General features: G+C 39.3%; 3 protein-coding genes, 2 long non-coding RNA genes and 1 pseudogene across 6 annotated transcripts; 2 read left to right on the top strand and 4 right to left on the bottom strand.

Annotated features, from left to right (window-relative positions):
* Positions 1–5,105: 5,105 nt before the first annotated feature.
* Positions 5,106–8,631, bottom strand: LOC116213120 (serine carboxypeptidase-like 18). 2 transcript variants are annotated; one of them, XM_031547941.1, is made up of 14 exons: positions 8,272–8,631; positions 8,032–8,168; positions 7,668–7,744; positions 7,468–7,590; positions 7,252–7,354; positions 7,107–7,144; positions 6,896–6,997; positions 6,529–6,615; positions 6,282–6,434; positions 6,116–6,187; positions 5,944–6,011; positions 5,622–5,735; positions 5,495–5,549; positions 5,106–5,407 (listed from the first exon to the last, which is right to left on the bottom strand). In XM_031547941.1, exons 1-14 carry the CDS (start codon positions 8,415–8,417, stop codon positions 5,324–5,326), a joined length of 1,359 nt encoding a protein of 452 aa, XP_031403801.1. In that variant the 5' UTR covers positions 8,418–8,631; the 3' UTR covers positions 5,106–5,323. The 2 variants fall into 2 exon arrangements, with proteins under 2 accessions (XP_031403801.1, XP_031403800.1); XM_031547940.1 differs by having other exon boundaries at positions 5,893–6,011; positions 8,272–8,627.
* A 24,545-nt stretch (positions 8,632–33,176) lies between these two features.
* LOC116214856 lies at positions 33,177–33,816 on the bottom strand. Its single transcript, XR_004158364.1, has 2 exons — positions 33,720–33,816; positions 33,177–33,641 (listed from the first exon to the last, which is right to left on the bottom strand). It is a non-coding gene; the product is annotated as an uncharacterized LOC116214856 (long non-coding RNA).
* Positions 33,817–41,037: 7,221 nt separating this feature from the next.
* Positions 41,038–41,803, bottom strand: LOC116212677. Its single transcript, XR_004157895.1, has 2 exons — positions 41,570–41,803; positions 41,038–41,497 (listed from the first exon to the last, which is right to left on the bottom strand). It is a non-coding gene; the product is annotated as an uncharacterized LOC116212677 (long non-coding RNA).
* A 248-nt stretch (positions 41,804–42,051) lies between these two features.
* Positions 42,052–43,902, top strand: LOC116214450. The gene is made up of 5 exons (XM_031549854.1): positions 42,052–42,116; positions 42,294–42,512; positions 43,111–43,213; positions 43,303–43,359; positions 43,604–43,902. Exons 1-5 carry the CDS (start codon positions 42,052–42,054, stop codon positions 43,610–43,612), a joined length of 453 nt encoding a protein of 150 aa, XP_031405714.1. The 3' UTR covers positions 43,613–43,902.
* An 11,435-nt stretch (positions 43,903–55,337) lies between these two features.
* Positions 55,338–62,011, top strand: LOC116214175 (annotated as a pseudogene).
* A 3,557-nt stretch (positions 62,012–65,568) lies between these two features.
* Positions 65,569–70,435, bottom strand: LOC116214449. The gene is made up of 5 exons (XM_031549853.1): positions 70,268–70,435; positions 70,099–70,179; positions 69,014–70,045; positions 68,745–68,875; positions 65,569–65,656 (listed from the first exon to the last, which is right to left on the bottom strand). Exons 1-5 carry the CDS (start codon positions 70,433–70,435, stop codon positions 65,569–65,571), a joined length of 1,500 nt encoding a protein of 499 aa, XP_031405713.1.
* Positions 70,436–72,089: the final 1,654 nt, after the last annotated feature.

Genomic DNA, 72,089 nt, shown 5'->3' with positions numbered 1-72,089 from the left:
TCGGGTACGATAGGTCAGAATCAAAGCCCTATCATTGCGTTGTAAAGCTTCGTCTCTTATTTTTCCGTCATGAGGGCTCCAAACCCTCCATGGCAAGCTGCAACTAACAATCTGTCACAGTCGTCTCGTCAAGATTCGCCACTGCCACAGCACAATTCGAACGTGGTTTGATTGGATCAATTAGCGCTTGATGTTTGAACAGCGGTAGAGGCAATCATCATATTCTCTCAGGAGCCTTAGGCTAACTTGGACGATCATACGGCGGTGAACCAAAGGCTGAACCAAGCAGAAGATGATGCTGCCTCTTCCAAGCGTCGGCCAAAACCTCGCCGTGAAGGGAACTCTGAGAAGCTGCCCAACGACATGTCCTCGTTGATTATAATCCCTCCTGGACCAGTTAAGGCCTTCTCTTCTGAAGAAGTCTAACGCCTCATCGAGGAGAAAGTTGCAAAAGCTATTTAGGCTACTGAGCGAAAGCAGCTGGGCCATCCATCTCCTATCGAGAACCGACAATCCCCTTTGTCACATGATATCCTCAATACCAAGGTATCTCGTAAATTTAATTATTCTCAAATAACCCCTTTTGATGGAAAAACATATCCAGTCAATCATGTGTATCGCCACATCACATCGCTTCTTGGAAAAGATGCTTCCGAGAACCTCCGATGCTTGTTGTTTCCTAGAACTCTCACCGGGATTGCCTCCGACTGGTTTCACCCGCTAGATCTTGGCTGTATTACCAGCTTCAAGCAATTGCAAGAGTTGTTTATCCAAATGTTCGCCGCGACCCAGCGAGTGAAATGCGACCTCAATGAGCTATTCACCATGGAGTAGAAAAAGGGAGAGACGCTTCGAGCATGGTACGAGCACTTCTTCAAGGTCGCTACCGAGATAGAGAGCTTGACCCCTCGCGAAGCAATGTCTGCCTTCCAAAGAGGCCTGAGGAAGGGGGCTCAAAAAGAGTCTTATCATTACACTTTCGCAGGACTTTGTTGACCTTGCAGCTCGAGCCCGAAAAGTTCACAATGTTAGAAGAGTCTTTCTCAAGCTAGACTGAGCGTGTGGGGAAGAAGCAAAAGGACCACCCTAGAAGTGATAGAAAGATGGAGCGACGTCCGCCTCCATATTCTAAAAGATTCACGCCCCTCACTGTAACAAGATCTACTGTCCTCCATGAAATATAGAGGCTTGGCCTCGCAAAACCTCTACAGGTGAATGAATCGGGGGATGTAGGGAAATACTCTAATCATTACCGCAAGTACCACAAAGCTTAGGGACACGACACTGAGCACTATCGAGTTTTGAAAAAGGATATAAAGAAGTTGATTCAACGCGGCCATCTCAAATCATTTGTCCAGCACAACAACCAAGAAAGGAGTGTTGCACCTCACCAAAGCAACCTTATAGGTGATGACCGCGAGGATGCCTCACAAGGAATAACTCATTAACGCGATGCACTAAGAATGCGTGTTTATTTCTATCTCTTTACAGTAGGTTTATTTTCCTTAGGGTTTCAGTTTATGAATAATGAACTCTATAATTATCATGAATTACATTTGAACTTGTCATTCATCGATCATCCCTTATCACATCAATTCTTCAAGCCTCCTTATTTAATAGGAGCACTCTCCGCTTATTTAACATAGGAGGTCAATCTTTTAAGTCTCTTTACTTACAGGAGCACCCTCCGCTTATCTAACAACATATATTTATCTTTTAAGCCTTCTTGTTTATAGGAGTACCCTTGGGTTACTTAACAATGAAGGTCAATTTGTCGAGCCTCCTTATTTAACAGGAGTGCCATACGCTTAATTAACAGCGAATGTCCATTCTTCGAGCCTCCTTATTTAACAGGAGCATTGTTTGCTTATTTAAAAGCGAAGGTCTATTTGTTGAGCCTCCTCGCTTATAGGAGCACCCTTCACTTTATCTAACGGCGAAGGTTTAGTCTTTTTGCAGGTTTCCTGATTACATGTATTAGGACCATTTATCATGACAGCAATCGTGCGACGATGATATACTTTTGCAACTTCTCGAAGCTCGAGCTCACGGGAATGGGGTTTATGTTAGGGACAATAAAATTGGCCCCATTCGTTAGGCCCGACTTAATGTCCTGGACTATATTGATACTCGAAATTGGGTAACTAAATCCTATTTAGCATATTTCTCGAGCTATATCTCTTATATCTCTCATATTATGCCTAGGATATTCTCCTAATACATATATATATATATATATTATATCTTTATGAGATATTTCATATCTCTAACCATATATATGGAAATTACATCTATTTGTTATTTGTTATCAAATATTCTATACAGATTACGATATCTTGATACAAATATATCGGGACTTCTATAAATACCCATTCAGGTACTCATAAACCCTAAGTTCAACTCTTTTATATTTTTTCGATACATTCTCATTTACGTATCGGAGAGGGTGATCGAGACTCCCCCTCAATCCTCCCCTTTTTGTAGGTCGCTCATGGATATCCGAAGCTCGTGGCCTGCACGTGATCAAGACCAGATTTTTTTGAATCCTAACAAATTCTATTAATAAGTATTCGTATGATAATTTTGTAGCAAAAACTATTATATTTTCCTATAATAAGGATTTCAATATAAATATACTATACAAGCAACCCATTTTCATTCTCTTCATATTTTATTTTCGGGTAGATTTTTGTATAAGAAAATGTGGTTTTTGGAATTTCCTAGTATTATCACGTGCTTTCGAAAGTTCCTCAAAAAGCTTGTGGTTTTATTTTTGCCCCAGAATTGTCATAGTTGTTCCGTTAAATTTAACAATTAATTAATTCAAAAAAGAGCCAAAACTATAAAGATACTTAATTAGAGTTTTAATGATCTTATCAAATTCCTTTCCCTCACTAGGCATATATATATATATATATATTATTTGATTTCAGGGAATGTGCTGGCATGAACTATAAACACACACAAAAAAAAAAAAAAATTGTAGTGAGCGAACACTTGGGGACTCAAAAATTTTTTACAACTTAAGTCCAAGTTACTAATTTCGTCTAACACTTCAGTTCCACTGTCAACCTCACTTAACGGAAAACTGATGTTGCGTCGACATGGAGCTAACAACGTTTGTTTTTGCAGATAGGGCACTACTATATCAATGCAAATATTGAAAAAATCAAAGAAACATTCAAAAATAAATTAGAAATAAAAAATAATTCACAAAATAACAAAAATAGAAAAATAAAATAAATTTAAAAATGAAAAATATTTTAAAATAAAATAAAGTACCAAAATAAAATAATAAAAAACTTTAAAATTAAAGAAAAAATAAAAAAGAAATGAAAAATACATAGAGAAAGTAATAAAAATAATAAGTAAGCAGAAAATAAAAAAAAGTAAAATATAAAGTAAACATTTAAATAAATGAAAATAAGTTTCAAAACCTAAAATACAATACAAAAAGTAATAGATAAAATTATACTCGGAAAAATTCAAAGCCAAATTAAAAAATAAAATAAAATTTCAAACAATAAAAGATGAAATAAAAATAATATATAAAATATAAAAATATAAAAATAAAAGTAACTTTCGAAGAATAAAAAAATTAGAAAAATAATAAAACGAAAAAGAAGTTCTAAATATGAATTCTAAGAAAATTGCTACAGTCCCTAATGTCGCCGAAACATAAGAGGCAACTATCCAAATTCACAACCACCTCTAATGAACACAGGCCTTCCATCACAATCCCTATCATTACCTCTGCCACCACATCATCGCCAGCACCCCGGTGCCGCCTTTGTTGCAATGCTCCAGTGACAGAGGCGATATCGGGCCTATGGTGACAAGGTAGTATCAGAGGTGACATGGTAGGGGTTGTGATGGAAAGCTTGTCGATCTTAACTTCATTGGGGGCGCTTCTGAAATTTGATAGTTCTTTCTTGTGCGTCAACTGACATTAGGGCCTGAAGATTTTTTTTTAGAATTTTTTTTATTTTTATTTCTTGTTTTAATATTGTTCTAATTTTCATTTTTTCTAAAATTTACTTTTATTTTTAAATTTTTAAATTTTTAATTTTTAAGAATTGTATTTTATTTTCACTTTGTTTTTATGTTGTTTAATTTTTATTTTATTTTTAATTTGTCTTTGAATTTTTATGAATTTAATTTATTTTTATTATATCTTATACTTTTTAATTTTTGAAATTTCTTTTTATGTTTTTGTATTATCTGACTTTTATTTTCCGTTTGTTATATTTTCTTATTTTTTTTATTTTTAATAACTTATCTTTTTATTTTAATTTTTTCTTTAATTTTTCTATTTTTAATTTTAATTTAATTTTATTTTTGAAACTTACTTTTATTTTGAATTATTTAATTATTTTATTGTTTTTGTGAAGTTTTATTGCTATTTTTTTTGAAATTTTATATTTTCTAAAATATTTGCTAACGTGGCAGCGAACTATCAGTAAAAACTTCAGCTCCACGTAGGCACCACATTAGCTTGTCGTTAAGTGGAGTGAACGGACAAATCAAAGTTTTAGACGAGTGGGTAACCTGGACCTAAGTGGTGGCAAAATTTATTCGAGTCCTCAAGTGTTGGCTTGTTACAAGTTTGAAGACTAAACTGTTAATTTATTTAAATGTTAAAACATAATTCTAACTATATGCATGATAGAGTATGCATATAGGCTTTTCTCAATCTCCTGGGTAACCTGGACCTAAGTGGTGGCAAAATTTATTCAAGTCCTCGAGTGTTGGCTTGTTACAATTTTAAGGGCTAAACTGTTAGTTTACTCAAATGTTAAACATAATTCCACCTATATGATAGAGTTAGCATATAGGTTTCTCTCAATCTCCTGTGTACCATTGGAACATGCTAGACTCAAATAATCAAGTGGGCGTACTCAAAAAGGATTTTGTGGAACAATGGATATAATCCTCTCATATGTCTAAGTAGTTATATCAGATATAATACCACGTTCATGATTTGTTTACTACGAGGTAGAATGCACTTTTTCATCCATGATGTTTTCTCTTGTTCATTGAGCATCACCATATAGAACATGTTTTTCATTAGTTGAGATTAGTCGATACCTTTGAAACACACAACAAACAACTTAAAATATTATAATTATATTATAAATTTATATTGTATTTTCCAACAGTTGTAATACATCCTCATTAACTGTTGTATAATACAACTTTGCGCATGACGTTCTAACTAGTTATTTTAGTTATGTGAAGCTCATCATCATCATCAATGTGGGCAAATATGAAAACTTCTAAAGCCTCGGGACATGCTTGGGATCGAACTCCAGAGGGGTCGATCTTACATAGGATAGTAGTGGATCCACCTGTTGAACATTTCATAGCATTCTCTTCGATAGTACTCCTGAGCGGGATGCCCTGCGCCCTGTCTCACAGTGAACATATGTATATGTCATCACCTCGAATTGTCACCCTGCTAAGAATAATTGTCTAAAGGAGTCAGGCAACTTGCCTTGATAGTCGTGTAAGTTAAACGAAACCCGTGTTCCGAGTACTTCTTCGTATATCTGCATTTAATATCGAGATCAAAATCTTTGGACTAGATTAAAGAATCAGGAGTAAGCAAACCTCCCCCTTACCCTGCAATCTGGCCGTCAACAAGCCATGATCTCCAGTCATTTACAACGGTTAAGTTCAGAGATGTTATCCAATTCACGGTACCAACATATGGAACAACCATGTCACGGTCCCCACTGAACAAAATTAGTAACCATCAATGAGAAGCAGAGGCAATCTGACGTCAAAATTCGGGTAACTGATCTTTCATGAAAATTTGTTCTGGTGAGAAAGTATCTTTCATGAAACTAAAATGAGCCTGTGAGATTGATTGAATGAGTTGTGATCTAATACCACTCGACCAGTAGTTCCAACCCAAGTTTACTGAGTTCCTTGTGAACATACACGACGCTCGGGACATCTTTCGTGTACGCTAAGCTTTTGTTGCACCTCTTCCAATCCAGTACAGTCCCCTGTTACAAATCAAAAGAAAGCAGCAAGTTCATCAAAGAGTATACCAATATGGATAGAAAGTCACTGACACTGAGCTGAATTAGTGAACTAATTATGAACTAACCGGTCGCACGTTCAGAGCCTTTTGAACTTGAATATCATTGGACCACCAGTAGGACATAGCATAGTTAAAATTCTGCATATGCGAGAAAAAATTTCTTCATAAACCGAAGCCTCTCAAAATAGGAGCATTCATAACTAATCGACTTGGGCTTATAGTAAGTTCTCACCCGACACCACAAGTCGGGAATTCTAGGAGGTGAAAGTATGAACTCCGCTGGCTTCTCTAGCACTGATCGATGACCCACTTCGGGATCCATCTTTGGAGATGCAAATACGCACTTTGGTTCCAAGATGTTGTTCTTGTATATATCCTTGACGCACTGGGATTCATATAACTATTTTAATTTCTACATCCAAGGAATCCCAACGGAAGCACTGTATCACTTTTGGGAGTGTTCAATTTCTTCTACTTACCCTTTCGATGATTTCAAGGGTGGCTGTGCACTTTGTGTTCGATGGGTCAACATTCACGTAGTTCTCTTTGCAACTTTTTTTGGCTGCCTAAATGCAGAGAGAATGTCACAGGATTAATTCGAGGATGAGTTTTTTTTTTCTTTTTTTTTAAAATGAATAATGATGATCACTAAGACTTAAACTCAGGCAACATCCTCGTGCCATGCACGACCAATGAATTGCACACTCGCAGCTTAAATCAACAAAGAAATGTGTAATTGAGTTTCTGATTTCCAAGATTACCTCTTCTTTGGTATCTGAAATCAGAAAATGTACGGAGTTGCCATGGGAGCTGTTTATGAAAGCAAAGACAGGAGAATCGAGTTACCTCATAGAGTTCATCAGAAATAAGTGCCATTCGATAGGCAAAGACAATCTTTGAGTTTTCATCAATAACTGAGTCTGTTCTTGGACTTCCGACGATGTACCCCTGCGATATTAGAAACAGAATTTGCTCAGCAAATGGTAATGACATCTTAATCCAGAATCATATTTTTATCAAAATCAGGTCATTGAAGCTCTGCTTTTTGATGATATACCTTGAGATTGAGATGTGGATTCACTCCATCTTTGTTACCTAATAACCCGTATGCCGAAAAGAAGCTTCGCAGTAAGCAACAATAGCGAAATGTGAACTTAAATACACCAGAATTAGGACAAAAATTCCAGCACTGAAAATTTTACCATCCACAACATATTTGGTGACGACCGGAACAATCATTCCTGAATAAGAATCTCCGCCAATAATTAATTGTAATGCAAGGTATTGAGGGTGCGCTACCATCCACTATCAGATAGCAAAGAAAAGGATATCAAAAACCCAACTAAACATCGGACCAGATGGCTGCGGGTAAATACTTGTACAGTTGTACAGGGAAGCTCAATATCTTTTACGTATACCTTCCTCAGGAACTGATATGCTTGTGATGCGGATTTCGAGTCTGAAGTGTACCAACCTTCAGCAGTAGTCGAATAGGAAAACCCAGTACCCACTGGTGAGTCGAGAAATATAATGCTAGCTGTCTGAAGAATTTGTCGTTCATAAATCATTTAACTTGTATGTATGCAACACAACTAGATCATCATATAGAGTACAAAACCTTCGTCCATGCGTATTCATAAGGTTGCAGCCTTGGTAGTCCTCCCGCATAGTTTTCGATATCAAACTCCATTGGACCTGCAATAAAAATATACATCCGCATAAGAATGACTTAGTACATAAACCACTTCATATAATGCAAAGTCGTTATATACTCGGCCAAGAGAGGAGCAAAAACAGCGGAATTTCGCGGTCAGCTGTCGATATACCATAGGCCAAGTGAAGTGACAAAGTGCAATTTCTACATGAATGCAACTTTTACACGCAGAGGTTAGGCAGAATGAACAACTTAAAAAGAAAAAGCAGAAGGGACCACCATCGAAATGTCCAATCCTGATCTATAGCATCGAAGAAGGAACATATACCGATTTGGTAGATAAGACAATGGAACGAAGAACAACCGGGGCCTCCGGTAAGCCACAGCAAGATGGGGTCCTCTTTCGGGTTCCCTTGCGACTCTATAAAATAGTAGAACAGCTCGGAATCTTCCACCGAAATGTACCTATGAGGAAAAAATATCACTTTCACAGCTTCCAAAAGTTTGGCGACTCCTGCCATTAAGGTACTTTCTCGAATGCATAGAAAGCACGGGGATCGGAACTCACCCTGTTTCAAGCTTGAAGGGGAGCTTCCCTGGGTAGCCTGGAAGGTACTCGACAATGGACTGAGAAGCAACACGCCACATAAAGACCACCAGCAGCAGCACCCTGTACAAGCACTTCCCATAGACTGAGCATGTGAACTTCCCCATACTCACGATCTTCTCCTTCTACTGAGAATTGACAGAACTTCCGAGGAATAGATGATGCTGGAATTAAGCCAGAGCTTCTTATATTTGTCTTTCAACTTCTCGGCAAACATTATGACACCCAACAAACACTGTTGTATCTACCATTCCCCATAGTACGGCCCACTTGGAAGGCTGGGAATGAGATTGGACATTAGGAGTGCTTTGTAACGAGATTAGATGGTACGGTAATGATTCGTCATGCTTATTGAGAAGAGAAACATTTGTGCTGACAGGTTAATAAACATAGGCCTCTATCACTCCCTTAAGGCATGCATCGCCTCTACTACACGATCAGATTTCTGAGCCTGCTTTTATACTTTTTCGATGATGATGTTGGGCTTCATACCCTCGCCTTCACATTTTGTAATCTGTTTCTTTCTTAGGCTAACTCTCAGATGGAAATGTTTTTGATCTACGTTTGATCTTTTGGTATCCTCATGCGAATGATGGGAATCACATAATCCGAAATAAACAGAATGGCAACTTTTCCATGGGTGCCTGAGCTACCATTCCAGCCAAAAGTGCCTCCCCCCTCCCGCCTAACTCCTCTCTGACATCCACTGTATTGCAATAAAATCTTGTCCTCGATGCAGTTCCTGTCGAATATCAAGACATTACTGGGATTTTTGGACCACTTGCCCTTCACACTCGAGACCAGGTGAGTCACTTACTTATTCGTTGAGAGTTAAGAATGATTTTAATTCCCATATCGAAAATATAAGAGGAACTCCACAAGTTTATAAGAGATTGAGAATCACAACCTTTGAGTTTGAGTTTTTGGGTTGAAAATGTGCCTACTCGCTTATATTCCCAGTGGAATTTTACATGATAGAGTGTGACTAGGTCCAGCTTTGAGGCACCTAAGTAACCTATCAGCTTTGGGAAAGCGGGTTATGCTTCCACGCCCTCATGTGGGCTTACACCACGCCAGATTCGATTTCGAGGTAGCCAAGAGTGCGCCTCATGTTAATCAGGCCCAAGAGTGGCCCGGTCCAGTTTCGAGGTAGCTAAAGGTGCACCTCTAGTTAGGCCCGAGTGTGGAGCTCGAGGCTAGTTTGGTATTTGTCCCCCCTTACCCGAGTACGGAAGAGGATGCCCGGCTCGGGTCAGTTGTTAAGGGCGGGTGTTTAAGGCACGTGGCACGTGTTGGACCACACGTTGCCACGTGAGAGCGGGTGTTGAGATACGTTGTCCCACATCGAAAAATTGAGAAAGAAACCACAAGCTTATATGAGGCTTGGGTCCAATAACCTATAAGTTTAAACTTTTGGCTTGCAGATGAGTTCAAGTCCATGTAGGCCCAAGTGGGTATTTTACACGCCTCATGTTAAGTCAGGCTCGAGTGTGGGACTAGTGGTTACTTTGGTTTGTCCCCCTCTCGCCCAAGCATGGAAGAAGATGCCCTGCTCGTGGTCAGTTGTTGAGAGCGAGTGTTTAAGGACACATGGCACATGATGGACCACATAGTGCCCCGTGAGGATGGGTGTTGAGAGTTAAGAATGGCCACGAGTTTATAAGAGATTAAATATTACAACCCATCAACTCGAGCTTTTAGGTTGAAGATGAGTCCAATCACTTATAGGCCCAGTAGAATTTTACATTATTCATTCTAGAAGTGTACTTATTTACTGTATGGGCAAATTAGGCCATATATCTCATGATTTCACCATATGTTCAAATCTATTATATGCTTTTAAAATTATCAAAATATACAATGGTTTACATTTTTTTTCAAATCTATCCCGCCGATATATCTTTCGTCAAAATTTAACGGTCTTGCCACTGTGGCCCTTTACTCGAGGATAGATTTGAGAAAAAAAATTAAAACCATGGGATATATTTGAGAAGTAAATTAAAATCATGTGATAAATTTGGAGTCTACTTACGTTTCATTAACGGAAAATATAACGCCAAGACAGATTTGGAAAAAAATGTAAACCACGGTATATTTTTTTATAATTTTAAAAATATAGGATAAATTTGAACAAACGGTGAGACCATGGGATATATGGGGTAAAAACCCATTACTGTATTGGGTCATGAAATTATAAGGTACATTGTAGTTTAGAAGTTAGACGGCGTGCAGCTCTTTTACTACTTCATTGAGTTGGAAAGGAGTCTGATAGACGACCCAATTTGATACCTTGGTGATAATTTGTCAAATGGGAAGTTCAAAATTCATTCACTAGACGTTCATGTACATATATTACTGATTACGGGGAAAAATGGAAAAGATGTTTAGGATATCTATTACAATATATATGAAACTAATAAGGCTAGCTATGATTATATGATACAAGATAACTTCACTAATATTAGCAACACGTCTCGTAATATATTCTATAATACTCCCACTCAAGTTAGAGCATGAAAATCTTGAATGTCCAACTTGCCTAAGAGAAAGCGGAATCGATCTCACCCTAAAGCCTTTGTAAAGATATTTGTAAGCTATAGTATCATTGTAACATGTGAAGTTTTAATAATGCGAAACCGAATGTGTTCACGAACAAAGTGGCAATCTATCTCTATATGTTTCGTCCATTCGTGAAACACTGGGTTAGCTGCAATATATAAAACAGCCTGATTATCACAGAAAAGTCGAGTAGGTTCACTATAATTAACCCCAAGAGAATTGAGCAAACTCCGGAGGCATAAGACTTCACTAATTGCCCCTGCCATGACTCGATGCTCTGCTTCAGCTGAAGGACGGGACATCGTAGATTGCTTCTTTGTTTTCCAGGAGATAGGACACCCTCCCAGTATAACAAAATACCCTGTGATTGAACGACGTGTCATGGGGCTGCTGGGCCAGTCTAAGTCACAATAGACTTCGAGTGCTAATGACCTTTGGCCGTAGAAGAATTCTCTGTCCTGGAGACTACTTTAAATAACGAAGTACCCGCAACACGGCATCCCAGTGGTCCTGACGGGGATCTTGCATAAACTGAAACAAGATATGCACAGGGTAACTAAGTTCCGATCGAGTAATCGTTAGATAAATTAGACGACCAACTAGTTGCCTATACCGGCCGGGGTCATTGAAATGAGCTCTCGATCCTGTTGACAACCAATGGTGTTGCTCCATTGGAAAGGGAGATGGTTGTGCACCAAGCATCCCGCACTTCGTGAGTATGTCGAGCATATACTTCCTTTGATTAAGAAAGAGCCCAAAATCCATTATGGTCACCTCAATCCCCAGAAAATACCGTATTGGTCCCAGATCCTTGATGCGAACGCACTAATCAAGATATCGTTTGAAACATGTTCACTGCTCATGATTGTTGCCTACCACGAGAATGTCATCCACATATACTATGGTTGCAAGAAAAATATTGCCACAATTAAATGCGAAGAGCGAATGATCTGCGCCAAATTGTCTAAACCCATAGTACCGCATAGATTCTACAAGTTTGGCATATCAATAGCACGAAGCCTGCCTCAACCCATGAAGTGATTGTCTGAGTCGACAATCTACCCCCTACCCTCGAAGAGAATATCTAGGTGGCAAGTGCATATAAACTTCCTCGTCAAGATATCCATGCAGAAATGCATTATTGACGTCCATTTGCTGTATCTCCCATCCCTTTTCCACAGTCACAGCTAAAAGACATCTTACAGTGACCAACTTTACCATGGGTGCGATAGTCTCATTAAAATCTACTCCCTCAACCTGAACGAATCCTTTTGCAACAAGTCGTGCCTTATATCTCTCTATACTCCCATCAATTCGATGTTTAATCTTATACACCAATTTGCAATCGATCGATCGCTTTCCTGGAGGTGACGCTCAATATTCCATGTCCCATTGGATTCCAGTGCCTTGATCTCTTCAGCCATAGCTTGCCTCCATCATGAATTAGTCGTTGCATCCTGATAAGATGAAGGTTCCACCTCTGAATCCAAAGCATTTACATACGCAATATATCATTTAGATGCACCGGAATAGGATAGATATTACTCAATAGAATGACCCATGCTTGAGGATTTCAATGAATTAGATGAGCTGGGAGGGGGGTGTGGGAGGCGGCGTGAATGTGAACCTCTACTTAGGTACAAACTTAACTCGAGCAAAATGTCGTAACATTTGTTATGTAACCTTCACTTCAGTGCGAGATCTATCAGGAAAATATGTGCCTTCTATTTCTTCTGTCAATGGTTTCATCACCTTTCCATTCTTTCCAGCCTACCCATTAGGAAAATCTCATCTCGGCCTATTGTTTCTTCCGGGCTGCCCATCAGTAAGATCAGTTTGGTCCAGCCTGTCTCCCATTTCCTTTTGACTACCCATTTCAGATCTCGACTCCCCCTGACTCCTTGCCTGACAAACATGCCTCTCAGTATCAGTAAAGAATCGAACCTTACCTGTATTTTTCTTGCCCGTATCATCCATTTGCACAGAAAATGAAAATTCCCTCTCGCAAAACTAGATATCTCAAGTCACAAATATCTCGTTTTTATCAAGGTTGTAAACTCTCAAACCCTTTTTGCCATACATACAACCAACGAATATGGATTGATGAGAACAGGGTTTGAGCTTACCCTTGTCCCTCGGCCTATCATAAGCGTAGCATAAGCATCCAAATACCCTCAAATTAGAATAATTCGATGGCCTCGCAAACAAGACTTCATATGGGCTCCTACCTCCTAGAAGTAGTGTGGGAGTTATATTAATCAGATGCGCCACTGTGGTGACTCATTCTCCCCATAATTCAGTCGGAAGCTTCTCCTGAAAAAGTAATAATCGCGCAATATTTAATGTGTGCCTATGCTTCCCCTTGACACGTTCATTTTGTTGGGGTGTCTCAGTGCAAGATGTTTGGTAAATGATTCCTTCGATTGAAAAATAACTTTGTAAATCCCAAAAAATAAATTTCTTCCCATTGTCACTTCGTACTATTTTCACAATACGATTAAATTGATTCTTCACTAATTTGCAGAAGTTAAGAAGATGGCGCTATGTCTCCGATTTATCTCGCAATAAATATAGCCATATGGCACGACAATAATCATCCACGATTGTCAAAAAATAACGAGCCCCAGAAATAGATGCCACCTAATAAGGCCCCCATAAATCACAGTAAATCAATTGAAACGGAAAGACAGCTTTATTCATACTTAAGTCAAAACTTGATCAAGTCTGCTTAGCTCTAAAGCAAACATATCGCACTCCTTATTCGTAGCTGCATTCGGTTCTAAATTGGTGCCATTAAATTTAATTCGTCGTGATGGGTGTCCAAGTTGCACATGCGACAAATCAACCGTCTCGTCACTGGTGACTCGATTAGCCTGCTTTTGGATAGTCACACGCCGAAGATAGTACACATCCCTTTGGAGCTCACCCACTACAATCGTCTTTCCCATGGTGCCGTCCTATATCAGGCAAAAATCGGTGTAAAATATCACACAACAATCTCAATCTTTAGATAGCTGAGATGTGAAAATGAGATAGCAATTGAATTCCGGAACCAATAAAACGTCCGAGAGAACAAGAGAGTCTATAAGTACTCGTCCAGTTCTGCAAGCATCAGAAACTCCCCCATTCAATATAAGAATCTTCGATCTCTTGGCAAGTAGTCATGACTCAACAAATAAATCTACATGTTGTCATATGCCTAGAAGCTTCGCTATCAATTATCCAATCATGCCCAAGGTTTATCGGAATAAAATTTTGACCAATACTGGGAGGCACATTATTATCATCAGGACCAAGAAAATTGAGCAACTTTTGGAATGTCGTCTCCAAAAGACGGGATAGCTTGTTCAGTCCACTGCCAGACTGTCCCAATTGGGCCTGATAGGCCTGCAGCCCACCAAACTGACTCAAGCTTGGGGCCTATCCACACTGCTGCCCTACTGCTGCCATCCCTCCAACCTTTCTCCTCGAGGATGCTCCCTTCCTTTTATCTTTCATCTGCTTCAGCTCCCAGTTAGCCGGATATCCATGTAACAGCCAACACGAGCTTTTGATATGGCCTACACGACCATAGTGATAGCATGTTTTGGTATTGCCCGTTCCTCTTGAACCTTTGCTTCCTCCCAATCCTCCATAATTCTGGTTGGTGTTGCTCCCCTGCAACTCTTGCTTCGTTCCTATCATTCTGCTCAAGAACACCGCTCCATCCGGTGCGGTAATTTCATGGGATAGAGCAACCATATTTTGCCTTTCTTCATGCAGGATCATAGCAAGGACTTTATTCAGTGAATGAGCAGGCTTGTGGCTAAGTATGTTCAATCTCATCGTGTTATATTCAAACCCCAATCCATCAGAAACTGATGGGTATTCTCCCGTTCTCTTTGTGCCGCATACATCCTGGCCGTCAAGCACGTGCACCCCGGTATCCCCAGATAGTTGTCTAGCTTGTCCCAGAGTGTCTTCAGCCACAAGTAATACTTTAGGACCGACATGCCCTCTTGCTTCGAACTTCCAATCTAGGCCTTTAATTGATATAATCTTGTCTCCTTCCCCTGCGAGTATCTCTTGTGGAGATCCTCCCACAATGTTTGAGCTACCGTTGCACAGGCCACACTGGATTGAAGCTCCGGGTCTAGTGTATTGAATATCCAGGATATCACCAAGGCATTACACATATCCCATTGTGCCCGGTTGGGATCGCCTTTTGGTGGTCTTGGCATCGTTTGATCAACCATTCTGACCTTATTCTTTGCTATCAACGCTGTCAACATGGTTCTCAACCATATAAGTAGTTCAAGCCATTCAACTTGCAGTTGATCAGACAAACAACAAATCAACCCCGACACCCTCTGTAGGCACCCGGATTTTAATCTCGTCGGGGCACGCATGCGCGCGCCTCAATGCAACGCGGCTTGGGAGTGTCCACCTTCCCGGGGACGCGCGACGGACGCACGTGAGAAGGAGTCGCCACTACCTGTTTACGACCCGAAGGTCGAGGGCCGGTGAGTCGCTCGGGTCTAGGGGTATGGATACACCTAGTATGCTAAGGCAATGGTCTTATACGGAACCGGAAATTCCGAATTCGGGGGTTCTATTACGTGAGGACCTATATCCCACACGCCCTTTCGGTACTCTAGCTTGCTAGGCTTGCCATTTTATTTATTTATCGCATGATTTAATTTTGCACTCGACTCGCCCGTTTTGACACCGTAAATTCGAATAGACACTTGAACCGTCCACTCTCCGACCGGAATTATTACATGAATAAATATGCATCATAAAACCCTTACATTGTTCTCTCAAATAAAAGATAAATTACAATGACTGAATCCCGGTCGGTTCGCGTTCGGCCGTTATTTCACTCATGCTTACCGTATGGTTTTGGAAAAGATCGAAAATTAAATTAAATGCGCACTCGGTGTATGGGGGCATTGGACCCCGTGATCGAAGGTTATGGGCATTGGACCCAGTGTGACTCGAGTCCTAAAGGATCGGGCTCGATCCACATAACAAACAAGCGCAAAAAATGTAACAAGCAAGCTCAAATGAATAAACAATGGGGTTTCTTGTTATCGCCGAATTTACGTGAATTAACAGATTATTAACCGGGGTATATTGGCATACAAATCCTACCTTAAAACAAACAAAAGGGGTGATAGATAGAGCATGTAGCATTCGGCATCATTTAACGGACCCGACAAACATGATGTCCATAATCAAGTCTCGAATGAGTGGGTTATTCTTAAATTATTATGTATCGTGACAATATGACTTTTATAGATTAAGCGTATTTTCACATAAAACCCAAAATCTAACCCTCTATTTGACTATTACCCATGTTTGATTTAAGCCGAGTTTGAAATTAATCCGTTTTCCCATGTTTTAACCCGTTCTAAACACAAATATACACAAGAGTGACGGCAGGACAAGAACCGGTAATCATGCCCTTGAATCGGTAAATGTGTGTGCATGAAAATCAAGATTACGTTGTACATATCTCGGTGCTTTTGAAATTGTGAATTTTGAAAAGGGCATGACTAACAGTTCTTGAACTGTCGATGCGATTACAGATTATTAATCAGTTTATACAATTTATTTAAAAGAGTCCAGTTATTTAATTTAGCCAAATTTAACGTCCCGATTACCCCGTATGTAGAATTTTAGGTTAATTAGAAATTTGCCGAATGCTTTGGCCTACGGATTTCGAGTCGTCGAGATAGCCATTAGTTGACCGCCCGATAAACTCTAATTTCCGACATGGTCACGTTGTATACATATAATTACAAAAATAAAATGTACAGGGGACTGAATTGAACGATTTTAAAAGAGCAGGGACTGATTTGAAAATTCGGATGAAGTTTTGGGGATCGATTTGAAAATTTTAAAAAAATTGGGGACTATGTAAAAATTATTGAAAACGTCCCAGGACTTGTTTAAAACGAATTCGAAAATCTGGACTGATCTGGAAACGAAAAAAATGGCCCCAGGACTAAACTGAAACAACTTGGAAAGTTCCTTGGGATGCTTGAAAAATTCTGGGAATTCCAGGACTGATTGGAAAATAGTAAAATGACTGGGACTTGATTGAAAAGAAATTTTAAAATTCGGGGCAGATCTGAAAAAGGTGAAAAATGGCCCCGGGACTAAACTGAAACAACTTGGAAAGTTCTTTGGGATGCTTGAAAAATTCTGAAAAATTCAAGGACTGATTGGAAAATAGTAAAATGACCGGGACTTGATTGAAAATAATTTTTAGAGTTCGGGGTAGATCTAAAATAAAATGAAAAAAATAAAATGCGTCCTCTGGACTAAAATGTGACAAAATAGAAAGTTCGTAAAATCGAGTTCGGGACAAATCCGATCACCCACGCGACCCAAGAACACTCATTTCACATTATATCCATCAAGCAGGCATTAATATTCAGGAAAAGAGCCCTAATCATGCCACTAAGTCGAGAATTTTCCTAGTCTGGAAAGTTGAGGGGCTTCTCTGTAAAATAAAAAAAATTGCCGGGCAATCAAGTCGGATTGGATCGGATCGGACTAGCCCACCCGAAGGAGAAATCGCCCGAAAGAGCTGTTGGATCGGATTGGGGACGTTGGGTTGGAATGGGTCGAACTTCTGGGCTGGACTTGCAAAGCAGAGAAATGGGCCGAGGCCTGTTAGCCGGCGGGCGGTCGGGATCGCCGGGAACGGCGGCGACAACGCTGCAGGCGGCGGTTCTCGCCCCTGGACGCCTCGGTGAGGGCTGGAATGGACGCCGGTGACGGTTCTGGACACCGCCGACACTTCGCCGTGGTCGATATGGGCCTCACCGGAGCTTAAGCGGTCGGAATCGGGGGAGTTTTCGCGATTTTCCGGCGACGGTTCCGAATTCAACCGATTTCAAAATTCTATAAAACGAGAGCAAATTTCCCGTTTTCTCTCACTGGGTTATGTTCGTCTCGATCCGAATTGTATTTTTGTTCATTTAATTGCAATCTCTTCCCCTTTTCCGTTAAGATTTCGGCTGATTTTGGAGACAATCGCGGAAATCAGCGATATTGGGGATCTTGGGCCGGCGGGATCGCGGGCAGCCGACGAGCGCTGCCCGGCCTACCCGATTTTTTTTTTTTAAATAGGCCAGCTGGGATCACGGGCATTCGGTGACAGCTGCCCGACCTGACCGGAAATTTTTTTAAAATTATTATTATTATTATTATTTTTAGAAAATGTAATAAATTGAAAAAATGACGATTTTGCCCTCCTGGAGCCAATGGACCTAAATTGGGTGCTGACACCCTCAGTGCCTTTTCCCAACGTTTCCTCACTCTTCTCCATCCCTGCCCTCACTCACAAACAACCAAAGCAACTCTAGACCAGAAAAGATAACACGATCCCGAATTTGCACTGCTCTAATACTATGAAAATTTGTCAAATGAAAAGCTCAAATTCATTCACGCTTTCGTGTACATATATTACTGATTACAGGGAAAAATGGAAAAGATATCTAAGATATTTATTGCCTAATTTACGTGAAACTACTAAGGCTGGCTATGATTATATGATACAAGATTCTGGATGAAAAAAGATGCTCCGAAAGTTCGGTTTTCTCCTTCCAATGCTGAGGACGACGCCCAAGGCTCATGACCACTTTTTAGGATATGCCCATAAAAAGTCAACTTACGTTCCTTAAACAAGTTTTTGATAACCGTTGGATCAGCTGAGAATGATCCTGGCCACTGGAATACTTTCTTACGCGAGAAACGATATCTCAAATGGTGATGAATTAGTTTTATGCCATTGACGTCATTACAGGATTAGCTTCGTTTGATCAATCACAATGCACTGGCTAGAGTTGTTCAACCCAAGTTTCTGTCGAATACGCTTGACATTGCCGGTTATGGAAAGTACTAGATGGTATACTGGGATCTCTAGAAGACCTTTTGTTTATTTATAACGGTTTAATTAATTGATAAAAAAGACCAATGGACCTAGTATATTCTTACTTTGTCATACTAATTTCATGAATGAAACTCCACATATGTTCCTGTATATTGTTTGGTTCACATCTTTCGGAAACATTAATTAATTTATCGTGTGAATGAATTGAGGCCAAAGTCGCAAGTATACCGCATTCATTTTACGATGTTATCTCTAATTAAGTGATGATTGAACATTCTATATATTTTTTGGTAAAAAAAAAATCTATATATTTTCTTTTTATATTCAACATGAGTACTAAATTTCTGATCATCAGGCACAGTAAACTTTTGTGGCACGTCGGCAAAGAACTAAAATTTGAATGCCTTTATATAAAAATGAACTTAATTCTCATGTTGTGAGGAGAATTAAGTTCAGTTTACTAATATTGGATTTACCGGATTTTGATGGGGATTCTTTTTTTTTTTCCGATGAATCTATTATCTTTACTTTCTAGTCTATTTTAGACCCTTTTTTTTTCCTGTTTTTGGTTTGTTACATTTTTCTAATAAGTCCTGATGAATACAGTTTGAAATGGGTTAACTTATTATGGATAAAACTCACTCAATTATGTATTTTTGTATTTACAAAACTCAAACGTAAAATCTTATTTAAAATAAACAAAAACTAAATTTCTTGAATCAATTCATAATGATTGCGTACTTTTTTTCCTGACCTTTTACTTTCTTTTTTTTCATCATATGCTTTTTTACTTTCTTTGCTAGAATTCTCGATACGTACCTTTGATTACTTTTTTTTTCTAATGTTCATAAGAACATTTTATCCAATTTTTTTATTAGGTGGCTCGGCGAACTTGCGGTGCAGGAAAGTAAACTCCCACGGGCTAGCAAACCTGCCAAGGTTGCAAGAGACACGAGCGAGGTGGCTCGGCGAACTGGCGGAGCAGGAAAGTAAACTCGCACGGGTTAGCAGACCTGGCAAGGTTGAAAGAGGAACGAGCGAGGTGGCTCGGCGAACTTGCGGTGCAGGAAAGTAAACTCGCACGGGTTAGTGGGCATAGTCAAATTTTAGTCATGAACCTTAGTTGCGTTTTTTTTATTTTTATTCTAATTCTTTTATTTTTATTTCCATTATATGTTCAGCGTTACACATTTTCTCCCTTTTCACGTTATTAATTAATTTTTCATCAGAAATTTACTACCATGACATTTTTTTCCTACTGTAAGGGTTAAGTGGATTTGATTTAAAAATCATCGGAAAAGCGGATATAGGAGAAAATGCCCACTCAAATATTACAAATGGAATAAACGGTTTACCCACCGGCAAACGACAAAGGACAATAAGTGAACAAAATTACTATATAGAAAACATATGCAATTGCCATTTGCTATCTTGAAGCCATTAATTCCAATCACAACCTTCTACTTGCCTTTCATCATGGACCCCAATAGTAATTGAAAAGGGGAAGAAACTTGTCCTTAATCCACAATGAAATTCTACTTCTCTGCAAGATTTCCACGACAAAGTAGAGTAGACGGGATACATTAGGCCGGTATCCGTATGCAAGATCTCATCGTTGATCGCAGCCTTTGGACCATAAACCAACCCATCAGTCCTAAACGGCCCAAACCTAGGACAATTAAGCCAAAGCAGCCATGGTTTCCTAGGTCGGTTTAGACCAGCGATTGTCATCGGGGAGTCGAAACGGCTCAATCTTAGGACAATCAAACCAAAGCAGCCATCACCTCCATGGGTGGTTCAGACCAGCGATTGTCACTTGTGAGTCAAAACCCGTCAAAAACCAACCAATAAAAGGCAAGCCCCAAAATGTTGGTTCGAGTAGGCAGAGGTTGAATCAGTCGGACCAGCAGCTAGATCTTTAGTTGTGATGGGTATGGATTCTGCTGTAAGAGAAGGCGAAGAAGCCGTAGATGAGAAGTCGCCACCAGAGGGGAGGGGCAAAGCTGATCGGATAGAGAGGATGGAGGACGATGTCTTTGCTGAGTCACCAACACCGCTGATCGTATAGGGTTTGGTTTTCTGTAACGCTCTCGTAGCTCCTGCACATGGGGGATGCCTCCAGAGAAGTTGTGGCGTCACCGCACTATATAATTGAGGTCTGAGTAGCCCGAGAGGGATTGAGCGCAACCCCCGACGGGGAGGGGAAGCCACCACCACACGCACCCACTGGAGATCGAGAGGAGTAAGGGGAGGGTCCTACGACCACCAGGATGTCATCATCACCATCTCCAATGCAAACTGACTGTGCATCCTCTAACCTGCCCCAATGAGTTGATCCGACCCGAACCTCAAAGAAAAAGATCCAAATCAAACCCATCATCAAACGCCCCAATCCGCACCCATAAATTGCCGAACTTCATCAAGATTGGCTCAGATCTAGAAGGTCGGCGTCAATGACCCCGGATTCGAGTAGTCTGTGTGCTAGTGGAGTGGGTGGAACCTCGATCTAGGGTCGATTTGGTTGAAACGGGGTTGTTTGAGCACTATTCAAGGCCGCATAGAGAGGGAGGAGGCAGCGGTTCGATAGACCAGCAATAGGTAGGCCATGGCTTAGACAAGCTACAGGAGGACGAAGTCGACGCTATGCTTGGCGCTTGACGTGGAAGAGCAGCACCATCTTCGGACCTTCAATGCTTTAGGCGGGATCGGCACTGACTAAGGTCTTCCATTAGTCCGATAGGCGAGAGAGGTAGAGGGAAGAAAAGAGGGTTAGGAGGAGGCAGGGCCACCAGAAGCACCCAGCCGGAGCTAGATGCGTCGGCGGCAGTGGGAGGGGATGACTATGATTTCATTCTCTAGGAGCGTTGTTAGAGAGATGGTAATTTTTTTTACCAAATTGTCCACTAACATGACATGTTTAAAATTAGAAAAATAATTTTTTTTAAATAAAATTGGAAAATTAAAAATTAAAAATTAAATGGGCGAAAATTGTAGAAAGCAGGGCAATAAGGGTCCAATCGAGGCAGCACAAGAACCTTCTGCTCAGTCCCCATCTCAAAGTGGAACAGGATAGGATGGTGGTAGCCTAAAGCTCGCCATTTGCATTGCCATCCCAATAAAAGTTGAGTCTCTACCCATTTTGGACTTGCTTTTCAAACTAATTCTCAAAATAGAGTCCACCAGAAAATATTTTCCAATCTAGATTTCTAAAAATGATTCCATTTTCAAATTAGCCCTTAGATTCAAATAACTTGCAAAAATATCCCAAAAGATAGATTAACTCATATAAGGAGGGACCGTGTGCGTGGTTTCTAGTAACTATTGAAACTGTTGGCAATCTCAACTATGGCAGTAATTTACGCGCTAGGCCCCACCATTCTCTCTAACCAGTAAAGAGAGAGCTTAGGGCACGTTTGGTTCGCAGGATTAGAATAGACAGGGAATAGAATAGACAGAGATTAAAATAAACAGGGAATAGAATGAAAATTCTGATGAAATTTTTATGTTTGGTTGGAGGGAATAGACAGGGAATAGAATTATAATTCTGATATTTGGTTGGATTGAATAAGGAATAGAAATAACAGGAATATGATAAAAAGACAGAAATACCCTTCATATAAATATAATGGGTTTTATAAGATAAATTAATTTTTTTTAAAGAAAATAAAAAAGTTACTGTTCATCTTCTTCTCAGAGACGATGAACGGTAACTTCTTATCGGATCAGCTCGAACTTGAACCAGAGTTCGCAGCTAGCGATCTCGACCCCTACTCGACCTCCAATTCCCCCAAATCACCAAACCGTAATCACCCCTCTTCCTCCTCCTCTTCCTCATTGTCTCACTCCTCTTCCCTCTGCAAGAGCTCCCTGTGTGCTGATCCTCATCGTCGTCGTCTTCTCCGGCACCTTCCTCGTCTCCTCCTACTTCTCCTACATCTTCAGTTCCATCTCCCTCCTCCTCTCCCACCCCACCATCCACCTCCACGTCGATCTCCCCCTCATCCCCTATGCCCTCGGCTTTCCTGCCTTCTTTGCCGCAGTCGTACTCTCCTTCGAGTGCCTCTGCAGCGCCCGCTCCCGAAGATGCCACCGCTCCAGCTGCAAGGGCCTCAAGAAATCCATGGAATTCGATCTCCAGCTCCAGACCGAGAGCATTCTCAAAGGCCATGGCATCTTTACTGTAATAAGTCAAGAAAGTAGAGGGCATTTTTGGGTTTTCACTACTATTCCGGATGCGGCATAGCTAATCCTCACGTTCGGGGGAGGCACCCGTATTCCCCATCTAATCCGGATAACTATCCCGATCCGGAATACTTATTCCTCGTACCCTTGAGCCAAACGTCGGAATAGGTATTACATACGGAATGAATATTCTGTTCCTTACCTCAACCGGTGAACCAAACATAGCCTTAAAAGAGGATCCATTCGATAGGGCCTCAACACCGACCAGTAGCACTCCAGTTGAGATCGATGATAGTCTAATTGGTTGCCAGAGGCCTTAGTTGATGCGGTAGTGATCATCCTTAGGCCTTCATTGCACGAGTCTTCCACACCCAATGTCAGCAACATTAGCCCTCCAGTCGAGGTCGACAACGACTTTAGCCGTTGCGAATCACCTCAACTGAAGCAATAGTGGCCACAACTAGATTGACTGTCACCAGTGCAATGTCCGACACCATTGATGCAGTCAAGATCACCGTTTGCTCTCGTCCCCTGCCATGGTATTTCTTTTGGGGTTATTTCTGAAAGTTCTCAGAAATTTACTGAAACAAAGTTTACGTTGGGCAAAATTTCATAAAAGTTGTCGGTGTCCTCCATGAAGCAATATTAGTGAGGGATCAATACCAACCACCTCAGTCCAGATGACGTTGCGAGGGAACTTACCGAAGTAAGAGAGGAGTTAATGGGGGGGGGGGGGGGGGGGGGGGGGGGGGGGGGGGAGCCAGGTACGTAGATCTGGGAGCAGGGGCGATGGCTGCTTGATGCTAAGTAGCAACCTCGCCCGTGTTTTGACAATACCCTTCTCCATCTCATCCCTTCCTCTGCGATCTCCATCCTTTTTCTTATTTTAATTTTTTAATATTTTAGTTTTTCAAATATAAAGATTTTTTTGTTTTGTAAAAATAGCATATTATCGTTTGTTATATTTGAGCAATAAGGCAAACAAAATGTATAGCTGAGGACGGGATCTTTTTTTTTTTTTGAAAAAAAAAAGAGAATCATAGCATAACTACAAAAAATTAAAGTTGAGGACGAAACGTTGGCTTTTATAAAAAAATATTGAAATAGAAAAGCAATTAAAAGTATAGGAAGAAAACCAAAAATGAAAAGTATGTAAGGTACTGTTGACGAAAAACTCGTGATGCAGGTCACGTGATGCATACGTGCCAGAGACAATGAGTTTGAGAATGATTGAGTGCGCAAAACTAACTTCTAATCGGATGAAAGTGAATGGTTCAATACCTTGATATGCAAAAGGACTTGAATCTTCAAAAAAATAAATAAATAAATAAATAAAGTGAAAATAAGTAGAATTAGTGCTGAAGGAAATTGATTGCATTAAAGTAGAGAGAAATACAAAGAAAATGACTGCCGGTGGGAAAATGGAATTGAAAAAAGTTTGACGGATCACTAGACTAAACTAAGAAAAGCTAGAAAGCAAGGGGACGTCAAGGGTAGGAAACGGAGCATTTTGGCTGGTGTTTGTTGTGTCGAGTGTTGTTATACTTTTTCGATGATGATTTTGGGCTTCCATACCCTCGCCTTCACATTTTGTAATCTGTTTCGTTCTTAGTCTAACTCTCTGATGGAAATGTTTTTGACCTACGTTTGATCTTTTGGTATCCTCATGCGAATGATGGGGATCACATCATTCCGCAATAAACAGAATGGCGACTTTTCCATGACTACCTGAGCTACCATCCGTATTGCAATAAAATCTTGTCCTCGATGCGGTCCCAGTCTAATATCAAGACATTACTGGGATTCTCGGACCACTTGCCCTTCACCCTCGAGACGAGGTGAGCGACGTACTTATTCATACTAGAAGTGTGCTTTTTTACTGTTAACGGGTCATGAAATTATAAGGTACATTGTAGTTGGGAAGTTCGACGGCGTGCAGCTCTTCTACGACTTCATCGAGTGGGAAAGGAGGCCGAGATACGACCCAATTTGATACCTTGGCTCGCCGGTGGTCCCGGTTGTTCAAGCCTCTCGCATCCTTTTTACGAAATTGGTAATATGCTCAACTTGAGGAGATTCTCTTGTAGGTGGCGTTTCCATTTTGAAGGCATGATGGCTTAGCTGGGGCTTTAATTGTCTATCACAGTTGCCCCAGATCACATATCCACCGAATTAAAACAAGACTCTGAATGAAAACGATGCTCCGAAAGTTCGGTGTTCTCCTTCCAATGCTGAGGACGACGCCCCCGCCCCATGACCACTTTTTAGTATGTGCCCATAAAAAGTCAACTTACGTTCCTTAAACATGTTTTTGATAACCGTTGGATCAACTGAATCTAATATTGAAATAGAAAAGCAATTAAAAGTATAGGATGAAAACCAATAAAGATAAGTATGTAAGGTACTCTTGACGAAAAACTCGTGATGCAGGTCACGTGATATGTGCCTGAGACAATAAGTCTCGAGAATGATTGGGTGCGCACAACTTATTTCTAATCGGATGAAAGTGAATGGTTCAACACCTAGATATGCAAAAGGACTTTGAATCGAAAAAATCCAATTCGAGTCCAAAAGAGAATTAAAAAATAAATAAAGCGCAAATAAGTAGAATTACTGCGGAAGAAAATTGATTGCATTAAAGTAGAGAGAAATACAAGGAAAATGACTGTCGGTGGAAAAATGGAATTGAAACAGTTTGACGGATCACTAGACTAAACTAAAAAAAGCTAGAAAGCAAGGAACGTTAAGGCTAGGGAACGAAGCATTTTGGCTGGTGTTTGTTGTGTCGAGTGTGTCTACTGCCATCTTCATGGGACGTCTACCTATAGAATAAGCAAACTTGCTGAGCAAGTCCAAAAACTAACTTCCATCAACCCACACTGTAAACTAATTCTGTTGAAGGGATTATCCGTATTTTTTTATTAGTTATTTAGAATTTTTCTTTTATTATATTGTGCTTGACCCTATTTTATAATCGAAAAATACATATTCCTTATCACTTCCTTTCCTTATTCACATAAGCTGATTCACAGCATTTCATGGATAAGCCTCACAAACTGGGCCATCCATTTGGGCCCCAATTAATTTCAATTCTAGGCCGAATCAGCCCATTCAACCTCGAATTTCAACGGGCTTTAATCCAGTTCCATAAACCGGGCTATAATTCTGGAGAGTCCGTAATATCGTGTTAACAATTCTGGCAAAGTGCCACATGGTCTTCACATGGTGAGAGAAAGGCGACCAATGGCGTCGAACGATCGATGGACCCACACTTACTTGCATCGTGGAATCACACATTAATTTCTCCAGGCACATCAGTTGAGCTTGACCCGTAACAAAGAACTATCAAGGGTTCGAGTCCCTCTCGTATAGCACAGGTCGGAGGTGAACCGTGAGACTGTCAACAATGACTCGACACTCGACATACATACCTAATAAATAATACTCATTTCATTCATACCCTCTCTCCCTCTCTCTGTCTCTTCTTGTTCTCTTCCAATTATCTCATTCAAGCGCAATAAATATAGGGGGTCACTGTCTGGCCGAGCCGATATGCATGCAGCAGATGGTCCTGAGTCTAAGGGAAATGAATATGCGTGTGTTTGCATATATATATATATATATATGTATGTATGTATGTATGTTTAGTGCAATCATCCAATGAGGATCCGTAATATCGTGTTAACAATTGCCCCCCCTCATGTGTGCCTCAAATGATCTCATGAAATTTGAGATACACATATATCTGCCAAACTCACTTAATAATGGCCAAAATCATGAGTATGTTTAGAAACATTTTATCCATCAATTAGCCATCAATGCCATCAAAATCATAAAGGCCAGGAGGATTAAAGCTTCAATTCTTCCAACACGTTTGCATTACATACAAAGACCATTAGGACTTGGAATTACATATGCATGAAGGGTAGTGCATTATTGAATTCCCCACAATTAAGTGATAAGAAATTGGTAACTCCCACTCCCTAAAATTATAAAATATAATTATGGCAATTATATTTATTTATAGTTATGAGATCAATTATATAAAATAGTAAATGAAATATTTTTTTCGCGAGGCCAAGAACAATCGCATCAATTTACACATAAGTTAGACAAGAATTACAATTGGAGCACAATAATAAATGAGCAACATTTTTTTATTATGTAATATGTTAGTTCGAGCAAATAACAGTTATATGTGGAACCAATGTTCAAAGCAGAATGTTTATCTTATAACAATTATAACATTGTAAACTAGCTTAACAAATAGTACGCATAATACATCTTGTATTCAACCTCAAGGGGTTCGGCCTAGTGGTTAATGTGCACCCAAGTTTGCACCGAGATCCCGCTCCGTGCGCTGCCGGGGGTTCACGGATCCCCGGGGATTAGTCGGACGAAGCCCGGACACCCCGGGTTAGCAAAAAAAAAAAACATCTTGTGTTCATATAGTATCGTTAATTTTTCTCTTCAAAACAATATAAACGTCCCTCCTAAAATATTTTACTATTGGATTTTGCCCTCAAGATTTATTTTATACGTCTTAGTAAAAGGAAATAATTTGTATTTTAACTTTGAACTTTAGGAGCTTCAAGTGCAAATTACCCGTATACGTAACCACCGGAACTATTTCGCATGTCTCCTCTTTCCTTTGTCTTTTCATATGCAGCACATTATATCTAGAAACCAAATACACCTAGGTTAATTCAAATTTGAGCCGGGTCACCCACTGACTAATAAAATTCTTTCAATCATGATTTTTTTCTATTCACAATGCGCGAACTCAACACTTTGGACAAAATTTCTCTTAAAATTTGCATATAAAATATTATATTATTATATATGCATATATAAAATTATACCACTTAGCTTCTTTCCATTCTTCTTGCTCGGCAGCATATAATTAAGTATAAAGATCCGGAACCAGTCAAATGAGGGCCTTACCCCACAAGATCTATCACTACTAGAGTTAAAATGTGCATATAAAATATGCAACCGGAGCAGAGAATTGGCTGCAGGTCATCGGGAAGAATAAGAAGGGACGACGTGGGGCCTCGGCACCGAGAGTAGACCCCACAATGAATGAACAGATTGGGTTGTTGAAAGGATTGATTGTCAAACTTGCCAAGAAGGTTGGGAAGGTGATGGAACAGACGAAAAAAATTACCGTAAGGGGAGCAAAAAAATATCAATCCAAGAAAAAAGGTATTTCTATGTCCAAGAAGGGCAGACGTCAGTACAAGGAGTCCGATGAGGATGACGATGAGAATGAGATTAATGAGGAATCCGACGAGGAATCCTCGACCGATGATTAGTTTGTGATAACCGTCTATGGATATTTTGAATGAATATCATCTTAAAAATGTGTAAACATGTTGAAGTGTTAAATGGGATATCGATAATTTAAGAGGAAACTCTGCCTAATTTTCTTTTCATCTCCTTGCGACATATTCATTTGCATGTCGTACTATTTTTGTTGTGATAATAGATTATTACAAAATTATTGATGTGAATATGGTGTTAATCATGTTATATAATGGGTTAGAGTAAAAAGAAAATTAATTAAATATATAAAAGTCGCCTACAGTGGATGGAGCATATATAGAATAAAATGGAAAAGAATGACATGCCGAATTGGCGAGAGCTCGTGGATAAGGTGCTGGTCGGATGGCGGGGCGGAATGGCGGGGCGGAATAGCGGGGCAGGAATCAGACCGTGAGCAAAATAAGTGACCAATCTCCTTTTGAATCCTAATTGATGTATACTTCTATAAGTGTGCACATGAATGCATGTATTGATACCGATCATAATCACATATTGCAAAAAGGATTGTACAATATACTAATTCACCATTTTCACGTCATTAGTGATATCTCACACATAATTTAAAATAGAGAGGTCAAAGAGAATCCAAACATCCTTGGCCCGTATCCATACCCCACCAGGAGATCTATTTTCAACATTCAAGGTTCGTTGGGTAAGATGAGCGTAGCCAAAGGATATATTTATTCTCTGCCTCTGTCCGTTTCTCAAATCCGAAGGCAGACAGGCGTCGCAAGTCGCAACCATCACTAAACAAAAACATGCCACACGAAACAAATACACAAAAACGTACTAGCTAAGCTCAAATATGCGGGCTGGGTAATGAGATGGAGATCACGATCAAGGGCTTTAGTCTTCAAGCACTACGCGATGAGAGCGAGAGCAGAGATGATTACGATCATTAGAATCCATGTGACAAAGCAGCCGTTCCGGTGAAGTTCAAATCCAAAGGCAATGAACCCGCAGAAAGCGTGAATACACATGACTAGAGGGCTGGTGCTCCAGCCCTGCTCTAACATCATGCCGGCAACCTTACATATGAACCAGAAAATCTGCTCGACCACTCCGGCTTCTCCAGATAGAGCTATGAACTCCCTAACCATCGGCAACAATATTCCTACACCATGTAGGAAATCACGAACGAACTTCATGGCTCTGCCGCTGCCTGGTTGACGGCGAATCTCATGAGACGACCTGAGGAAGATGTCAAAAAATTCAATCGTGGGAGCTGATGAGGCGATTCGTGTTATAATTAACAGCAGAAGAGTAATGCGACAGCAGAAGCTAAGTTACTGAGACGAAATTAAGGCGATGAATGAAACTTAAATTAATTACCTCTGGCACTGATGAATCCGCTCCATTTCCTAAGCCTGCAAAAATAGAGAACAATCTATATTCTGTGCCGGGAGTTAATTTGTGTGAGGGAGAGAATGAGGGTACTGAGGATATATATACATAGGGGAAGAAGATAGTGGGATTAAAGTCAAAGTCTCAACGGGAAAAGATCGGTCCAACAGCAGAAATTAAAGAGGCAATACTTCAAAGTTGTTATATGTACGTAAAGAGTCAATACTTCAAAGTGTGTCATGATACATACATACATATATATATATATAGTACCCTCACTCTCTCCCTCACTCAATCGTCTCTTCTAGGATATATATATATGTGTATATATATATATATATATAAGGTAGCCATAAGATTTAGATTTTATGAAATGGCATAGGTACAAATCCGAACCAATCCATTTACTGGTTCAAACTTCATAATAACGTTTTCGATGAAATCATATGTGATTTCAATATTTTAATTCAAAATTTAGCTTGATCTTCATTACGAGATACTTCCAATGAATTTCGGATTTTAACATGATGAACGGTATCCAATCGAAGTACTTTATTGAAACCTATATTGCCAAGCCCATTTAATGTTCGTGTTGCAAACTTTTGATTAGGCAAGAACAACATATTAAACGCAATAATACAATGGACTAGTTATATAGAGGGAACTAATCAATAGCATGTTGAATTTTATTTCAACGATTGGCCCAACATATGTATATCACGTAATGTATTATGTATATATATAGTCTCCCCGGGAAAAGGTCTGTGCAACAGCAGAAATTGAAGAGTCAATCCTAGCCACACTTCCATGATGGGACATACATATATATATGTGTGTATATATAGATGTATATACATACGTATATACACGCATACATATGTGTATGTATATACACGTATATACACATATATATATGTATAAATATACATATGTACGTATATGCATGTATATATATGTACGTATATACACGTATATACATATATACATATATATATATATATAATATGTATGTCCTAGAAGAGAGTGGGATTAAGGCAACCATAAAATGGTAAGCTCGTAAGATGGTCTATATACGGGTATATGCTCAGTAAAGACACGTGCATTCTAATTTTTTCTCAGATCAAGTGTACGTATATGCATGTATATATATGTACGTATATACACGTATATACATATATACATATATATATATAATATGTATGTCCTAGAAGAGAGTGGGATTAAGGCAACCATAAAATGGTAAGCTCGTAAGATGGTCTATATACGGGTATATGCTCAGTAAAGACACGTGCATTCTAATTTTTTCTCAGATCAAGTGTGTATTTTTACAATTTTTCAAAAAATCATAATATTTCTTTAGTTGCAGCACGTCGTCTGGCCTTGTCAATTTTTCCTGTCAAAGCCTGATGTTCATTGCTTACCTCCCTTGAGGTTCTTTTTTAAAAATTACATTCATCCCATTCTTGCAGGAAATCAGCACATCATTTCTATGTTAACTAACTATTCTGTAGTGTTTATCCTGGATTTTCTCCTGGCTCACGGTCAAGCCTCATGTCGGCGTGGATTGTGCCGACGTGCCAAGGCACCGTCCTAAGGGTCCGAGAACCTGATATCCAACACCCCACTGTAGAGCCGCGTTGACAGCTGGGAGCGGGTCCTCAACCAAAGGACTAGGAGGCGTCAAGCTTAGAGCAATGACTCAAGACAATTAGGAGAAAGGGGAGAGATTCACCTCCATAGGCAAGTGAGGTCGCGCCTTCAGTGAGGCTGGAAAACAACTCCTTCGGCCAATATCCTATCGGCGTTAAGTTGTCTCCACCTGCTATCCACCAGTTTTTCGTATTCTCATCCTGTATGATCAATCATAAGTTTATCAAAGCGTACCACATATATAACAGTACAGGGACAGACTCAGGATTTGGACATGTATAGGGGGAGCTGCTCCTTAGGGGAGGGTGTTATTTCGTCCAAGTGTTAGGGGGGAGTGAATAACAAGAATGCCATAACAAATCGGATAATAATATGTAGATTTTCTTCGAGTGTCAAATTTTAGGGGGGCATATATCGGCCCCTGGCCCCCTTCAGTCCCTCCCTGCATGTGTTTGTCATCGATGAGGGTATCAAATTTAACCGATGCATGCTCAATGCGAAATCTAAATGCGTCCCCTCGTCTATTAATTATGCCTGATAAATGTGAACGGGGATATCCCATAAGTCTTTGTAACTGGATACATTGGGCAGAAGAAATCCAAGAGGGGCATTTGGATATGTTTGAACGAAACCAGGACATTTTACATTAACACATCCTGCACCGCCATCTCCCTGTCAAAGTACCACAAGAGATCTTTTCTCGTAAATCATTTTAGCCCGGAAAAGAAAACGTAAATGTAATTTAAAGTTCAAGAGGTTCCAAATTTATTCCGGTTAAATAAGATATTGTTTTTGAGTCCTCGTAAATGTAAAAAATCAATATTTAAAGAGTTTTATTTTTTAATGAGCCGACTCGGCTCGATTGAATTAGTGAAGACCAAATTAGACTTTTAAATATCATAATTTATAGTAAAACAAAAAAAAAATTGCTCTGCACTGCAGATGGGTATACAAATTATGGGGAGAGCAGGGCACTTAGGCCCCGTTTGAATTGTTAAACTAATTTTAGAATTATAATTTTGATTTTAACTCAACACACTATACAACAAAAATACACGTTTCTCAAGTCAAATTTATAATACTATCTCATTTGTTTTTTTCACAATCAAAATCAAAATCAAAATCAAAATCAAAATCATGATTCTAAAATCACAATATCAATTCAAACGCAGCCTTAACCTTCCAATGCGCAGTGAAGTAAACCCGACTATCTCCGTAAAGCGTTGGGTCCACCTATCAAATCAAACCAAATCAAACATATTTATCCAGTTTACTATCCAGACTAGCGGACCGGAACGGCAAAGTATCGACTCCCAACATTTACGTAACTGCCACCCGCACTGACCAAGTTGCTGCTCCCGCCATCTCCACCGTCCAACCAAATTTGAGCACCACTTGTCTCGCCGGCCTTTAAATCTGGTTGCTGAATGTTGATTGATGATTGGCCTGCCGCAAACGGGGTCTGTTTACCCGATCCTATCTTCACGACGGCAAACTGAGAGCCAAGACATTCACGCATCAATAGAAAGTTAATTAGAACTAAAAGAATGAACTCGGAAAAAAAAAGTAAAAATTAAAATATATAAATAAATAAATAAAAGAATGATGATTTATTTTGGGTTTGTAGGGCTTGTGCATACCAAGAAAATATTGATTTAAATATTATTCATCCTCTTTAAATGATTAATAATCAATGAAAATACTTGTAATTGGAACATGTGTTACCAATTGAATTTTTTAATTGGATGTTACATAACTTAATGGCAGGGTAATAATCATCCGATATTTGGATGAGCAAAGAAAATATTGATTGGACATTAATAATTTATTTTGAGTGAATAACGACCAATCAAATTCTATTGGATTTTTGGCTTATGTACTTTCGATCTTATATATACGATTAAGTGGTAAAAGCGCGCGATTGGGGAAATAGAATAGGACTTATAGGAATATCTAGAATAATCTAAGACTAGATATTGGCCCACAGGCCCACAAGTTAACCGGGCAGAGGCCCATATGCCCACGGTCCCACAGGCCCATGAGACCACCTCAACAAGAGAAATGCGCTTACAAATGTATTTGGATCCTTTGAGGCAAAGGGATCGTAGTCTTGCAGCCGTTCCGGTGAAGTTCAAATCCAAAGGCAATGAACCCGCAGAAAGCGTGAATACACATGACTAGGGGACTGGTGCTCCAATCCTGTTCTAACATCATGTCGGCAACTTTACATATGAACCAGAAAATCTGCTCGACCAGTCCGGCTTCTCCAGATAGAGCTATGAACTCCCTAACCATCGGCAACAATATTCCTACAACATGTAGGAAATCATGGACGAACTTCATGGCTCCGCCGTCGCCTGGTTGATGGCAAATCTCATGAGACGACCTGCGGAAGATGTAAAAAAAATCAATTATGGGAGCTGATAAGGCGTTGTGTGCGATAAGTGAAACTTAAATTAATTACCTCTGGCACTAATGAATCCGCTCCATTTCCTAAGCCTGCAAAAACAGAGAACAATCTATATTCTGTGCCGGGAGTTGATTTGTGTGAGGGAGAGAGTGAGTTTATATATACCTCTATATATATATATATATATATATATATTATATATCCGAGAATGAGACAGGGCTCCCCTATCTCCTAGTGTGGGGGCCAGGAAGAACGAAAGGGCTAGGAAGAACGAAAACGTTCTTTGATAGGTTTATTAAATTTTCGTTCTTCCTGGACCAGGAAGAACGGAAATTTAATGTATTGTTTGGTTTGTGAGTATTGTTTTAGAATTATAATTTTAATTTAATTTTATTCATTATAAAATAAAATAATTCATACAAAGTTAAATAGTGGATCTCATTTATACCACTTTTTTTCACAATAAAATAACATAAGTCATACAAAGTTAAAGAATGGACCTCATTTATATTACTCTTTTTCAAAATTAAAATCTAATTTTATAATTTTATTATAAAACCAAACGCAAGATAATTGATTCTTCCGGGGCCAGGAAGAACCAAACAAAATTGGTCAATTTGTCCGTACAAGAAGTATATCTATTCGTATATCTATCATCACCTATTGTCCCTTCTAGGATATATGTATATTGTTAGGTATCCCTCCAATTTGGAGAAAGTTGGGCTCAAATTGTATTGGGCTTTTATCGGGTCTTAATAAGCCCAAGAACCCATTTTATTAGGGTTTTTTGTTTCAGCAAATAAGCTGAGGTATAAATAGCAGCAGAACAGCTGCAGATTAGAGTAGAGCGGCAGAAGTGCAGCAGCATAGCAGCACAAAACCAGGGAAGAGCAGACAGCAGAATTCGAAGAGCAGGGGCAGCGCGCAGCTGGAGATCAAACCTCGATCGGGACATCAAACGAACTCCGATTGGGACGAAATTTTGACAGCAGCTTCACAACACGTGGGGCTAACTTCTGAACGGTCAGAATTTCTATTCGAGCTCTGTAGGTGCTGTTTCAGCTGATTTTGTGAACCACCCGGTGTGGGTGACGAATTTAGTATTTGGGTGATCCAAGAGAGTGTTTCTCTTGAGTTTGGTGATCCAAGGGTTTACCCTTGATGAAAGACATTGTATAACCTTCATAGTGGATCGTTGATTCGGAGTTGGTCCCGTGGTTTTTCCCCACATTGGGGTTTTCCACGTAAAATTCTTGGTGTTGTTTTACTTTACTGCTTGTTGGTTGATTTGATTAGTTCCTATCTCGATTACACTAGAAGGGGAGGAAGATTAATCGCTGCGTTATTGTTTGGTTGAGTACATCCCTAACCCCAACAAGTGGTATCAGAGATTCGGGTTAGAGAAGTTTGAGTTTTTTCGGTGTTTTCGAGATGGAGGAGTCTACAGGATCCATGTTCAAGTTGAATGCAACCAACTACTCTATATGGAAGTCTCGGATGGAGGATCTTCTATTTTGCAGGGATTTGTACGATCCTATTGAAGGGGATTCCGCGAAACCCAAAGATAAGGATGACAAGGCTTGGGAACGCACAAATCGGAAGACTATTGGTTTGATTCGGCAGTGGATAGACAATAGTATTTATCATCATGTTGCTCAGGAGACAAATGCGAAAGCTTTGTGAGATAAATTGACAAATCTCTATGCGAGGAAGACACCACAAAATAAGGCATTCCTCGTGAAGAAGCTGGTTCATCTTCGTTTCCAGGATAGAGGTGATATGGCTGCGCACATGAGTAATTTCCAGGATATTATTAACCAGTTGACGAACCTGGAGATAATATTACCCGATGAGTTGCAGGCCTGTCTACTTTTAGGGACTCTACCGGATAATTGGGACACACTTGTGGTTGCATTAAGCAATTCTGCGCCAAACGGGAAGCTATCGTTGGCTACGGTGACAGACAGTTTATTTAATGAGGAGACTAGAAGGAAAGGCACGGGAATTTCCATTCAGTCTGAAGCTTTGGTTACTGAACAACGGGGGAGAAGTCAAAGCAGAAATTTCTCTTCCAAGCATAGTAACTCACGTGGCAAATCGAGGGGCAGATCAAAGTCGAAGACGAGGAAAGTGGTCACTTGCTATCACTGTGGAAAAGAGGGACACTACAAAAGGGAGTGTAGAGCTCTGAAGAAAAATCAGAATGGCAACGGTGAGAGCAAGAAGGAAGAAGGCACTACAGCAGTGGCATGTGATGGAGAGACCTACATCATTTGTGATGAAGCTTATGTGAATTTCACATGTCAGGACTCTACCTGGGTTGCAGATACAGGTGCCTCGTTTCATGTCACTCCTCATCGGGATTTCTTTTCATCTTACACTACCGGGGACTATGGTTATGTGAGAATGGGGAATGGACAATCATGCAAGATTGTCGGTATTGGTGATGTCTGTCTAGAGACCGAGCTTGGCTGCAAGTTGTTTTTGAAGAAGGTGAGGCATGTTCCAGAAATTCGCCTTAACCTAATCTCGACGGGTCAGCTTGATGATGAAGGCTACAGTAACGAATTTAGTAATGGGAGATGGAAGCTCTCCAAGGGTTCGTTGATTGTGGCACGGGGTCAGAAGACCGACACTCTCTACAGGTTGCGTGCCAGACACAATTCCGGTCAAATTAATGTTGCTGAGGATTATCCTATCGAGCTATGGCATAGGAGACTTGGGCATATCAGCGAGAAAGGTATTCAAATTCTTGCTAGAAAGCAGTCTTTGCCCGTTAAAGGTATGCACTTGAGCACTTGTGATCACTGTTTAGCTGGTAAGCAGAGGAGAGTTTCTTTTGTTAGAAGTCGTCCCTCTAGATGCCATCATATACTTGATCTTGTGCATACAGATGTTTGTTTTATGTCGGATAGATCTCTTGGTGGTGCTCTCTATTTTGTGACATTTATAGATGATCACACCAGGAAAGTTTGGGCTTACCCTATGAGAACTAAAGATCAGGTGACTGAGATTTTCAAGAACTTCCATGTAACAGTGGAAAGAGAAACAGGCATGAAGCTGAAATGTGTCAGAGCTGATAATGGTGGTGAGTATAGAGGTCCTTTCGAGAACTATTGCAGGACTCACGGTATCAAACTTGAGAAGACGGTACCGAAGACACCACAACAGAACGGGCTTGCAGAGAGAATGAACCGCACAATTGTTGAGAGAGTTCGTTGTATGCTTTCTCAGGCGAAACTGTCTAAGCCTTTCTGGGGCGAGGCAATGAGGTCAGCGGTTGATCTTATTAATCTTACACCGTCAGTTGCACTTGATGGAGATGTACCCCAGCAGGTGTGGACCGGCAAGAAAGTATCATACAAGCATCTCAGAGTATTCGGGTGCAGGGCATCTGTTCACATTCCTCGAGATGAAAGATCAAAACTTGATGCCAAGGCAAAACAGTGCATCTTCTTGGGTTATGCACATGAAGAGTTCGGGTACAGGCTTTGGGACCCTGATAGCAAGAAGATCATCAGGAGCAGGGATGTTGTCTTCTTTGAGGACCAGACAATCGAGGATTTGCAAAAGTTAGAGAAGGCCAGTGTAGGCAATCCTCACGAGATCTCTATTCCTGTACCGGTTGATGTAGAGCATCCAATGGAAGAGGTACCTGGTGAGTATGAAGAAACCACGACTGGGGGTGAGATTCCTCAGGTAGATGATGATGTGACTACGGATGATACAGGCTCGCAGTTACAGTTAGAGCCTGCAGATCTACCTAGACAATCTGATAGAATAAGACGATCATCTACAAGATATCCGCCTCATGAATATGTGCTACTGACTGACGGGGGAGAACCTGAGTGCTATGATGAAGCTGTGGCACATGAGTACAAGGAGCACTGGTTGAAGGCGATGAATGAGGAGATGAACTCCTTGTCTGAAAATCACACGTATGACCTAGTGAAGCTACCGCAAGGTAAGAGAGCATTGAAGAACAAATGGGTCTACAGGTTGAAGACAGAGAACTCGCGACCTCGATACAAAGCTCGACTGGTAGTGAAAGGTTTCAACCAGAAGAAAGGAGTTGACTTCGAGGAGATCTTCTCGCCCGTTGTCAAGATGTCATCGATCCGAGTTGTTCTCGCACTGGCAGCTAGTCTAAATTTGGAGATCGAGCAGCTCGATGTAAAAACAGCTTTCCTACATGGTGACTTGGAGGAAGAAATATATATGGAGCAGCCTGAAGGATTCCGAGTTAAAGGTAAGGAGCATTTGGTGTGCAGGCTGAGGAAGAGCTTGTATGGGCTTAAGCAAGCACCTCGGCAGTGGTATAAAAAGTTTGACTCTTTCATGTTGAGCCATGGCTACACACGGACAACTTCAGATCATTGTGTGTTCGTGAAACAATTCTCGAATGGTGATTTTATCATTTTACTGTTATATGTGGATGATATGCTACTTGTTGGTCATGATATGAGCAAGATTATAGAGTTGAAGAAGGAGCTCAACAAGTCCTTTGCCATGAAGGATTTGGGACCGGCAAAGCAGATCCTTGGGATGCATATTTCTCGTGACAGATCAAGTGGAAAACTTTGGCTTTCTCAAGAGAAGTACATCGAGAAGATTTTGGATCGGTTCAACATGGGTAATGCTAAACCAGTTTCATCACCACTTGCTTCTCATTTCAAACTTAGCTCGAAGCAATGTCCTACAAGTGAGAAGGAGAAAGAAGAGATGAAGAAAGTTCCTTACTCATCAGCTGTAGGAAGTTTAATGTATGCCATGGTCTGTACAAGGCCAGATATTGCTCATTCTGTTGGTGTGGTAAGTCGTTTTCTCTCCAATCCGGGGAAAGAGCATTGGAATGCGGTTAAATGGATCCTGAGGTATCTCAGAGGAACATCCAAGGTGTGTTTACACTTTGGCACTGGTAAGCCGGAGTTAGTGGGCTATACGGATGCGGATATGGCAGGAGATATTGATTCCCGGAAATCCACTTCGGGATACTTGATGACTTTTGCAGGGGGAGCTATCTCATGGCAGTCAAGGCTTCAAAAGTGCATCGCTTTGTCTACAACGGAAGCCGAATACATTGCGGTGACCGAAGGTTGCAAGGAGATGTTGTGGTTGCAAAAGTTTTTGAAGGAGTTGAGCTTGAAGCAAGAAAGGTATGTTCTACACTGTGATAGTCAAAGCGCAATTCATCTTTGCAAGAATCCCACTTTCCATTCGAGGTCGAAGCATATCGATATCAAATTTCATTGGATTAGAGATGTGTTGGAGTTCAAGCTGGTGAAGCTAGACAAAGTGCACACTGATGAGAATGGAGCTGATATGATGACAAAACCTCTCGCTAGGGAGAAACTTCATGTTTGCCGAAGTATAGCCGGTATGCTTGAAGCCTCCAAATAGTCGGGAGGGGGAGTTTGTTGGGTATCCCTCCAATTTGGAGGAAGTTGGGCTCAAATTGTATTGGGCTTTTATCGGGCCTTAATAAGCCCAAGAACCCATTTTATTAGGGTTTTTTGTTTCAGCAAATCAGCTGAGGTATAAATAGCAGCAGAACAGCTGCAGATTAGAGTAGAGCGGCAGAAGTGCAGCAGCATAGCAGCACAAAACCAGGGAAGAGCAGACAGCAGAATTCGAAGAGCAGGGGCAGCGCGCAGCTGGAGATCAAACCTCGATCGGGACATCAAACGAACTCCGATTGGGACGAAATTTTGACAGCAGCTTCACAACACGTGGGGCTAACTTCTGAACGGTTAGAATTTCTATTCGAGCTATGTAGGTGCTGTTTCAGCTGATTTTGTGAACCACCCGGTGTGGGTGACGAATTTAGTATTTGGGTGATCCAAGAGAGTGTTTCTCTTGAGTTTGGTGATCCAAGGGTTTACCCTTGATGAAAGACATTGTATAACCTTCATAGTGGATCGTTGATTCGGAGTTGGTCCCGTGGTTTTTCCCCACATTGGGGTTTTCCACGTAAAATTCTTGGTGTTGTTTTACTTTACTGCTTGTTGGTTGATTTGATTAGTTCCTATCTCGATTACACTAGAAGGGGAGGAAGATTAATCGCTGCGTTATTGTTTGGTTGAGTACATCCCTAACCCCAACATATATATATATATATAAGGTAGCCATAAGATTCAGATTTTATGAACTGGCATTGGTGCCCTGTACCCTATTCATGCATGAAATTCTTTTTACGCGGTCCAGTAAAGACAACACAACATATACATATATATATATATATATATATATATATATATCCTAGAAGAGAGTGGGATTAAGGCAACCATAAAATTCATATTTTATGAAATGGCATTGGTACCCTTGTGCGCTCGTACCCTCTTCATACATGACATTCTTTTTCCGCAGTCCATTCAAGACAACACAACATACATGTTATGAGATAAAACTTATATCCTGGGTGCCTCCATAAAATGAGAATTTTGCAGGTGCTTCGTGCAAGCTGTCGGATAACGAAATAATAAAAAGCTAGTTAAATGACTAGATACTTATTATTTAATTAGAAACTTATTATTTTTGAATATATATATAATATACTTGCTAAATAATAAGAGATTTGTTATTTTTTAAGAACAATTATTATTTGAATATAAGAAGACTTCTCAAATAGCAAGTTTTTTTTGCTAAATAGCAAGAAACTTACCTTCTGCGAAGCATGTTTAGAAGAGCACTTTTAATGATGTTTCGAATGGTAGGCACTTCCATTATATTACACGCGCGCGCGCGCGCACACACACATATATATATATAAGGTTGTCATATTCGCGATTCTACTTAGAATCTATCGAGGGTCTTAGAATCGTGAATCGTGATTCGAATCGTGAATCATAAGATTCTACCTATAATTTAAAAAATATTATATATATATATATATGTAGCATACTTTTCTAAACAAAAAAAATCAATCATTGTTCATTCAAATAAAGACCACAAATCAACATATCAACAATAAGTTATAAAAACACAAATTATCGTTACAAATTGATTGATCTTTTTTTTTTTTGCATAAAACCAAAATCAGCTGGGAGAATTATGTAAGCCCATATATCAAAGCTCTCATATACTTCATTTGAGAGCACAACAGCGATTGTAAAACTGTTGTTCTCTTTTTTACTAATTTTTCAATATAAGTAGTGTTCATTGAATTACTTCAAGATCACAGTTTAGTTTGTTTTAGTTATTGGAAATGTAATTTTTCCCATCAAATTAGTAGGTGTTTAGGAAAACTACTTCTAATTATTTTTTTAATACATACATTAATTTCAATTTCAGTAATTCCAAATTATTACCTTCCAAATAGTTTAACTTACTTTGAAATCAACAGTTCTTTTTTAGCAATTATACATAGCAATTATACATCATCAACAACATTCTCAAATCAAGCCTTAATTGAATCAGTTGCCTAGGTGGTTTACAATATCTCCAATTAATCCACTTTACTGTGCACAAATAACATCGTCCGAGCAATGTGCAAGTAAAACACATATCTCGTACAAATATATATGTAGAACCACACTCATATTTGTGAAACTTATAGCTACTGGTTGAATGAGATTTCGAAGGAGCTACTGGATATCGCCCTTTGAATGTCCAGCAATCATATGCTAGATAACGTCTTATGATCTTGTACTCTTTTTGATGGTGAATATCGATGTCCGCATATCTTGAGGCAATCCACCAAAACTTAGGGCCAAGAGAGTTCTCACGAGATTTGATGTCTCAAGTCGGGCAACCACCAACAATGAATCCAGTGTAGAAGCTAATGATTGGGGCTAGTCTCCACGGTAGAGGCCTCCCTTGATCTACCCAACGATCTACCATATGATCCACATAAGGTGCATGAGTTTGGGGAAGGGAGAATTAGAGCTTAGAGTTGAAGACTGTACCTGCCTTGCCCCCGGTCGAAGCTCGGAGTAGCCGAGAAAGTACCCGCCAGTCTGCCGCCTGGAGAAGGTGGATGGAAGCTCGAACAAGCTAATTTGTCGGCAGAAACAGGTGGACCGTGGATCGAAGCTCGGGAAAGCAGGTGCATGGATGATTTCGTCGAAGACTCAAAGATTTAGGGGAGAAATTAGGGTTAACCGATTGGAAAGAAAGAAGAAAGGGCGGGCAGGAGAAAGGGCAGAGAGGGGGAGAGAAGGAGGGCTTACGGGCCTGGGCTTCGGCCTGCTTCTGGGCCCGGGCTTGGGCCGACTCGGGCCTGAATGTAGAATAGCAGAATCAGCACAATTCTGCGATTCTACGATTCAGCGTGCAATTCAGCCCCGATTGCACCATCCCGACTCACCTCATAGAATCGGAATCGGTGACCTATTCCTGAATCGTAAAATCGTACGATTCTACGATTCGAATCACGATTCTGACAACCATGTATATTAAGGGTGTGCACGGATACCGGGTATACTCGGAACCGGTCGGAACTTACCCGTTGGGGTAGGGTCCGGATAGTTCGTATTGAAAATAGGGTAGGATGTGGGTATCAAAATAAGGAACCGGTGAAATTCGGTTCCGGTTCCGGTTCCAACTTACAGGATACCCAGAACCGGAACCGGAACCGAATGATAATTACTAAAAAAAAAAAAGGAAAGGTAAAGTTAGTTTGTATTACAGACTAACAGAGTCGAGAAGAATCAGAAGATTGAAGACACAAGACAGGAAGGAAGAGCGAAGAGGAACCCTAAATCGCAAATCGTCTCCGACTCCAGCTCCTCTCGTCTTCGACTCTCCACTCCAGCTCCTCTCCGTCGGTCGCGTCTCGTCTCCGACTCTCCACTCCGGCTCCTCTCTGTCGCTCTCGTCTCTGACTCTCCTTCAATCTCCCTTTCCCTGGTGAGATTCTCGTATGGACTCCACTGCTCACCTAGGCATAGAAATTGCTGACGATCTTTCTTAGTTACTTCACTCGGAAGAAATAGAAATAATTGTTACTGCTTCTACACTTGTCAGAATGAGTCAATCTGCAAGAGCCGCAGAAAAAGAATCGGAACAGACAAGTAGGTCAACGAAAATTAAACTGGAGTTTTAGGATGAACAGAAAAGGGGAAACTCAAAGCCCCCAGCTCATTTTGCTGCTCTGTTTTCTCTCGTCTAGACTCCACTTTGATGATAAAAGTTTTCCTTGTTTTTTCTTGCACTGGAATTGCTACTCAAAGTTTGTAGAGAATCATCTTATGGCCGATCTACTCAAAGTTCGTTAAGAACAATTTTGTGTAAATTTCTTTAAGTGCAAAGGCAGAGATTTGTAATTTTACAAATCCATTAACAGTATGATCACCTTTAATGCTAGTGAACCGAGTATTTGAATCGTTCATGAATTTATTACTCATCGATCTCGTCAACCGTGCTATCCAATATCAGTTGATTACAGCACATTTTGAGTTTACCTAAATTGAAAGATGTTATTATCATCATATGTGAGACTGTACAGCGTGATATTCACGACATGTGTTGCGCACAAGATTGGTTGCGCTCTTCACCAACTCCAATCACTATTGAGCAATATTTGGAGGATGCGGAAAAGTATGAGGAAGGTAATTTTAACTTTATTTATGGTTATTCCTTTTATCTAATTTTCACTTACTCTTTTAACTTTTTATTTTCATGTGGTTTTCTTTTATAGAACTCAACGGCGCCACGACAGAGATTATGGTGGATTAATGTGTGGAGCAGCTACAAGGTAATTTTAACTTTATTTCATGGTTTACTTCTTGACTGGATAAATCTAGGCACTTTGTTCGCCTTTATGTATTTGTTCTGTTTTTTGGGTTCCTGCTCCGAAGAAGTAGTCTCCATCCTTGTGTTCTAGATCAGTCTAAGGTTCTGTTGTGACTCTTGTGAGGAAGTAGAACTTTTTGTTGAACATATTCATATCTCTATTGTGATAGACATTCTAAATGTGGCAATTTTCTCCATTGGTGCAGCAACGGTAGACAAAGTTGGTCGGGCACTTCACAATTCCCTTCCCCTGCCTATCAGATGAGATCTTCTGAGTTATCTTTTTCTAATCCTGTATTTTTTTCTTAAGATTAAAGTGTGGCTTTTGGATAGATAAATTTTTTAGTTCATGGACCGTATTAGTCCATGATGGACGCATTGTAAGGAAATATTACATTTTGTTGTGTAAGATCGTATTATAGATATTTAGTTTTGTGGATGGACTAATGAGACATTATTTTTTATTGTTGTGGATTAATCTAATCTATGCCGATATTATATTTGCCGTGATTACTGATTATGGGTAGGATATTTTCGATTTTATTTAGCGAGACAAAAAAAATTACAGGTTCCAACAGGGTACCCGGAACCTGTGGTTTAATACAGGTTCCGGGTAGGTTCCGATTTCGTGATTTAACATGATAGGATCCAGTTCCAAAATCTTGAAACCGGTCCCTTACAGGGTAGGATCCGGGTATTATGAAAAAAATAAGGTATTCGGAACCGATCACCCCTAATATATATATATATATATATGTACATTATTGAGACTGCAAGAGCTATTTCCAGCTAGTGATGTTTCTTTGGTTAGTCTAGTTAGCAAGTCAATTAAAGGAATAACCATTTAGAACTTCAACATTGGAGAGTGACGTACTTGCTAGTTTTACTAGTCGGCTACCCCTTATATCGTGTCGACTTATCGGGATAATCTCCCCCACCAGCGCCCATATGTTGGAAGAACCAAACATAGATGTCATACATCAAGGAGTGAAAACCTAATATAATTTGATCTTTTAAACAGATGGTTGAGGTTATCTTAAAGTTTTTACGTAGAATAAGAGCACAAGGATTGTGAAATGCTATACAAGTACGGTAAGTTCTTATGTACAACGGTGATATCACGTAGGATTATATCACAATACGCATAAAAAATATTATTTTTGACAACAATGACTTATTTTTGTCAACAATTTTTTATTTACATACTAAAAGCCAAAATGACAAATGCGTATTGATTTGTGGCATTACCACATGATACCATCGTTGCATACAAGACTTTCTCCTGAAAGTACACATGTATATGCCTATTTTATTTTTATTTTTATTTTTTTGTTAGAAAGGAGGCACAAGGCCTCGTACAATGAAAGAAAGGTCCGAAATAACTAATAAAGGGGCACATGTAGTCCCACTAGGTATCAAATCTGCGACTTTTAGATTAACAAGTGCGGGCATGCGTCACTGCGTTACGCCCTCTTTTGATATACGCTAATTTTATTAATTCAATTCCCTCAAAATTATTTACAGGATTATTAATTAAGTGAAAAAAATGATATACTGCGATTTTTAGCAAATAAGATTATTTTGTTGGGACCACCGCGGCGGCAAATAAAATTTCCCTCGGCCACGCAAGTTTGAAATACCAAGCAAGCGTATCCCCTAATTTAGTTTCTTTAATTCTATGAGTTTTTAAAATTTTTCATTAGTAATATTTAATCAATAAATTATTAACCACTATTATTTAAAAAGATTAATGATTTATGCCATTGTCCGAAAAATATTTCAAAAAATATTTCTAAATTTTATTATATTGTATTCCTTTGAATTTCCATTTAATTTTATCTATTTTTCCGTTATTTTTTAAGTTTTCCTATTTTTATCCAATTTTTATTTGATTTTAACTTTTAAAATTTGCAACTTTTCTGAATTTTTTGTAAGTTGTCTAAATTTTCTTTGAGTCATTTTTTTTTCTGATGTGGCGCACGACGAGTAGTGTCACATGTGCAATCGTGGGTATTGACATTGTTAAGTCCCTGTTAACAAATGAATGGAATACATTAAAGAAAGTTGGACAGTGAGGTCTTAAACGAAATGAAGGCGGTTGATTTTTTTTATTAATAAATAAATTTTGAGCCAAAACTACGAATTTGAGCAAACATTTGATATTTTTATGTAATTTATCCTAAATAGTAATATCAGTATAAGAGAATTTCTTCTTTCCTCTACACATTAAGGATTTTATGTGTGTCGGGGATGGATCGAGCGGGATGTTAAGGGGCGGAAGCAACGTCCCCCCTCCCTCACCCCCCAAAAAAAATAAAATATATATATATATATATATATTATAACATTCAAAGGGAATTTATATATGATTTCTTAAATTTTGATTAAATTCTTTATATTCGTCCCTTTTAATTTGGGAATTATTTAAACGTAGCGAAGAAGGAAAGTGCAAAACCGTGTAAGGGCACGGAATAAGATAATTTTATCAAACAAAAGGCAAGCTCGTGAGATGGTCTATATACAGGTAAATGCTCAGTAAAAACACGTACCTTCTTTTTTTTTTTTTCCTCAGATCAAGTATGTATTTTCACAATTTTCATCAAATCAAAATATTTCTTTAGTTGCAGTACGTCGTCTGTCCTCGTCAATTTTTCCTGTCAAAGCCTGATGTTCATTGCTTACCTCCCTTGAGGTTCTTCTTTTTTAAAAATTACGTTCATCCCATTCTCGTGGGAAATCGGCACCTCATTTCTATGTTAACTAACTATTCCGTAGTGTTTATCCTGGATTTTCTCCAAGCTCATGGTCAAGCCTCATGTCGGCGTGGATTGCGCAGACGTGCCAAGGCACTGTCCTAGGGTTCGAGAACCCGGTATCCTTCACCCCACTATAGAGCTGCATTGACAGCTGGGAGCGGGTCCTCTGCCAAAGGACTAGGAGGCGTCAAGGTTAGAACAATGAGTTAAAGACAATTAGGCGAAAGGCGAGAGATTCAACTCCCTATGGATTCCCCGCGGTCATCTAACGAAGCCCGGGGTGATTAGAAGAGCGATACATCCTAGAGTGTATACTGGGCTAAGATATCAAGCTATTATATATTAAATATTAAATATTTTATATATTAAGATTTTTATTTCATTATATTAGGTTCATATAGGCTAGTAATTAAAAAATGAAAAGAATATCCTAACAAAATCGGAAACAATGCTTACAGAATTTTTTGATTTTCTAGGAAAATTTTCTAAAAAGTAGGAAACTATAAAAATATGTTTTACTTACATAAAATTGAAATAATTTTCCGAAGAAGATTTTCTTTTTCACTATTCAAATTTATATAGAGATCAGAAAAACTCTTTTTTTGGTTCTCTAATTTTCCATTGGCCAAATCTTTTCTTTTCTGATTTTTAATTTAGATTTTTCTTTCTTATTTACTAGTCATCATTTATTTTCACGAGATTTGAGCCCCCGATACTAAAATTAATGATTGATTATATTCTAATTTTTAACATTAGTAAAAATATTTTTCTATTTTTTACTGGAGAAATAAATTTAGAAAAAGAGAAGAAGAGAGTAAAGAAGAAAAATGACCGTCAAGAACAGCAGCAGCTCGGGTCGGCTTGAGTAGCCCCGACTGGATAAACGAACACGGAGGAGATAGGAGGAACATTGCGGGCCTGTTTACTTTTGGAGATCCCATGGAAGCTGCCAAAATATTGTTGCTGATATCAGCTCAGCTTTTGCTGAATAGACCACAATGGGTTTCGGCCCAAAGCTGAAAACACTTGAGTACACTCTATGCACAGAAGGCACATGTCAAAATTAGCCATTTCAATTCACCCGAAAAAGAAAATTCACCCCGAAAAAAAAAATAGAAGTCGTTTCAAGTGGATTACCTGATCTTACAACCGCATTTTTTTCGGCCACTGAAAGCTTCCATTTTATTATCACTTATCCACCATCAAACATTGTGTTTTCTACAACTGATGTTTCATTAGGCAACCTATTGCAAACAGATCTAACCCAACCATTTACAAGTAACATTTGTAAAGAAGATGGGGGATCGCTTTCCCAAACACTATTGCTCATGCTCATCTCGTTTTTATAACATGAGGCTGTCCAATCTGCACATATATTGGCTTGCCTCCTAAACAACTCAGATGACTGCTTAAGGTCCTTGATATCAGCAACAATATTTTGCAGCTTCCACGGGATCTCTTGCCTTCTCTTCTGCACAGCTTCAAAGACTACTGCAGAATTAGTCTCAATTATCACCTTTTGCCATCATTTCTAAATCTCCATCTTTATTCCTTCTCTGATTGCCATGGCCTCTGTAGCATCTGCAGCTACACTAAAACTATATCTCTTCTCCCCTCCATTCAGTCCACATTTATCCAACAAGTTCATTAACCACCTATCAATAGAAGAGACCTCTCTGTCCTCTACTTTGATATCACAGACGGCAAAACCACACAGGGACAAATTAAGAGACAATGCTCAATGGTTTCTTCTCTATCACAGAACTGCAAACCCCATCAGTCGCAATCCTCATTTTTAGCAAATTTGACTTAGTAGCCACAGAATTCGAGCATACCCTCCAAATAAAAATTCTAATCTTAGAGGGCACATCCAAATTCCATAGCTCTTCCAAGTGCTTTGGCTGATGCAATGGGATGAAGAGGTCTTCAGCTGATTCTTCAAATTCCGATTGCCCCTTATTACTACTGCATATGTTGTCTTTACTGTCACATGCCCTTCTTTCGTGTATGGCCAGATTAACTTGTCTTTCCTTCGGCCTACACTGATTGGAATAGCAGCTACTGACAATAGATGTTCCTGCTCAAGCCTTCCCTGTAACTCATCAGTCTTCCAACACAGATTCTCCCTATCAATTAATGAGAGAACTTACTTTAAAGTTCATGCTTATTGTGGCCAGCTGAATAGCTTGTAGTTTAAAGCCTTTGATCCCTGGCACCCAAAGATCAGACCAGACAAATACACTCCTACCATCACCAATTTGCCACATCAATCCTTTCTTCAAAATTTCCACACCTTTCTTCCAACAAACCATATTAGCATGCTTGGATCTCGAGTCTGATGGATCAGGAACCATGACCCTTTTACAGTGCCAGCTGGATAGACTCGAGAAGGTCCCTCCATAGCTCCTCCCTCTCCAGTCTGATATTTTGATTGTATGCAACTTCATACCCACTCCTATAGAGCAGCCACAATATTCCACAGAATCCATCTTCTCCAGATTTCATCTTCCCCATATTTCATCTTCCACCAGCTTCATCCTGGAAACAGGGCATTTTCGAAATCGATTATGGAACTAATTAACGAGTTCCCTGCAAACTTACATGACTCCCTTCGATCTTTTTACCTTTCATTGAACTAACCTTCTGCACAATTTCATCATCAGCATGCTCAGGAATTACCAAGAAGTGGAAGTCATTATAATAGCCTTTGAGTCAAGTTTCAGGATTAGCTTGAACGTTGGTGGCCGAACCTCTTGCATAGGTCACACTTCTCAATAGGCCATGGTATTGGTGCTTCAACATCTCTTTCCCTAACAACCATTCCCAATATCCAAATCTATGACTTTAGGAATATCTGCATGCACCCAGAAACTGGACCATCATACAAATTTTCCACTGAACCTTACCCATTTCAGCACCCTCTGTTAGGCGGACAACGGACAAGAATTTTGGTGTAAGTTTATTGAGGTTCATAGAATAAACCTGAAATACATTTGTGTTTCAAGGAAATCCCAAGAAAAGTAACCGTGCGTGGACTTGATTTGTATTTCAAACCTGCAGTGGGGACGTGAATCATCATAATTCATATATAGTGTCTTGGCAATGAGTACACAATCAGGAAGCAGCCGTTCTAGACAGTAAATTAGGAAAACCTGAACAAATGTAGAAAGAAAAGGATCAAGAGACATTTATCTGGTATAGTAGCTATAAGCACGTGCATCCTCGGGACCTTTTTCACAATAAACTAAATAATGTCTGTGAAATGAACAAATAAAAAAGGCTTGCAAGAATAGAGACTCAAAATTTTTTACCTAATCAGAATGCCTATAAGCGAGATACTGCAGGATTGCTTCTACTATCAATTGTCTAGAAGAGGTGGTCTCAACCTCTATCCTCACTTTGACAAACGGGACGGTTTAGCAATACCATTTATCTACCTATATTTTTGGAATACAGGGTTAACGGATGGAACCAGCAAGGTCGGTCGTGGTAGGCCAATAGGCAGGCAATTGTTAACTTGGATGGCTAAACTCACCAAGCCTGAACAAATAATGCGAGACATCCCCCATTAATTTGTCCAAAACGCAGCAACCAATCCCCAGTAGGTAGCTAAGCGATCCTTGTCAGAGATATATTAACAAATCCTCCCGGTCTAGTAAAATCAAATAGAAATCATAATAGTTAATAAAGAGGCACAAGTAGTCCTACAATGTTGTATACCAACCTCTTGGTTACGAGGTAAAGGCGTGCACAATAGCGCCTCGCCCACTTTGATTATTAACAAATCATAGTTGATTGCAGGGCAAGCTTTATTATTATGAAGTATGGACAAACCAATAAAATATATGACTAGTTCCTTATGTATTTCATAACCCATGACTTTTATTTTTCCTAGATTCAATATTGTTTTTCTAATACCAATTTGTCTTCAAAGCCTTATAAACTATGGGTTTTTTTTTTACTGAATAATGCATATTATTAATTTTTGCACAGAAGCGAGTACATTGTTTTGAAGGATACCCCTGGAAGATACATAGCAAATCAAAATTTGACGTTGAGCTAAATTGGCCCAAGTCATGAGCGAGAGTGTTATCCGACCTTAGAATCCAAGAACATACCCAATTCGTGAAGCTATTAAGACTAGAAGTAATATCCGATACTATGCTCCTAATCTCCCACGGTGAGGTATGTCGGTGCAAAATGGCATCTATTAGCAGCAAGGCATCACTACGCAGCCAGATCTTTATTAGTCATCTTTCTGCAACTAATGTCATCGCAAGGTGTGCTGCTCGGGCCTCTGCTTGGAGTGGCTTATTTTCGTGTGAGATCTTGAACCATGAGAGTACTGGAGGGCTGCACGGATGTTGTAGAACTCTTGATAGGAATGAGATGTTGTTGTTCCACGATGCATCCGCGCTTATGACGCTTTAATCGGACATGTGGGTTCTTGCGATGGGTCGAGCTGCAAAGGCGGTGTGGATGGGTTTCCTTCTTGGTTCCTGATATGCTCCGAGTAGCTGCTTTTGATTCTCTTGATGGTTTGGTGGATATCTCCTGGTTTTCCTGCATGTAAGACATCATTACGTGAGTTCTATAGCAGATAGAAAGTGATTGTTGCATATAAAGAGAATAAAGCCTTATCCAAAGTGTTTTCTATTAGTGTATGCAGTGGGCAAACAACAAAGTTAATCGATCCTTAACAAAGGTATGGGATAATTCTTGATTGTATATCCCAGGGTGATTCTCTCCAAGCAACACGATAAAAGATACAATCCCTGTAGAGATAATCTAGTTTATCAGAACCGATTTGGCAAAGAGGACACAGGATATTTTTTTCGCTAAACCAGGCGAGGCATTCACTAGCTATTCTCCAAAGGTGGAGTTTGAAGCGTTCATGGATTTTCAGATTCCAAATGGCTTTCCACACAATTTCGTTGATCTTTTGGAATATGTGCTTTTGATCTATTAAGTAGAGGATTTGACTGAGTGCTTCTTTGAAGAGTATGGGGTACATTATGCTTCATCTTCATAGTCTTCTTGACCCAGGTGAATTTTGAGTATGTTCTCCACTGTACCTTTCTCAAGAGGCTAGTGAGTAGTTAAATATTCCATCTTTTGGGGTGAAAAAGCATTAGATCGCATACCTTGAGCTCCGGATTTGGAATTACGTTTAATTTAGGAGATGGCTTACGATCGTCCATACTTGGTATCCATGGGTGGAACCATGCTGAAATGGATGAACCGTTACCTACAGAGAAGCATGTACTTACCTGGATAGTGTCCTTACACCATTGGAGACCTTTCCATATTGGCGAAGGGTAGGTGCGATTGAAGGAGTTTAGGAAGTTTCCATACTTAGCCTTTACAGCCCTACCAACAAGGTTATTGTTTGTTTTTGTTAGTACCCAGGCAGTTTTAGAGAGCATCGCCTTGTTCGAGTCTTTTACTCTTCTGAATCCTAGGCCTCCCTCTGATCTTGGTTGGCAGATGGTGTCCCAGTTCTTTGGTACGTACTAACTTCATTTTTCCTTTGTTGTGCCCCACCAGAATCTTCTTATTACTTTGTCAATGGAACTCAATGTGGATTTAGGTAACCGGAAGAGTAACATGGTGTAGATTGGGGTATTGCTGATGACCGAGTTGATTAGAGTAGCTCTACCCGTCTAGGAGAGTGCTTTTGCCTTCCATGATGCAAGCTGGCCTTTGATTTTGTCAATGAGGAATTGGAAGTATTTCTTTCTTTTCCTTTTGATGAACAGAGGATTTCCCAGGTATTGGGCATCTTCCTTTAGTTTCCTCATACAAAGGATGGATTTTGCATTTCTTTTGATATTTACCGATATGTTTTTGGAGAAGAAGAGACCTGATTTGGAGCAATTTACTTCTTGTCCTAACCATGAGCAAAATTTGTCAAGTATGCTCTTCATATTTCTGATGTTCGCTTCTGTCGCTTTGGAGAGTATGAGAAAGTCATCTGCAAATATTAGATGTGAAATTTGTGGTCCACCCCTACTTATCTAGATTCCCCTGATGTCTTCGTTGGCTTCTGCCTTATAGGGGAGTCGAGATAATATTTTCATTGATATTACAAATAATTAAGGTGAAATGGGGTCTCATTGTCGTATATCTCTGAATGGTGAGAAGTGTCCGTGGAGCGAGCCATTGAGTAGTATAGAGAGGGTGGATGTGGAGATACATTAGTAGATCCAAGATATGAAGGTTGAGCGGAAGCCTAGTTTTTCCATGATCTTGATGATGAAGTTCCATTCTAACTTGTCAAAGGCCTTTGTAAGGTCAATTTTCATCCCGATCCATCCTCTTCGCGCTTTTTTTTTCCTCATCGTGTGTAGTATTTCTTGTGCAAATCTTGTCAAGTAGTGGTTTGAGTCTATTTGCAATGATTTTTAAAATGACCTTGTAGCATGTATTGCAAAGGCTGATGGGTCTGAAATCTTTAAACGTGGTAGCTCCTTAGCATTTTGGAATGATGCAGATAAATGTGTTGTTTCATTCCTCGAGTATGTGGCCTGAGATGAAGAAATTTTTTATTGTGTAGATGAGAAGTGGCTTTACTATTTCTCCATAATATTTGTAGAACAGTGAAGGTATTCCGTCTGGACCTAGGGCTTTGAGGCTTGGTATTGAATTTAAGGCCATCAAGATCTCATTATCATCATGGATTTGGATTAGCCTTTCATTTCCAAGCTCTGTTATGGTTCAGTTGATCAGATTCTCCATATCGTATGGTATGATTGGGCGGGATGTATTGAAGAGATCTTGGAATTTCCTAAGGAAGGAATTGCCTATCCCTTCATGATCCTATACCCACTCCCTATTGTCGTCTTTGATGGTTGCTATGTGATTTGATCTCCGTCGGATAACAGTTGAAAGGTGAAAAATTTTTAAATTCTTGTCTCTGTCTTTCAGCCATAGCTCTCTCGACTTTTGTTGCCATATAAGGTCTTTTCTCATGAGGTTTTCTTCAAGATGTGCGATGAGATTTTCTTCTTGTTTCTTGGTCTCTAGTATGGAGGGTCTTGCTTGAATTTCTTCAAGGTTTTCCATAATTCCTGCAATGTTGGTATCACAGTGCCCAAACTCTTCTTTGTTCCACTTCCTTAGATCCTTTTTGACCGTTCTAATTTTTGAAGAGATTTGGTAAGCCTTAGAATCTATTACTGATTTATTCCAAGCAATTCTAACTATGTCCTTACTAGAACGGTCATGGGTCCAAGCTTCCTCAAAACGAAATGATCTAGGTTTGGTTAACGATTCCATTCAAAGTTTTAGCAGAATTGGGTTATGATCAGATCGTATTTGAGGGAGATGGAATACTCCTGCTCTAGGGAATGTAGTTCTCCAATCATCGTTACCAATTGCTCTGTCTAATCGTTGTTTTATGAAAGCTAGACCTAGTCTCTTGTTTCGCTAGGTGAAGGGATTACCCCTGAAACCCAAATCAATGCAACCCGATTTACTAATGACTTGTTTAGTTTGCAAATGTGATTTTAAAATCACAACTTAAACTTAATTCTACCCTACAACAAAACAAAATAACTCATACAAAATAAAAGAGTGGGCCCCATTTATACTATTTTTTTCACAACAAAACAAAATAACTCATACAAAGTCAAATGGTGGACCCCATTTGTATCACATCAAAATCTGATTTTAAAATCTTACTTTGAAACCAAACGCAGCATAAGAAATGTATCAAGGAATGACCGAGAAGATGAAGCAAAATTACAACCTCCTAACTTATCCTTTTCAGCACAAATTTCATTAAAATCACCCACAATTAGCCATGGCTTATCAACATTTTTTGCAATATCAACAATTTAAGCCCAAAAAATAGGTTTTGCATGTATATAAAGGGGGGGGGGGTCATAAACTGCAGTGATTATCCAAGGAGCAGGTAAAATATGATGTTCAAATATAGTATGGATATAGTAAGGAGATGATTTTTGAATGGTTACCTTCAATTCAGTGTTCCAAAGTAAGCAAAGACCACCTGTTGCATTTGAGGATTCGACTGTGAAGATACCGTCAAGGTTGTAACGTCGTGCTATCTTGCTGCAGTGCCTGGAGCTGGACGTTGTTTCTAAACGAAAAATCATGCTGGGTCGGTGCTTTCGTACGAGGGGGCATAAAGTTCGAACTGTCGGTTCTCCCCTCATTTCTCGACAGTTCCATGCTAGTAGACTTATAGCGTCGTTGGGGGCTTGTTAAGACCCGCCTCCTGAGCCATTTAGACATCATCGGTGTGGACTTCATCTTCCATCTCATCAACATAGTAATGAGTCTCCGATTGGAACATTTGTTATGGGGGGTACCAGTCTTCTGTTATTTCTATTACTTGATGTGTGTGCCAGTCTCTGTAAATCTCCTCTCCTATGGTTTGCGTCATTTTCTTTAAAATTATGGAGTAGGAAGCAGCTAGCTTGAGGTATTCTTCCATAGTCATTTCATTTTTCCTTTTCCTCCTTGGCATGGTGATCAGAGATGCTTCATGTGGATCCCGGTAATTTCCGGAATTTTGTTTGCATGGTTGGGCCCTGTTTCTGCTGGACGGTCCGGTGCTGGAGGCTGGCTGTGAAATCTGTTGGACTGGCTGGGCTTGGCTACTGAGTGGTCCAGGCCTTGCTCGGGAATGGGCTTCATCTTGGGCCCTGTTCCTGAGGAGCTGAGCTGGGCTTCGGTGAGGAGTTGGGCTTCTATGGGGAGTTGGGCTTCGGAATGGGCTGTCCGGAGAATAGAGGCGTGGTCTCTGTGGGCAGGCTCGGTCGTGTTCAGGGCTTGGGTATGGGCTGGCCTCGGCTTGAAGTTGTTCTTCGATCAGACCCGAGTACAAATTATCAGTCGCCGGGCAGGTTCGAGAGGGTTTCCCTTCTTCCTTTCTCCCCGGTGCACAGAGGGTTTCGTGGGACCGGCGTAGGAAGGAAGTCTCCGTGCTGTCGTCTTCGTGGGGCCTGCGCAGGAAGGTAGGCTCAGCGCCGTCAACTCCTTTCCCTTTCGGGTCTGCAACTGTAAGTATTGGTCTTGTCCGCGCCTTATTTGTTCCTGTTGTTACTGAGATGTCACTGTCGAGCGGCAGGTTAGCTTCAGTTTCGAATTGATACGAGGTTGAATTGGTGCCCTGGTTTTTGGGAGTTTGTGCCCATGTTGGGAGGGGGTGGTGGGGTTTGGTTGGGGGGGTTCCGATTCTGGGTAGAGAGGCGTGGGTGGGTTCGCCGGTAGGGTTGCACTGATTTGCGGGGGAAGGAGGTTGGTCTCGTTACTCATGTCGGCATTCTCACTTCTGATGTCTCCAGGTGTTGTCACCAAAAACCTTCCCCGATCGGAGCGTCAAGGGTTATGTTATGCTCATTTTTATTTTTCGCTTCATATTATTCCTAAGCCCATATTAGCTCTTCTGTTTATTGCTTTTATCAGAGTCATAACGATGGTTAGAGAAAAAGACCCGTTCTGGGGCGAGCAATACGTGGAAATCCTACGGAGGGACTCCAATCGAAACCAGCACTGGAGGTGCAAGTTTTGTGGGAAGGAGGCTACTGGAAAAGTCACAAGGGTGAAGGAACACCTGGGTCATGTTAACCGTGACATTACTCATTGCCCAAATGTTGATGTATCCACCAAGAAAGCAGCCAAAATGGCATTACAAAAACATAATGCCGGGAACAGGGCGAGCGCTGACGTGAATGAAGTGAGCAGTAATCCATCCGGACAGCATGTCCTGGAAACAGGAAAGAATCCATCCAAACGACCGATCCAAGAAAGAGAGAAAAATGATCAACTTAAACGACGCCGACTGGTTGAAGCCAATACGATGCCTGCTACTCAACCTGATGGAACAGGTAAAACTCCTGTATTCTCCTTCCTCAAATAACATCGTATAAAGGACCAATAAAACTCTATTAATTAATGGTACACATTCATTTTTTTCATCTGATCCTGTCGGTTGTTTCTTTTTTTACTGGAAACTTTGTCATGAACTACAAATAATTAAGCAAATATTCTAGCTAATCTCCATCTCTGTCTAATAAACATATAGCAGAGCTCGTAACTGTGTCATCATCATTTACTAGATTAATTTATAGTGACATAAAATCGACTGGTTACATTATTAGGGAAGATTTTTTTTTTTATATAAGGGGCAAGGGAAGGAAGCAGGGACAGAGGAGGACGGGTGATCGTAGATGGAGAACCAGTGCCGAACAGTGACAATGCAGAGGGGAGAGTAATTAGGGGTTTCTGAAAATGTGGGATCCATGACATGGTTTTAGAGGCAGAGGCAGAGTGATACATAAATATGCCAAACTGCAACGGCATGATTGGCATGCGAAAATACACGAATGAGTTTGTATAGACATGATTTGCACCCCTAAGTGTGAGAACACTTCAGTGAGCTTCACATTTTTTTTATAGAGTATAGATAGATAGAAGAATAGATTTATTAAAGAAGCTGAACTCAGCAACTGAAAATCTAATTTTAGCATTAAATTTGGGTAACCAAACACATACTTAGTGTAGTCTTATTCAAGTAATTTGAATATTTTCGGTGGAAAAAAATTTGTGAGACTTTGCTCTCGTAATCCTGACTGATCGAGAATTAATGTTATTCTCCATTCAACTAGTGCGCTTTTGAAACCCGAACTTTGTGTTCTAGAATTATGTAATTTGAAATTTTTTTTCCCTAATGGTTTTTGCTCCGGTTTCTGACATTCAGTACTTTCCATTTTGCGATGTTAGACTTGGATATGCTTGCGCCAATAATTGGTCAGCCCAGCCACATCCCCGATGCTCTTCAGGGAAAGTTGGAAACACTTGAAATTAAGCTAAATAATGCCGAGTGCAGAGTCAGAAGTATGTTGGGGAAGGTAGAAAGAATAAAAAATGGAGTTCGGAGAATACGACAAGAAGTGCCTGTAAGCAGCGAGGGCTGCTCCTTGCATCTGCAAACTCATGTTGAAGAACTGACTATAGAAGTGGATGACCTTCTCGCATCTTCAGGACCATCGCCTCTTCGAGAGCAACGTGAAAAAGGAAAGGCCTTCTTATTGTCAATCCCAGTTGGTACAGAATTTAGGAAAAAGATCATCTAGGCTTGGAACTTTTTGAGAAGAGATGATATTTCGCAGATTGGTATCTATGGAATGGGAGGGGTGGGGAAAACAAGACTCGCGATGCACCTTTATGATAGAGTATGCAAAGATGAGTCCTTTGAGAACGTATTATGGGTTCCTGCGCCCAAAGAAAATAGCATTTGTGCACTCCAAGCTGAAATTGCCAAAGCCCTAAAGGTTCCAGAACTTTTGAAGGGAAAAACTGACGAGGAAAGGCCAAAGGTGTTGTGGGAGTATCTATCGGAAAGAAGGAAATCGGTCCTATTTTTAGATGATGTACGGGATCATTTCAAGCTTGAGGAGGCAGGCATCCCTATTAGGAGTGATTGTCTCAAGTTGTTCCTGACAACACGATCATCAAGCATCTGTCGCAAGACGCTCTGTCAAGAAGTAATCGAAATCAAAACTCTAGGTCATCAGGACGCCTTCAGCTTGTTTGAGGAGCATTTCGAACCTGAATCATTACCTTCTGAAGTAGAACACATTGCCCAAAGAATTACAGACAAATGTGGAGGTTTGCCACTTGCTATCACTGTAATGGCAGAAAGCATGAGAGGATCGGAGCGAGTGAATGAATGGGAGGAGGCACTAAGACAGTTGAAAGATGTTGGGCATAAGGACATGAACACAAAGGTCTTCCCGATATTGAAAAATAGTTACGATTGCCTACTTCAGCAAATGCAATGGTGTCTTCTGTGATGTGCATCATATGCAAAGGCTTTGCGAGAGGATGCAATTTATGAGTTGGATTTGATAGAGCTTTTCATTGACGAGGGCCTGATTGATGGACCTTGTAACATGCTGATGATGTACCAGGAAAGCCACTCAATAGTAGAAGGGCTTATTGATGTTTGTTTATTGGAATGTTACCAGGAAAAAGTGCGGATCCACAGTATGATTCGGGACATGGCATTTAATATCATGAGCACCAGTTCTCCTGCCAAGGTAAATTCTGGCACGAGATCGGAAGACACTATGGATGAAGAAAAGCAATGGACAAGCGGCGTGGACATGGTATATCTCCCAGAGATTAAAGGAGTTGTCCAGAATAACATGCCACCAAACTGTCCTGAACTTTCACCAATTCTATTGATAAAATACAATAGTAGGTTGCATAAGATTCCAGAGCCTTTTTTCATGCATTTCGTCCAGCTGAAGGTCCTCAATCTGAGTAAAAGTGACGTTGTAGAACTCCCTGGTTCCATCTCGGGCCTGATTCACTTGAGGGCATTGGTGCTGAGGGAGTGCTCAAAACTATCACATATTCCTTCCATTGCGAAGATGAGATCATTAACAAAGTTGGACCTCAGACTCTGTACAGCTCTTGAAGCAGTGCCAGATGGTTTAGAGAATTTGGCCCACCTCATGTACCTTGACATATATCGGACAAAGATTTACGGGTTATGTGATGGGCTACTGCATTCGTTGGTGAATATTCAATCTCTTGGCTTCAATCATGTCAATGGTGGAGGAAAAGAAGTCTGCCTGTCGGCCTTGAAGAGGTTAAAATGCCTAAATTGTAGCTTTTCAGATGCAGATGAAGTACACATGTTTGCAAAATCTAATCCTCATTTGCCCACTTGGTCTGATCTCTCTTTTGGACTCAATGACGACAACAACGACGGTGATTATAGGCTTTTCCATGATGATCGGTTTGAGATATGGTCGGAGGACATATCTGAGTGTGGCAAAGTCGTCCGGATTCATGGAAGAAAGAAAAATGAAATCCATGGCAGGATTAGTTTCCTAGAAGACATCCAGAGCTTGTGTATCGGATATTATAATAGTGGCGGTGCATGCAATATGCTTGATTTTTACCCAACCGAGGTCAATGTGGGCATTCATCTATTGACAGTGGAAGGAGTACAGGAGAAGACAGCCTTCAGCATCTTGTACCCTATATCCCATCTGAAGGAACTGATAATAAATAGATGTCGGAAATTAGAGTACCTCTTCACTGGATCAGCTGGTGTTTATCTTCAAAATCTACAGGTTCTTAAAATCAAACTGTGTGATGACTTGAAAGGCATAATTGCTCCAGGATCACCCGATCCTATTGATACTTTCCCGAGCCTAGAGAGTATTCATGTTAAAGACTGCAGCAGAATACAGACACTGGTGGGGCATCTCTTGCTACTGCGCCTCCGAAAACTTCGCAAAATTGTTGCTTTAGGCTGCGATAGTATGAAGGAGATAATTGAGTGGAGTCCTGTCATGCCATCTGATCAAGTAGATCTTAGCTCTTTAAAAGAGATTCATATGTTGAACTGTAAAAGCATCTGGAGATTGCTGGCAGCTGAATCACTGCCGCTCATCCAAGACCTCGAAACAATTGATGCCATTTATTGCAAAAACATGAAGGAGGTGATAGGCCATGCCCAAGAACAAAGTAGTCAAAACAGCAGCTGGCCCCGCTTGCAGCAGCTGAAGAGTCTAAGTTTGAGTTTGCTACCAGCATTGAAAAGTATATGTGACCAACCACTGATCTGCAGCTCCATCGAAGAAATTGCTGCACGGGGTTGTCCGAAGCTGAAGAGGATCCCTCTGTATCTGCCTCCTGGACCTGATGGATGCCCTTCTCCTCCTCCTAACCTTAAGAACATATATGTACAATCTAAAGAAAGGTGGGAATCGCTGGAGTGGCCAATTCAACCTGAAGCCAAGACACTCCTGCAGCCTTTTGTTCGCTATGACCCATAATTTTAGGCAAGTTTCTGCCCCTATTTTATGTTGCAGCCTCTCAAATGCATGGCTTAACAAACCTCTTTTACTCTGACATTTGCATATCTTCTCTGCTTGATCACTAGTTGGCAAGTTGCTGTATGTCAAAAGCAAAAGATCACCGGCTACATGGTTGTTTTATGTTTGCGAACTGGCAAATAAAATTTTAGTCGCATTTCATCGCATTTAGAATAAACAACATACATAGATTGATTCAACCCATCATCACGTTGCAGAAGGCATATTTGAAGTCCAAAAACAGTATCGAAACAAATTCTAACAATGTTTATGATTTTCATCTTGCAGATCCCAATCTATCATTAGCTTCCTTTGGTGCTCTGTGGTGACCCTCCTGCTTAGGTCTCTAACCCCCAACATTCCCATTCAGATTGCATCTTTAATCTGGAACCAGATCTTTTCCTCAGAAACATCTTCATGAATCTTCAAATTTTGAGCTCTCCAAACCCAATAAACATAGGCATTCCTGGCAAGTTTGAGCAGTATGGTCTGAATAGCTCGCCCTTTCAACTGACTGGACGCTCAGTTGAGCTCGTGGGACCAACCTCCAACTTCCCTGGTCAGCAGTATCCCCTTCCCCACACCTTTCATGGCAGTACATGTAAAGAAAATATGATGCCTGCACTCATCATGCTCCTGGCAGAGACAGCATGTTGATTTGCCCTTAACACTCTGATCTTTCATTCTATCCGTTAAAAAAATAGACATCCACAAGTCTTTCTAATAGCGAGCCAACTAATGAAACAGTGTCTTGGAATGCTTGGATTGAACCAGATGAGTTTAGACCAGCATAGTACCATTCCTCCTTTTAGCTCTAAGAGCATTCCATGTTTTGACAATGGTGAACTGCCCCTTTTTATCAGCTGCCCACCGAACTTCATCAGCTCTAAATGGGTCAAGTGTCAATTCAGAGACGAACCTCTGAATCTCTCATCTGCCTCTGTCCCTGCAGTCTCTCTGCATCCGAGTAACAGTGTTCACGACCTCAGCTATTGTTGCATAAGCAGGAATTACCATATCTCACTCCTCCCTCAATCTTTATCAAAGGACTAGCTAGCACTGCACCAATTGTCATACCTGAGCAAGTTGCTTTTTCCGTCTCCAATGGAGTGTTTGAGGAAGAGGCAGGCTGCACCTCTGAGCTTTCAAAACTTTCTTCCTTTATTAAACCAAATAGACTTTCACCCAGGCAATCCACATAGAACCAGCCTGCTTAAATAACATCCAAATGAACTTCATATTACAAGCTGAGTTCCATAGAGTGAGGTCTTTAGCGCATAGTCCACCTGCATGTTTTGGGAGGCACCTCTAGCATCATCTTCCTTCCCTTTCCACAGGTATGCCATGCATTTTTGTTCTACTACTCTTAGTACCTTCCTAGGTACCACTATGCCTCGTCATGCATTACCGACAAGTTATTGGGTCAAACCTACCACTATGCCTTATTATGGACTGGCCCACAGCCCATTTAGTCAAAGCCGACCTGGCCCAGCATGCATTTATGCGTTACTCAGCTTGGTTCGTGGAAATTAACTTGGTGGATTCAAGCCCATTAAAATAAAATTACTGCTTTATGAACGATAAAAATTTCCAAAAGTTTAAGCCACAGGTGATGAAATCCAACTGGGCTATAGACACACACATATATACAGGCAACGTTTTTTATTACTTCTTTTCTGACTTGTGATTCTCCATTTTTGTTACCTGCCTTTATGTAGTAAGTTGAGGTATCATACATTTTTGTCATATGCCACGTACGTGCCTGTCAAAATCTTGCTCCGGCAATTGACCTTTTCTTCCACAGTCGAGGTTGGGGGATTAACATGAGATACATACCTGTAAAACTTGACTCTAGACCTTGGCTTGATGTGAGTTTACAAAACACGTAAAACCCACTCTTATATTATATTAAATTTCAATTGACTATAAGTGCTTATATCAAGGTCTTGAAATCCGAAAATTTAAACTGATTAGATAGTAAAAGTTATTTATCTTACATATCCATTATTCTGTATTATTATTTCCTGGCATGGGATTCGCAACTCTTAACAATTAACTAGTTCAACTTTATAAGTTCTATATTATGTTTGACCTTTTGCTATTTCTTAGCTGGTTTGGACATAGTCATTTCGGGGCCAATCTCGGCCTTGGCCCGATCTTTTTTGGGGCATCTTTTCTCTTAAAATTTTTTCTTTTCTTTTCTTTTAATGACTGGGGTGTATAGAATTCGTCCAACTAATTCACTGCACCTGTGCACCCCTTACAACACGCGAAATGCGTAACATGGCAAAAAAGCTGTAACAAGTGACCTCAAAGAGTTTCGAATTTGAAATTATGTGGATACTTACATTCTTTCTTATCATCAGATGAAACCCTTGAAGTTTATAACGTTCAACTCTTATTAACAATAAAATGGTACATATCCGTGCTCCGCCTCATCTTCCTGTCGTAGTATATATATATATATATATATCACGTTTTATTACCGTTTAAAATTCAAAGTTACATATGTCACGTTTACTTTTTTTTTTACTGCGAATCAAGTTTACTTGGATAATTAAAAATAGGAAGCTCTTGTATATTCATCAAAATGTGCATCATTTGGTATTCAGAAATCTGTAGTTGATTAATTCACACTCGAGTAAAGTTGACCCATCAAATAGTAAATCTTTTCCATTCCAATTAAGGATTTTCTCCGATTACAATACGTGAATATAATTTTTTTTTAAGAAAAATAGCCATCCAACCCCAAACCAAATGTAGTACTAACTTCTTGTAATTTTCATTTTTGCCGAGAAATAAAGTGTAAAGCCGGTCGCTTGCGCCAATATGGCATTCCGACATGATTAAACCATATGAAAGATCTATGGTGCACAATGGTGAAATTCAATTCTTCCCATTTTATTTTGTAACATCTTTAGATTAAGTGCAGTTAAAAGTTGAGCAATTATGTTTGATTGCTAAAATTATGAAAACGGATTCTTATTTGTATAAATGGTATTTCGAAACAAGCATTATATTATATCATATTAACTATTAACTATTGACTAACTAACAAGTGAAAGCAGGTCCATAGCAACCACAGCGTGAGTGCCCCTTTCACAAAAACGCGCACCCTTTCTCTTTTTTTTTTAATACTTTACCCCATTTTTTGCGGTATTATTTTATTTTCGGTGTACGCTACCTATTATCCAAAAACTAATGCACTCGATCAATTCAATTTCGAACATCATCGGCCTACTAAAAGGTAAACCTCTTCAAATAGAGAGTTTTCTCCATTCACGTAAGACTAGAACCTGAAATTTCACTTAAAGAAGAAATGTATAAAATTACTTGAATCAACTCACATTATTTCATTTGCACTTTTTCTTTACCTTTTGCCATCTCTTTTGAGATCTTTTTTTTTCAATGTACGCCATTTTATTATCCCTTTTGCTATCTCCGTTTTTCCATTTTTTCAAATTTGACCCGAATAAGATATTACATAATATGGTCAACCCGTTAGGCCCCATGATCCGATCATAATAATAAGACCACTTATTTCCATAAATATTTTTTCCACAATTTTTATTTTGAACTTCTAATTCTTTTTGGTGAAAAGAAAATGAAGAAATTTCGTATTAGAAGTACCATATATACATGCAATATTTTTCCCCTAAAGTTAGGTTGCGAGTAGGGAACATTTTTCCTCTCCCATGTGTCTTTTCGTTTTAATTTTCTTCTTTGGTCCGGGTATTTTTAAATTCAGGTCGACAAGGTAATGATGTAACTCGGTTGACCAATTGGGTTAAATAATCCTATCATTATGGTGAGAAGAAAATCTTTGAAGGCAAATATCTAACATTCATAATAAATATTACTTCTCATTTTCCGTCGTACAGTTTAGAAGTTTTTCTTATGCTTTTTTCTCGATCACTATAGGATTTTGCTTCATGCATTCCAAATAAGGCATTAGGTATTTCAGTTGACCCTTTCCGAATAATCCGATCGTATAGTCCGATCACTTATTTCAAAGAAAGAAAGTTCTCCCAATCTTCATTTAGAAATTTCATCAAGAGAAAGTCCATATTAGAAGTATTAAATATAAATGTTAGGATATATGCAATTTTTTTTCAAATTTTAGGTTGCAAGTGGAGAACTATCTCCTTCTCCTAGATATCTTCTCTTTTTTTTAAAAAAAAATTTCTTTATTTGTCCAATATTTTTAAACCTAACCCAGCAGTGTAATTCGATTAACCCATCAAGTTAAATGATTCGATCATTATGGTCTTACCAGTTATTTCTAAAAAAAATGCCTTTTCTTTTTATCTAGATTTATCCCTATTAAATGCAAGTCGTTCAATTTAATTTTTTTTACGAGTACTATATATAAAAATAATGTCACCTGTAGAAGCGAACATTTAGCTTCACAAGTAAATATAAGATCACGTTTTTTCCCATATAGTTTACAAGATTTTCTTTTTTTCCCCCTTGATAACTATAAGAGTTGACACCATACATTTTACTTTACTAGTTGAATGACCACGTCCGTCATGGTTTGCGTCTCCATAATTTTATTTTATTAATTTGTGATTGTGAGTTTTCAATATACAATGTCAATAATAAGTAATCAAATTTTGTGGATTTGATACAAGTAATTATATATATGTATATTACTACACGTTTCAACTCTTCAGTTTCTTCACTATTTTCTACGGTTGAGATGTCAGATGCACCTATTTAATGGAAACACATAATTCACAAGCTTTATAAACTACTTGCCATGATTGCAGTCTTCGATTTGAAAGTTCATCAACTAATTGACTGAAACTTAGTTCTATCCAAAAAATTAAATTGAGCGTTATGATATTTGGGCCAAGTTGCTCATGCCTCCAGTTAGAGAAAATTAGTGTTGTCCCATAATCAAAACAAGTATCATCGAGAAATATGATATTGATGGAGGGCAATCATTTTTAGTCCAGAGAAATTGCAAGCTGAAATATTATTATATTATAAAATATGTCGAAGGTAACATTAATGTAAAAAAAAACCAACAAATATGGGTAAATATATGTACACATTATTTCGTCCCAATACATTTATCAATAAGAAGTTCTGTAACTATTACGTATGGGAGAATAAGCCCTCTTCAATCACGTTATGAACAATGATCCTTCCCAATGTGCAATTTGAATCTAACCCCTTTATAAATTTTCCCATGCGCTTGTTTAAGGTCGCACGTGCGTGATTATTATAATTATTATTAAGTCATTTGCATATATTTGTCAATGAAAGTAATATATCTTATCTATTATTATATTAGAAAACGATATTATTTCAGAAAAATGTTATTTTAGAAATGGAAAAATAAATATCTATTACCAATGCTACATGTAGAGTGACGAGAATGACACAATAAAATTAAGTCTGGCACACCTCATCCTTTCTTTTTTCTTGGTTGTTTTCTTTTCGAGTGACCGCCCACCTCCTTTCTTACGTATATGACATCCCTTTAACTTCAAAATACATATAAAACAGGTAAACTGTAAAACAGTCCATTTAATTGAGGACTCTTCAGATGGCAACATCAACGCATGGGAAGTGGGAGGGCGATGGCCAGCCGGGAGCTCCTATACTGTCAAGTTGCCACCATGTCCCATGACTGCATTTCATTATCAAGACAATCAAAAGTATGTTAAATAGTATATTGTTGAATACAATACTAATCATGAATAGATGATTACTTTATAAATCCACCGCCTAATCTTCCTTGTCAAAATATGTAATCACCTTCCACCTCGTAGTACATAGTTGAATTGTGATGAACCACAGCTAAGTCCTAGGATCATCGTATCCAAGCACAACATTAAGCAAAGCCACCTGTCCATTTTTCATATTCGAATAAATCTATCCAGGGCACCAATCAAGTGTTCTTAATTAGAAGAGATTTAATTAGCATAAGAACAAATAAGAATCGATATTCAATGCAGGATGTCCACTTTAAAAATTATATATCACTAATCACTTCATCAGTGTTCACTTCCAAAATTTCTACTCATCATGGCCCTTTTCTAAGAGAACTGTATGACTCTCCAACTAACCAATCAATTTTAATACCAAATGCAAAAGAAAACTTTGATCAGGAAATATTTGGACAAGCAAAAAAATATAGGCGGAATCATCTCCTTTCTAATCTGCCTGACCAAATGCACAAAGACCATCTAACCTACAAATTTGAAGAATTTGACATAATGACCTGGAAGATAACATATGGTACTTGTCCCTTTAACTGCAACACCTCTGTTAGATTACTCAGATCCCTCACCTTAGTTAAGAATTTTCATGATATCATCAGTAGCTTCATATGAATTTACAAATTAGGAGTTTGCTACGACGTCTCCATCTGCAAAATCATAAAAAAAGAGGAAGAAAAGTAGTAGTAGCAATAGCAGCAACAGCAACAAATATTAGAAGCAAGAAGTAGTCACTGTTATGCATTGTAGTTGGCATGACATATTTTGGGAATGAACGAATGAATTTGCACTTTGTCTCTGGGGTTATATCCTCAGTCTCCTTGGGAATCTCATCCTCATCTTAGTCTTCCTCATTCCCATGTATCTTGGGGATAAGTTCCCTGTGATAATTGTAAACAATTTTCTTCGTGTTCTTGTTTTGCTTGACTATAGCATCATCGGTCACATCACTGTGACTGTCACCGTTGGGATTTTCAACCCATGCAAAAAAAAAAAAATCTTATTCAGCCACCTATTATGTGACCGAATTAATGTGTCCCATGATCTTATAGGGTGTTTACGTGGGTCATAAGGGTCATGCAAAATAGATGGGTTATGAAGGGTGCAAGAAGAACTAATTATTTGCAAAAGGGAATTACTATTTAGGGAGAGGACACTTAGAAATTTAAATGTATGAATATATCGAAAGGACACAATTGGCAGTTACAAGTATGACAAAAGAGTGTTAAGTTTCCTCTCGAAAAGACATTTTAAATATAATAATCGAGATATAACAAAAAATAACCAGATATATTGAATGAAAAAAAAATGTCTTTGTATATTGAAGGTTAAAATTGAAAATTTTGAAAATATAGAAACACTTTTGTGAGTTTCACACTTTTACATATTGTTATAAATTCTCTCTATCTATTTTATCTTTTTCTAGGGAGTTATTTATATACTCTATACTTTTGTTTTTTAATAAATTTTCATTCATAGACATAAACTTCTTCATGTCTCTTTCATAAGAAAGCAAACTAGTTATACACATACTTTTTTTTAATTTCAAATAATATTTCCTCCCTCTATTGATACAAGAAGACTCATCAACATTCTAAATCTATTATTTTAAGATATTATAACATATATAAATAAGTACATATAAAAAATAATAATTTATTAATATTACATCTATTGAACAAATTAGAACTTTGCTTCTATCGGCGAAGCGCATGTGTATCCCTAGTTATATTTAACAATAGGTTCCATATGCACCAATCAACTTTTGCATATTTGCTTTGGTGTTTATCACCTATTATTTTCTATATATTTTCCCAGGAGGACCCCTCCGATTGTCTCCGATCTTGTAACTTTTCTTTCATGAGTGTTTTGTCATGTACTTCTTTCAGTAATGGATGAATCCTTATTACTAATACTGAATAAAAAAAAATTTCAGCTTTAGCATATTTTAGCCATAATTAATAGCATATTTATCGGATTCATGATGGCAATCACTAACTAAATCACAAGATACGCTTCGGGGGCAAATTGAACTTTTAATGGGCAGACTTTACTACAGCTTAATAAAGTCAAAATTCTCAGTAGAAGTACCTTCCGGTCGAGGTCGAGTCGACTTTCGAAATTAAATTACTCTCAACTGATAAACCAGTACCACTGTATGGAAAATAATATTCCCTGCTTTTGCAATGACAAATGATGAAGTACAGGTAAGCCATAGATAAACGCCGCAGTCCATACCAGCACAAGCCCGAGGACGGTCAGTCGACATTTAATTTTTTTTCATGATTTATTATTTATTTATTTTTAGTTAATTATAATTTCCGTAAGTTTTGCTTCATTTCTAATCAGTTTTTTCAAAAATTCTGTTTGCAACAATCGTGTTTAATTTCAGAGTGTCTTTGATCAGTGAGAATCCAAAACAACTTCGAGATCAAGTGAATACACAACGAACGTCTTAATGTAACGTGTTCTCGCTTCCACAAACTTGCATTCCCTGTGGGCTAAAACAAAAAGAATGAAATACTTTTGCGTTCGACACGCCCGTTTTGTTGAGGGGTGTCAATGCAAGAAGTTTGATGTACAATCCCGTTATCAGAAAGATAATCCTGAACAACCCGACTAGTGAATTCTGATCCATTGTCACTGCGTACTATTTTTACTGTTCTGTCAAATTGATTCTTAACCAACTTGCAAAAACTGATCAAGAAACCTTGGGCTTCTGACTTTTCTCGAAGGAGATAAACCCACACACCACGACTAAAGTCATCTACTATGGATAGGAAGTAACGAGCTCCAGAAATTGATGAAACCTTGTAAGGCCCCCATATGTCACAATGCACTAATTGAAACGGAAAAGAAGCTTTATTGGAACTTGTCGGAAAACTGGATCGCGTCTGTTTTGCTCAACAACAGACATCACAAAGTGCATTATTGTCTGATTTATGCATAAAAATGGAATTATTCTCGAACTTAATACGATAGGAAGGATGTCCCAACCGATTGTGCCAAATGTCCTCAGTATCTGCTTTCATCGCCTGTGCTTTCTGAAGCGAAGAAGACACTTGTCGCAGAAGCCAGACCCCCCCGTGAAGTTTACCCACTCCAATCGTGCTCCCCGAGGTACGGTCCTGAATTAAACACATACCAAAAATGTAGTGTACACTACAATTAAGTTCCCGAGATAATTGAGCCACGGACAATAAATTGCAATTAAAATCTGGTACGTAGAGAACATTATGAAGCACAATATTATCTCCAAAGGAAACCTTCCCAACAAAAGTGGCTTTTGTTGTTCCGTTCGGAACATGGATAATTGGACCATCATTAATTGGAACGATGTCAGAAAGACTATCCAAGCTACCGGTCATATGACATGATGCTCCCGAATCAATGATCCAATCGAGTTGTGAGGCAATGTGCATAAAATTCTCACCACTTAAACGGTGAGCCTCACCATCGTCTCGTGAAACCAAGGAAACCAGCTGTTGTAATTGGGCCTCAGAGAGATGAGCCAATTTGTTGAGATCAGCCTGTTCGCTGTGGGCCTGGGCCTGACCTGCCATATGGCCTGTAGAATTCTGGGAAGAAAACAGTTGGGCCGACTGATTATGTTGGGCTGTTTGGTTGGGCTTCCACTGCCCACGACTCATCTGGGCCGAGCGTGTCTGAGATGACCCGCCTGAATAAAACTTACCCGATTGCCCAGAATTAGACGAACCGAACCCGATACCTCCTCCACGCATCTGCTGAACAGAGGATGACCCAAAGCTTCCTCCTCCTCCACGCATCTGAGATTGCCCTGACGAATAGCCTCTCGAGCTTCGTTGGTTCGCTTGATCGGAGGTCGGGTATCCGTGGAGCTGGTAGCAGGAGGCTCGGTGGTGGCCATTTCGCCCACAAAAATCGCAGAATGGGCGACCTCGAGGCTTGAAATCGCCTCGGTTGGGACCGAAATTAGGGTTGCTTCCGCCAGAATCGATCGCAACTTTGGCTGCAAAACCCATCATTTCAGAGTGGGATTCTCTCCTTTGAGCGATCAATCGCTGAGCTTCATCGTGGGCAGCCATCGAATGCGCCTTATTGACGTTCGGCAGAGGATCCATGCTCAAGATTTGCGACCGAATAGTGGAGAAATCGGGGTTGAGGCCGATTAGAAACTGATGAACCTTCCCCTTCTCCTTTTGGGCAGCAATTTGGGCACCAGCGTCGCAAGTACATGCCGGCAAGTCAAGGTACAACTCCAGTTCATCCCATAAACTCTTCAATTTGGAGTAATATTCAGAGACCGATTTCCTGTCCTATCTGAGTAAACAAATGTCAGTTTTCAATTGATGAATTCTCGTTTCATTACCTTGCGAGAATCGTTCCCTGAGATCATCCTAGAGAATTTTGGCATTCTTTGCCCCAGCCACCGAGTTCTGCAGTTCTTCGTCTAAATGATTGAAAATCCAGGAAACGAGCATCGAGTTGCATGTTATCCATTGTTCGTAGTAAGGCTTTCCCTCTGCTGGTTGCTGTACTCTGCCTTCGATAAAGCCGAGTTTGTTCTTAGCCTGTAACGCAGTCTGCATTGCTTGTGACCAGGTGTTATAATTTCTGCCATTGAGCTTGCAAGAAATTAATTGAGTCCCAGGGCCATCTGAGGAAGAAAGGATATATGCTGCTGGCATGTTTGTATCTTTCGACATTTCTGCAATTCAATACTGACGCTCAGTTTCAAAAAAAAAAAAACTGGCAGGGAGGAGAAGGATTGGTGACGCTCAGTCCAGAAAAACTGGCAAGTTGAAGCTCGACCGAGAACAGGCCGGCAATGGAGGAACTGACGATTATTGCTCTGATACCATGTAAAGATAGTGAAATTGAGCTGAAAAGCTTGAATTCTCATTCATTCTGAACGGGTATGTATACAATTATTCTAGTTGATAATAAAGGAAAGTGTTATCTACTTCTATACTAAATATGTCCTCAGTATGGTACATAAAAATATATGCATAAAATAGAGACAATATCATAGGAAGAATATCATAGAAATTCTTTCCATAATACAAACACTTTGAGATTTCTCATTCTTCTTCACTAATTAAACATGGAAGACAAATAAAGCTCGATCAACAGAAGATCTTTCGTAAATTAAAAAACCGAAATCTCAATCTTTAAATATGACTATATAAACAAAAAGAATAATATCTTCGATGTCGAGATAAATAAATTTTGAAAGAAGAACAAAGAATGGCACGTAATACTGCGAAAAAAAGTCGTATAGGCCATATTTTTGTATAGCAATAATGTGGCAGCCAAGTTGCAACATACGACTAGATTAACTAATAAAGAAATTAGTCAACTCTCAAGTCATTCTATTACAGAACAAGAAATACCATTTTAACTTTAATAATGAATTGACAAATAATTTTTTTTATATTTATGTAAAATCCAAGCTCTATATTTAGATATTGAATTAAAAAAAAATCGTGCTTACATCTGAATAATACTACGTGAGTAGTCCTGATCACCAGAAAAGGCTAGTGTGGAATTTTTGTAGTAAATCTTTTATATATTCCTTGAGAAAATAAATTAGCATTTCTTGATTGAATTACTATTTTCTCTCAAGAAGGGGTTCATTTTTTTTGCAGTAAAGCTTGTAAATAATTTTCGGAAAGCAAAATTAGCATGTTCTACATTGTATTACTATTTTCCTTTGATAAGTAAAATTCATTATTTACAACTTGCAGGAATTGATTAATAACTTTTAACAACGAACTGATAATTTACAAAAAAGAGCTTATATGGAACTTTCTATAACAGGAATTGGAGACTCTTGTGAAATTATTTTAAATTAGTATATATATAGATGGTCATACGCAAATCAATTTATCAATGATAAATTGATCTTAAGTTTTCAATAAATAGTTCATAGTCAACCATACAAGGATGGACCCTACAAAATAATATCTAGTCCTAATCCAACTGACGTTGTAAAAGTATATTATCTTGGTTTAACTAGTCCTAAACATTTTGTTTGTAGATTTGTTTTGCCCAAAATCATAACTGAGTGTTAATGGCGTTGAATCAGTCCACATAGCAATTTATGATTCGTCTAATATTTTTTTAATTTTTAAATCGGTGTTAACCGGGGGCGGATACAAATAAAAATATATGTGCATTGAGTAAATTTATCACTATAAATTATGAAAAAAATAATAAATAACATGCCTATATATATATATAAAGAAAATAAACCTTAGATAGATATTACGTAAGAATAATGGTGTAGAAGAAATTAAAGCAAACCTTTTGATCCTTTGTTTGTAAACCGTAAGACCTTTCTTGCAGTATTAATATGCA

Source organism: Punica granatum, chromosome 7, assembly GCF_007655135.1.
Source record: "Punica granatum isolate Tunisia-2019 chromosome 7, ASM765513v2, whole genome shotgun sequence".
In the NCBI taxonomy this organism is placed as follows: Eukaryota; Viridiplantae; Streptophyta; class Magnoliopsida; order Myrtales; family Lythraceae; genus Punica; species Punica granatum.
Note: the sequence above shows the minus strand (reverse complement) of the source record. Positions and strands in the feature narration are given on the sequence as shown.

What these genes read in the sequence shown, in the direction of transcription:
- LOC116214449 (XM_031549853.1), bottom strand. Translation starts at nt 70,435, where the DNA reads ATGTCGAAAGATACAAACATGCCAGCAGCATATATCCTTTCTTCCTCA. An exon ending in CAGGGAACGATTCTCGCAAG is followed by an intron (nt 70,046 to 70,098) that starts GTAATGAAACGA and finishes TTACTCAGATAG; the next exon opens with GACAGGAAATCGGTCTCTGA. An exon ending in AAGCCACTTTTGTTGGGAAG is followed by an intron (nt 68,876 to 69,013) that starts GTTTCCTTTGGA and finishes TGTTTAATTCAG; the next exon opens with GACCGTACCTCGGGGAGCAC.
- LOC116213120 (XM_031547940.1), bottom strand. Translation starts at nt 8,417, where the DNA reads ATGGGGAAGTTCACATGCTCAGTCTATGGGAAGTGCTTGTACAGGGTG. An exon ending in ATGAATACGCATGGACGAAG is followed by an intron (nt 7,591 to 7,667) that starts GTTTTGTACTCT and finishes CAAATTCTTCAG; the next exon opens with ACAGCTAGCATTATATTTCT. An exon ending in CCCTTGAAATCATCGAAAGG is followed by an intron (nt 6,435 to 6,528) that starts GTAAGTAGAAGA and finishes TATGAATCCCAG; the next exon opens with TGCGTCAAGGATATATACAA.
- LOC116214450 (XM_031549854.1), top strand. Translation starts at nt 42,052, where the DNA reads ATGTATATTAAGGGTGTGCACGGATACCGGGTATACTCGGAACCGGTC. An exon ending in CTTCAATCTCCCTTTCCCTG is followed by an intron (nt 42,513 to 43,110) that starts GTGAGATTCTCG and finishes GAGACTGTACAG; the next exon opens with CGTGATATTCACGACATGTG. An exon ending in TGCGGAAAAGTATGAGGAAG is followed by an intron (nt 43,214 to 43,302) that starts GTAATTTTAACT and finishes TTTCTTTTATAG; the next exon opens with AACTCAACGGCGCCACGACA.